The sequence below is a fragment of the Amblyomma maculatum genome, chromosome 1 (genome assembly GCF_055883805.1).
Source record: "Amblyomma maculatum isolate TAMU_Amacu chromosome 1, ASM5588380v1, whole genome shotgun sequence".
NCBI classification, from domain to species: Eukaryota; Metazoa; Arthropoda; class Arachnida; order Ixodida; family Ixodidae; genus Amblyomma; species Amblyomma maculatum.
This window is the reverse complement of record NC_139344.1, coordinates 143,782,068-143,843,015: the sequence shown is the minus strand read 5'-3', so window position 1 is coordinate 143,843,015 and position 60,948 is coordinate 143,782,068. Positions and strand designations below refer to the sequence as shown.

Below are 60,948 nucleotides of genomic sequence, written 5' to 3'. Positions count from 1 at the left end.
TCATTCTTGTTAATGATGCACAAGACATAACTCTACATAGATTACACATGGTTTTTGCCTAAGACCACTAAATACTTTATGGTTGAATTTTTTTTCACACCTGTTTCGGTTTGAATAGCTGAGTGATTGTTATGGCATCAAAGTGAAGTCTATGGTTTGGCTTGGTGTATGCAGTTTAACATCCCAAAGAGACCCAGACTATGAGAGACACCATAGTGAACGGCTCTGGAAATATCAACCACCTGGGGTTCTTTAACGTGCACCGGCATTGCACAGCACACGGGCGCTTTGCTTTTCACCTCCACTGAAATGTGACTGCCGCAGCCTGGACATGTCATTGTGGGATGAAAAAAAAACTGAGATAAAATCTTTTCTTCATGCATCATGATTCCTGTTCTTGAGGCAGGCTGGCTTTGCCTTACAGTGAATTAAGACAACGAAAGAATGATTATATCACAGTTTTTTTCCTCACGTGATGCCAACTTTGACGTCATAGCCATCACTCGGCTGACGAAACCCGAGCAGAAACAGGTGAGAAAAGAAACTCGATTACAAATTTAGCAGTTGTAGGCAAATAACATGTGGAGATCCGTGTATCAAAGTGTCGTCTTCATCATTACAAAGAAAAAAACATGCAACCAAAAATTTGATTCTACAAACCGTTTTCATGGTGAGGTGAAAATTAGCCTCGAACCGGAGCGCGCCATATCCCTCCTCCTCTGATATGTGGCAATGCAGTGGTAGCAGGGCATTTTACAGAGAAAGCGCACATGCTACACAGTCTTTTGCACACAGCGCGCCTTAAATAGGTGAAAAGCGTCTAAGCTACTCACGAGCAGTGGGCTATCTTTACATTTTTTATATTTTGTACGCTTCTCTACATACACCATTTCTGTCCTTTCTTCTTTTCACTCCCTTCTCTCCTTCCCCTCCGTTTGTTTCACTTCTACCGGCCGCAGCTTAGCTGCTAACAAGTTTCGCGGCTAGCAAAACCTTTTTTCTTAACTACGTTTTTCAGATTAACAAAGCGAGTAAAAAATTGAAAACAGATGATAAAAAAAAAAATGGCAGCAGTGATATGCATGCGTGTCGCTGTACACTGCTCCAGTTGCAACTTTTTCAATCGGGCAAAGACGAGTGGCTGAATTTCAAGCACCAACCAAAAGTGCTTCGTCTTGGCAGCCTTTCGTATGAGCCGATGGGCAACAAGCAGATACTTTATTCGGCAAAAATTTACAAGATGCCGTCTGACGACGAAAAATTATTTTGGCTCAGGCACCCAAGATTTATGAGTGTGAAAGAATATGCATGTCTCACTTGAAGACAGTGATGCCTAAGAGATTGGTTGTCAACTTATTATTCAGTGAAACAGCGCTACAATGACTTTTTTTCTGAAAACACTCATCTCGCAAACTTTTCCTGTCGATAATAAATGTGACTGTGGTCATGGGAACAACAGCCATTCCTCAAAACAAGAAAATTTTGCAACAACGAATGGGCTATAAAATATTTCTTCATAAAAGCAAGTTTTGTTGGGGTCATTATGGGACATTATTCCATAAGGTCACTATTCCATAAGGATCAATTGTACACTCTGTTTCATCTGGCTGGACGTCAGCACGTCAGCATTAGACAGAAATCCCAGAATAGCAGCTACCGTCATCGATGACAGTGACAGTCATCGCCACTCACCACATGCACCGACAAATCGGTGGCTGAGTCATGCAGGCAATGCTGAAATTCGATCGTCAAATAGCCACCTCTACGGATGCTTGAACGCTACAGCTTTCTTAACCAACAACAGTGGCCTAGGGTAGAGTAGATGGGTCCAAAAAGAATAATATATCCTTATGACTGAAGGTGTGAGAACTAAATACAGTAACCGCTCAAGCGATAAACAGAGCATATGCATGATCGGTTGGATCAACAAATATAGTGCGATTACCACTGTTTCTAAAAATGTCGTAAAATGGCTACGTTTGTTTCATTTTACTGCTCGAACTGTTGTGGTAGCCAGTCTTAGAAATCATTCAAGCATAAAAAGTAGATTGAAAACTGCTCTGCATTGCTTGCTTTACAGCCCTCGCGGCCAGTGGTGCGCTACCACCTCTCCCTGTGCTATATATAAGTTCTACATTAATTTTAATCAGGCTTTAGTCCTCGCCCAAACTGATCAGGCGCCTGATTCCCGGTCATTTCTGACTGAATAACCTGACTGCTGCTGGAAAGCTTTTTTCTTTCAGTCAGGTACTTTCAAAATGCAAAACTTTGAAGGACAAATTCCAAAATGCCAATGTGCGCTACTTGTCTCCTGTTCCGCGCATGCGACCGCACAAACCAGCATGGCGGTCGTTCTCAACTTAGCCGCTAGATGGCATCATCTACACAAAATAGCAGCACCCATGATAAAACAGTCTATAGTCCTTTAAAATATCATAATAATTTCCTAGTGCTTACTAAACACAGTAGTAACAGAATATTAGCCACATAAAAATGAGCACTGCCCATGAGAAAAGCCATTTAGCGTGTTTTATTTCAATACTAAGAAGTGGAAGGCACCACACAGATGGATGAATGAACAGAAGGGCAGGTGTGGTCATGAATACAAAAGCACAAGGGATGAATTAGATAAAAGCTTCAATGAGGGCAAAGATGTACTTTGGAGAAACTATTGCGAAGCCCAAACTTACACAAATTCTGTACAGCTGACCTGCTACAACAAACACTCTCAAAGTGCCTCAAACCGGTTGGACAGCATTACTAGTGAGTCATCTTGTTCATCCGTCACATCAAGAGCACTAGACCCACCCTTTTTTTTCTTTTTCTTCCCTCCAGCTGCAGACCGTGTTGGCCTGAAGCTGTCCCCAGGCAAGAGGCTGTGGATTTTCTTGTAGAGGAGAGCAAACTCAGTGTCAAGTACAGTTCCTCTTCCTAAGTATTCCGCAATGAAAAGATCCGGATTCACACGGCCGTCCAACTCCTTTGTGAAGTTGTAAAGGAATGTTCCATTCAAAATTTTGTGGAACTCAACATTCTTGCATGGTTCCAGCAGCAGCCTATTAAGAAATCTTGCAAACAAAAGGCAGGTCTGAAGTTGGCTAACCAAATATACAAGTTCAGAATCAAATCGCTTAGCATAGTTGTGCGTTGGACGGATGAAAAATTTCGAAAAGTTGCTGTTCACACGACACAGGATGTCTTGATTAAGCTGCTCTTCCACACCAAGCAGGATGTCACCAATGCCTTCACAGCTTCTAACTGTGCAACCATTCTTAAGAAACTTCAGCTTCTCAGAAGTTTTTCGAGAAGATAATTTCGTCCTTGGGAGAAGCTTCATTAGAATGATTCCCAAAAGAAATGAGCGAAGAAGATTCTCATTAACTTTCACTCTAGAATTTTTCAGCCAGAAACAAATAACAGCAAAAAGGCCATGTAAAGTCTCTGGACATTGATCTGGCATGTTTTCAACATTAAATAAGCAAAAGAATAACTCCTTCCTTTTTTGCAGTGTCAAAGTCGCAATTTCCTCCAGCTTTGGAAGCTTTCCATAACCAGGAGCATTCAGAACAGGCTCAACAAAACAACGAGCAATGTTCCTCCCATCTCTATCAAATTCTTCTATTGAAGGCATCTTATCACAAGCTGGATTCACACTCAGCACAAGACCGTAAAGAGCTCTTCGGAGGGGCAAAGAGCAGGCGTAACTACTTTCCAAGTCAAAACAGTCAATCTGAGTCAAATGAAACACCTTATGCACAGCAGCAATGTTTAAGAGATAAGGATTGAGTATTCCACAGAAAAACAGTGTTGAAAACCATTCTGGGAAAGTGCCATTAGCAGCATCAGTGAGAATCATTGGAGCTCCATTTTTAAACTTATCAACAAAAGGTGATGTGAATTCTTCATACCGTGCCACTGTTTCTGAAACTATTCTTTCAGTCGACTCTCGCCTTGTTGATTTTAGGGTCTGCAATATTTGTGATAACGCCAAATCAGCACTTGTTGTACTTAACCAATAAAGCAGCCCGACCATCTTTGTGTGCTGCTTACTGATCTTCAGCTTTTTGCTTCGAAGTCTAGGAAGCTTGATGCGGCTAAAGAAGCCCTCAAACATCTGGCCATTCACAAAGTCATTTCCCATCAGGGTCGCAAACAATGGAAGCAGAGACTTGTCAAAGCCTGGAAAATGACATAGCAGGTTGTCAACGTGATACCACCTGCAGGATAAAGTGTTCACATTTTCACCATCTTCCATCGTCACTGTCTGAGGTGTTGCGGAGAGGGAATCAAGCCGAACAAAGCCACCAACAAGGTTGAATATGTAGAAGTCGCTATCTTGGCTGGCAACTGGGCATTCATAGTAGTTAGCAATTGCTGCAATTTCCTCATCTGCTTCAAAACTGCACTGCAGGACTTGAATGCCAAGTTCTCGAACAACATCCTTGAACACCTGAAGTAAGTGAAAAAACTAATCAATGCAATCAATACAGCCATATGAATCCAACAACATCTTTTAGAGTAGTTTATTCATCCAACATGATTTGGTACACATTACAGATCATCAAGCTACACACTACTGATAAAATACCACAGGTAAAAATGGCACTTAATAAAACTAAAATAAAACCTTTAGTTTAAGAAGTTAACTTTTCCTCAGTAACACTACCTTTGCAATGAGAAAATAATAATTGTCTAATGAAACTGTTGTTCGCATATAGAAGTGTCGTTGAAGAGTTAAAGAAGATTAGGTTCCAACATGAGATGTTACAAAATAAAAGTAATATGCATAAACACTAATTCAAACTGTCTATGCATTTTAAAGCAAACCTCACTCCTTGCAATTTTACAATGGTCACCAAAAGTTATGCCTTACAGAGATTTTCATCTATCCCTAAGCATTCTCAAATGGGAACTTATTCCTTGAGCAACTTACTTCATGAGCAAGTATGGGAAGAATCTTTAGGTTTGGAGCTCCTGTCTTGGCAATGGCCTTGGCAGTGGCCAAACGTTCCTGCAGACGGCGTTGGGCAGTCTTCAGTTTCCGGTTCGACACATCATGTCCACCATCAAACACAAGGATGACTTCGATGTTGCATGCTTTAAAAGCAGCAAAATAATTTCGTATTGCCGTTGCATACCTAGTGTGGCAGAAGAAAGAAATTTAAGATAATCAGAAAGCTGTTACTACCAATCAGTCAGAGGCTGCAGATGAGTATGCAATGAAGCTTCTGCTTGGGTGAATGGGTAGTTCGTATAATTATCTGGCAACTTTGCTAAATAGCTTGATTTATGGTTTACGAGGTTTAATGTCCAAAAGCGACTCAAGTTATGAGGGATGCCCTAGTGGAGGGCTCCAGGTAACTTTGAACATTTAGGGTTCTTTAATGGACACCGACTGACACTTGCACAATACCAAGGTGCCTAGCATTTTGCTTCCATTGAAACCCAGCTACCGTGGCCGGGTTCAGACCCGGGTCCACCAGCTCAGTATTCGAGCCCCTTAACCACTGAGCCATCTTGGCATGGTACTGAATTGCTTGGCTTAACTACAATAAGACAGTCACTGGAGCCATTAGTGCACATAACTATTGCACGAGGAACATGAAAAGTATTTACTCAACACTCCTAATGCATTATCCCCTGATGGCACAAAAGGACTCGAGGCACAGCTGCTGATGAGTGGAGTGTGCACCTATGCGCCAACTTTGGTATATCAGCAAGCACTATGAAGTGGGATAGCAGGTATTCACTCCATACACTTCAGATAATGAATACCATAGGGTATTATATGGGCCCAGTCAACTCAAGATGTATTGTACCAGAAAACAGAGTAACTGCTGTTCAAATTATGACATCAATGATAATTGAGTCTGTGTGTGCATTTCCACAGAGTTGTACCAGTAGTTAAATGTAGGCAGCTGCAACAGTGAAGTCAGAGAGTGTAGAAAAAGCCAACTTTGCCATGTTTGCTTTTTATAACAGTTCAAAAGAATGCATGGACAAGCTAAGGCCGTTTTCAGAATGTCACACTAACAGCGACCTGACTGTAATGCCCAAATAGGTTTACGTAGCAACAAATACAACCTGCTCTGTCTGAGCAACAACTGCCTATGCAATTTTCATTAACATTTTCAGCCTTAGGAGACAGTCTTCTACCAATATGCGCTAGTAGTGCAAAATGGCCTGAATTCCCACTGTTGTTAAGTCAAGTAGTGATTTTCGCAAAGGTACCAGCTCTAACAGTTCATGAACTTGGTTGTTGGTTTTTTACTGTGGTTGCTTGTGTAATGTAGCAACTTCAATTTTTTTCCCTTTAATTCATTGGAGTGTCTACCGTTCCGTCCAGACGGAACGTTTGCCGACCATTCCGTGCTAAAGCTCCGTCCGGACAAAATGCTTGCTGACAGTCTGCTGCTAATATGACATAGTCAGGCATAGTGACGATAGAAACCAGACAGAAACAGTTCGAGATGGCTGTATGATGATGATGATAACGACGACAGTGATAGTATGATTCTCTTTATCACATTGAGTGCTACCTAGAGTAAAAGGGCATAAAAAAGTAATTTTTATTATGAAATTTGGGGTTAGTAATGTCCTAGAAGGCATGACATTACTTCCATGCACGCACAATTGGAAAATTGCTAAAAGAACATGCTGTAGAAATGCCTTAAAATTTAAAATTTATGAACTTTTATGAACAATTTATGAAAAAATGAATTTAGTAATGGCCTAGAAGGTATGACATAACTTCCATGCATGCTCTAGTGACGGGTACAGTTCCGTCTGAACGGAACTCTAGCCACAGCCTTAATTCATTCATAACTTGATGGTCAAAGAGTTAAAGCTTGTGTTGACACTGTTGCATTGACGGCAGGACCACAAATATACGCTTCCTATTTGCTGCTCTAACAATCTTGCCTTGCTATCCCGGCCAAGCAGTAACTTGTTACGTACCAGTCATCAGGCATGTCATTTAGGCACTGCAATGCTACGCGGAGCTGCTAGGCGTCGAGTACGAGGAGTGTAACAACTCTTGTATTTGTTACAAACGACCAAATGGCCTTTAGTGAGCTACACTTCGCAACAGTTGAGCACCACTGCTGGTTGATACATAAAGCTGTCGTAGCCCGAACTATTAATTTTCTTGAGCCAGCACGAAACAGGAAAATGCTAATAATTTCACGTAAAACATTGCGGTACGTGCGTATACACATACACAGTCAAACGTGGTTTCTCTTTAGGGCAGAACTAACAAACAAAATCGCTACGTTTTCACGTGCACTTGAACACACTTACCCATCATAGTCACCCCCGTATATGCACTCGAGGTTTGAGGTGAAGTATATCATGTAGATCAAATTATTCCCATCAATGACTAATTTTGTTGAATGCAAATTCTTCCACTCCGACAAGTCAGGATTAAGTGTGAAAAAGGAACTCAAGCCGTGGACACCCATCGATGGTCACAATGTGAAGCAGCCGCAGACAACGTTCTTTCAAGCAACAGATCGGCGAGCAAACCGTTTCACTTCATGTCATTCACGTCGTCACATTACTTACGTGATGCATCAGCATCGAATGCACTCTGAAGGTAATTACCAACACGCACTCGAATATTCAACCCCCCAGCCTACAAAGGTGGTGACACAGCCACAGCCACATAGTCGTCCGGCACGTGGACATGTTGTATATTCAGATTCAAGTTTGGATCAGCTAGGCTTCGTCTGCGGCCCATGCGGCCCATAAGGCGCCGTATGTAACAACTCTTGTTATATATAAGCAATATAATTACTGCAACTCGTAAATACAGGAGAGCGGGGCAAAATGTGTTATTTTGTTACAGTTTAGTGTTCGACTGTTCGCTCCCACAGGAACAGTTTAGGGAGCTCCCTGTTTAGCTGATGATGATGACGATCTGTGGCTGTACCCTTTACTTGAACTTGCAGAGAGCCGGCTCCGTGAACTGCGCATGCGCGCCCAGGACCAAAGTGGAAAGGAGAATATGTTGCTCTTCTGGACGGATGTGACGTCAAATAGCTTTTAGTGCTTGTTTTTTTCTAGAAGTAAGCCTCAAACCCAGATGCTCTAGTCGCCCAAAGTATGGCCCAAAGAAGGAAGACTGGCGCGCTTTTCAGACAACGAGCATTTGCGCTTTGCGAGCCCTAGGCACCCTAGGTTGTCTTTCATGCGTCGGTCTGCTGCAGTTGGCGGGCCATCATCCCGGTAAATGCAAACTCGGTGATATGCGAATTCAGTTCGTGAATTATAGCCTTAAATTCAAGGGCGCAGCCTTCGGTGCAGTTCTATTTGCAGCCTTCTGACTGCGGTGAGTCGTACATACATGCCCGCGAACTCTAAGTAAAGCATTTGTAGTCTTTCTGCCATCGCCTTCCTTGCAGCTTCTTTAACGAGTTTTTGCACGGCAGCGCAAGCATGCGTTAGCCTCAATTATTGACGCGGCGTAATCGCGCGACGGTCTCCGGGCGAAGGCGTGAGAAAACTGCGTAATGGCGTCCACGATCTCGTTTCATTGCGCTTGGAACAGCTTCCATACCTGCTGCTGTGCACCGATCAGTCGCCGGTTGCTGTTGTCTTCCGGATGCACTGGAGTATTGGGACATATGAGGCGACTAAAAGATAACGTAAAACTGTTTCTGAGTTCGCTTATATTTGTTTGGGCAGTATAAGGCATTTTTGCGTGCGCCAGCGTGAACGCGCAGGTTTATAATCAGGAGGTTTTATTGCCTTCCTCGCAGCTTCAACCGATGGAGCGGCTCAGCCCATAGAAAATGTCGGGCTTCTTTCGGAAAACTGTTGGAAGGTAAGTGGCACTCATCTATACAGACCATACGTGGTAGTGCTGCAATACATGAGTATATCTGCGGACTGATAAAGGGGGGTTGCTGGCCAGCTGAAAGATGGTTTAAACGTGAGTTGGCCCTGTGCGGAATGAGCCTCGAAGTGCAACAAGCCTACTGCACAGCATGAAATGGCTACAAAAGTATGGTTATATACATGACCGAATTCCTGTGCTTATTTGCTCAGACCTTCCACTGTCAAGTACTCATTTCGGTGTATGCAGCAATGAGGGTGACCTCAATACTCAGCTAGCATAGGTTCATGCCTGTGACAATATCTCTCTTTTTACTGCCGAAATAACTGCATTGGTGGAACTCACTGAGCTTGTTTATATAGATTTAACACTTTGGATGCATGTTGCTACCGCAGAGTTCCCTAATATATATATCTTTTGCCTGCTCCAACATAAATAGTTGGCAGTGCTTGGCTTCAAGCTGCTGCCAAGGCCATTGACAGCTTATTTGAAAACAGAGCAATAATTAATCTGAGCTAGCATGTTTTGTGGGAGAGTGAGGCACCATTGCGAGTACCTCGTAATCCTGTCAAAGAGCTTGGCAGTTGCTGCTATAAGCACTCTCCATTGCAGTTCCATGAAAGCCGCAGCATATTGGGCACTTACTGCACAAGTGATTTAACTTAGATTCTCTTTGTTGCTATTTCAGTGTTTTGTAAGTGTTCTAAATATTTGTATTTGTGCTAGCATTGACAGCCAGTCTCATTACTACCTTTTTCCTTCTGCAGCAGGCACACTCACTTGCTTTACTCGAGCCAAATTCTATTGTGAGTGAGTTTGCTGAATTTATGCAAACTAAATGTAATTGCAGTATTACTCTCATTTATTTACATTTGCAGAGGCAACGAATTCTTGGTGCCCACGAACGAGTTCCCTCCGCCAGTTCGATTACACCGCCACCTCAGTAGTGCAGTGAGCTGCGACTGGCGTGACCAAATGGATACTCTCACTGCTTCCACAGGTTTAGAGCGTGCTCCCAGTTAAGTTTAAAACACCTTGCTTGCAATGTATTTAATCTTGTGTAATATTGTCACCCTTGAATTTGCTGATATGCTAGTATTTGAAAATCATTCTGGATGGTTTGGAACACATGATTTGCAGTGGGGGGAGGTGGGAAGCACAAATGTGTGACTGCAATTTTTTGCCAGCCTAGCTTCTAGCCTTGCGAATTAAAGTAACAGATTAATACCTGAACAGGCCTGACATTTATTGGAGAGATGTCATATAGAAGAAAACTTGATCCCTTGTGGAGGTAACACAGCTGTGGTTCTCCGAGAAAAAGTTATCCGTGTGTGATGGTGTCTAAAACATGGCATTGTCTTAGGTAACTTGGCATGGAATCAGCCACTTGTACTCTCTTGACAGCATCTATTGTACTATGTGCTAGGTGACATGCCTTCAGGGATGAGGGTAGATGGAGAATACCTCAGTAATCTGCAATTTGCTGATGACATTGCCCTGAAGCAGTCAGGATGACGGGCAGTAATGTGAGCAGGTTGTACGTCATGCTGGTCATGGAGGAAGTAAAAAAGCCTTAGAAGCAATGCAAAGGGGTAAATCGGCTGGTATGGATAGGCAACTGCAGATCTTTGAAGAGTGGTAGGGAGATTGTGCTAGAAAAACTGCTTGCTTTGTGTGTGTAGTGCCTCACGACCTCAAATCTATTGAAATCTTGGAAGGATCCTAACAGTACCATAATCTATAAGAAAGGGGCTGTCAAGCACTTGCAAACTTAAACTGATCGGGTTATTGTCCATTGCCTACAAGATAATAGAATTGGGAAAATCTTGGACTTTCTATCAGCTGAAGGAGCAGCTGGCTTTCGTAAGGGCTGCCATGTTTTTTAATGTGTCTGCCCTGCCGCTGTTGTGTGCTGGATTGTAGCCTACATCCACATCGGATAGGAGGCTGTGCAAACAAACTGCTCTTTACAGAAGGGACATAATTTGAACTGCTCATATCATACAATGCAGCAGCAGTAGTGAAAAGTGCTCCACAAGAAGTGACTTATTTTAGAATAGTTGCTTTATTGCGGTAGCGTAAAAGGCGTCACCCTTGAGAAAAATCACAACCATGCCTTTGGCAGGTGACATGGCCATGCACTGATTGGTTGTCTGGTTCTGCGATGTCATGAGGCCACATGATATGGCCGAACTGGCTGGAGCTCATATTGTGGAAAAGCGAAAAAGAGACAAAGGATCGAGAAAAGAGAGGACGACGCTATCTGGAGCTGCTAACTCAGGCAGCTCCTTTGAGGTGAGAGGTTGAGGTGGAATAGAACCATCCGAGACCCTTGGATCTAGTATCAGACATGCTACTCCATGTTCATACAGCTTTGTTAAAACAGAGCTTTATACCCATGTTGGGTGGTCTTAGGCACAATGTGGTAGATTATGGTTGTATGCTGATGATTGTGTGTGAGATAATACTGGCACAAATTAAGGGATTAGGGCTTATACCTTTCAGGACTGCTTTAAGCCAATCGTTCATATATGAATGATCGTTCTCACACACTGGCAGACGTAAATTTATGTATTTGGAACATGTAGCCCCATTTAGGCAGATAGTATGACAAAAGTAGTTATAGTAATTAGTTCACAGGTATGGAAAAGGCACAGAATCTGTCACTTGTTTCTGTGGGCACCTGAACTGTGCCGTAAGGGAAGGGAGGAGGGAGTCAAAGTGGAAAGACAGAAATGGGTGCCGTAGTGGAGGTCTATGGAGTAATTTTGACCACCTAGGGATCTTTAACGCGCGCTGACATCACAAAGCACACGGGTGCCACTTCGTTTACATCGAAAGCAGCCGCCAGCGATCGGGTTTGGACATGGGTACCCCGGCACAGTAATCTAGCATCTTAACCACTGCACTACCGCAGTGGGGCTATTGTGACAACCATAGTTTCTGTTTGTGTGCAGCTTGTTTATTTTTTTATTTATTTTTTTTGTTCTTTCTGGCACAGTGTGACATTTAAAAAATTATTTGAAATAAAGAGGTCTTTGGCACCATTCACACGATTCTGCTGCTTCTACTATAGTTTTCTGTTTATGAGAGTAGTAGCGAAGTCTCTTGAAGACAATTTTACTAGCTCTCAGTTCAGCTCAGATGATGAATCAGTCAAATGTCAGCCTCGGACTTCAGCTAGTGGCCAAGAAAAGCTTAGTTTCAATGTCTGATCACACTTGGTCAGTTACACATGCTCATTTTGTGTTCCCACTGTTCTGTTTCCATTCGCTGGGTTTCAGCAGTAATGAAAGCTTGGTACTACTTGATATGGCTTCTCCAGAACTTCAAGTGTGGAACTTCTTCAAGCAAATTCAGTGGAGTTTGAACACCAAGCTTCTATTGCACATTTTCAAATTTAATGGCAAACTCTCCCACCTTCTGGAAAACATGTCACCAAATAATTCAGTCGTAAATCCTGAAAGGTTTGGAAATGCCAATACTATAAACTGTAAAATGAGTAGAACAAGGCCGAGCATAAAAATGGGTGTTTTCAGCAACTTAGCTATATTTCTGAGAGAACAGCACACCTTCAAAATGAACTTCAGAACATAAACTAGTAATAAAAGAGGCAGCGTAGCATATTTTTAGTATTCTGAATTATTTTTCTTGCTGTCTTATTTTGATATTCATGCCCCCTTTTCTTTCACTTTTTGGATTTTTTCTGCAAATTTCGGAGAAAAAGTTTTTTATGCTATGTATAAAGCCAAAACAAAAGCATGGGCATTTATTTAATTGAGCATCTAAATACCTGCATTTTAGTATTATCTAATAGCAAGATTGTGTAAATATTTCATATAATAAACAAATTACATGGTGCTGAAGGAGTTGAGGCAAAAAAAAAAAAGCTTCATTGCAAGCTGTAGTTTAAGAAATGACCATTTTTCTGCCTTTTGTATATCCTCAAGATTTTATTACAATTTCTTGATTTTATATTCATGTTTGACAATACTTTGTGAATATTTTACCCAGTGCTGAGAATTTATCTTATGTATTATGCTTATATTCATAATATTCACGTGTCTAGAGGGCATTTAAATAGCTGTATTTTAATTGGCTCATGTGCGTCATGTACAGAAAGTGTGATCAGAAATTGTCATCAAGAAACGTCCTTCATACTGGAACTTGCGTGTGAAGAGCTCTGGCAGGTGCGTGCTCTGTTGCCGCGTTGCAGAGAGGAGGGAAGGAGGCATCCTGGCTGTGCAAACCGCTGCAGAGAGGTGACAAAGAGGGTAATGGCAACCCCATGCATACGCGGGCCACTTATGCGCTTATTCACAGGACCTCGGAGGATGGGCGTGTGGTATTCGATCTGTCATTTGACGTGCGTAACTATAAGGCTGCATTCCCTGCACCGTACTTATTAGTCACATATTCTAATTCTGGTGCCGGGTTGTGTTCGCCTTAGCGATCTTAGAGCTCTTAAGCGCTTCCTACATTTTTTTTTTTTTTTTTTTTGTAGGTTGCAGGAAAGTTCTTTAAAGACTTCATTTATAAAATAGCAAGGTGCATGTATGCGATCAAGGATCTTTGAGGGAAGCTGCAGATGGGAGCTGTTGACGCTACCATGCTATACTCTTAAAGACAGATCTCAAGTGTCTCCTAAATTTTTATAACAAAACGAACATCCGCACAGTGTTTGCTGGAGATGCTTACAACGCTGCTGTCCTGTCCGAAGACAGGGGTACATGCATTACTGCCCGCCATATGCAAGGCCAGCCACAATTAAACATTCGTTACCAGAGTAACATGATTGCCTGGCTTTTTTGTGTGTTCACTTCCTTAGCATACTGTAGCATAGTCATAGTAGTGTGCACCTTTCCAATAAGTGGTCACGGGGTGTCACCATATTACCTGCTGGACTGCTTTGTGCATTTGGTGCTAGCACAGTGGAAGCAGAGCCGGTTTGCAGCAGTCCAGAGAGGAGGAGCGAACAATATGGTGGCACCGAGTAACTTATTGGAAAGGTGTATATAGATTGCTTGTTCCTGCAAGATGCGAGTTAAACTGCTCTCATACGAACAGTTTCGATCCTCATTGAACTGGATCTACATTCAACTCATTGTAGATCGAGGTTGTCACACGGCAACTGTCAAGTGCAGTTGAGCTCGAGCCTGCTTGACTCAAGGTTGCTTCCTCAATCGCTCTCGAGATTTCAAGCACACTCAAAAGCGGTCATTGACACCCTCGTCATCAACGAGCTGTAAAACTTGAAAAACGAATAAATGCAATAGAACTGCACATAATAACACATAAATGTATTAAAAGGCATGATAGAACATTCGTAGAACGGCTAATTTTATAATATTGACACCGTAGTCTACTGCCAGTGGAAGCTAAGGTGGCGTTCTTTTCGACTGCGTCAGTGTGGAAACTGTGGAGTGGAAGAGAAACTGCACTGTAGCACTTGACCGCTGGGAAGATAGGTTAGATGACCTGAGGCGCCAAAAGCGGAATGCTGCTGTGTACACTGAAATCGTGCAATCATTACCCTAATCTTAAATTTCCTTTTGAGACTCATTGCGACTGACAGCAGACGACGAACCACGTAGGAAATTTCTCAATGCTGACTGAAAACGCTCGTGTAGCACCGGATGCTTCAATCCTTCTTGAACGCCTGAATGCAGATTGAGTTCAATGAGGATCGGAAGTGTTTGTGTGACAGAGGGATTAGTGTAGTGCAGCTAAAGCTTTGTGTTAGCTGGTGTGCACAAGTTGGGTGGCCAAGCTGTGTTAAATGGTATTACAATGCATATTTAGAAAACAAAACAGGGCACCCCAAACGGTTTATTCAACTTCTCAGATTATTTGGCATTACACACATTGTCTTGAAAGCAGTCCACAATATGGCCAGCACAACTTATGTCCTTGCTTATTTCAGATTGTTCATTTAAGAGAGCTAACATATTCAAGGGCTACTGACCAGGCTGACATTTTAACCAAGCCCGATAAGGCGTTGGACATGGTCTCTGCGAAATACTGCAGCGATGCACACACTGGAAAGCAACAAAATGCAAACCAAAGCTAATGGTCCTTTTAAAACAGCCAAACCTTCTCATCCTTTGCGCTGGCCATCGAACTTTGTCGATGAGGTACCCACAGATACTGCATCCATTGGTTTCTCTCTGACTGATGGGCGAGGGGTGTCACTTGGTCTGCTGATGCCACGCACTTTTTTGTCTTGCATTTCGTTTTCACTCATGCATACACTCACACAAGAAAGAAGGCTTTTAGTTTCTTGCCCTTGTCTATGCATGCTTCAGCGTGTTCTGTGCACTGTGCTATTCATACACCAACGGCTGGACTCAAGTGGCAGCGGCGCGCACTTTCATACAGCCTGCGCATTCGCCGCAGATATAATGGCAGCTCTTCTAGGCAAGCAGTGCTCTCTTCCCCGTGAAGTTAGTGCAGGATTTACCCAACCCTGGCCACTCGCTTCTGTGGCGGCGCCCGGTGCGCACCTGCGTTCGCGCCTTCAAGCGTTCAAGTGTTCAGTTTACGGAGTGAGCGAAATACTTAGAGAAATTATGTAGTCTCAATTTTGTGTGCGCAAAAGCGGTGCAGTGTAGGCTCAGGCAACAGTATTATTTTGATCGTAGTAATACTTACTTTGTCTTATTTCTTACAGTGCGCAACATGTGCTAATTACCGTCTGAATACAACAGTGATTTGGGTTATCAGTCTGCAGTAAGACAAGTAGCAGCATACTATTGCAAGGTCAGTCCCATTATGCTGCACAAAAGTTTATTTTTTTCTTCCTGCTGTAACTTTGTTTCCTTCATGATATGAGGGGAACTGTCAAAACTGCATTGACATGGCTACAGAAGCACAGAATTTATCACATGAACATTTTCGGCCTCTCGAGCCTGTTCTGCCAGGCCTGTTACAATTAGTGGCCGAGCAAGGAGGAGTACCTGTTTTGCCTACATGCATTATTTCAAATGATATGCCAGTGTGATGGCATCTTTTCGCTTTTGGGCACATTTCTGTCTGCTTCTGCACATGTACCAAAATTTCGGGCACCTTCACGTGTCTGCAAGTCAGGCTGGTCGTTGACCTGTTTTAAGTTGTTAGTGCAAATTAAAAAAAAAAGGTAACCTGCTCTTATTGCACTTTTTATGCACTTTGAACAGCGCATTCACTGTAACTGCTTTTCCTGTTCTGAGGCGTGCGCAGCATCACCTCGAAATAACAGGAGACATTCATCACCATCCTCATATAAGGATAGGATAGTAGGAAAGCCTTCCGACCCTTGTTTTTGCCTGCCACCTATGTTGCTAAACTCTGCGGCTAGTTTGTAACGAAGCTAACTTCATGACAATAGTTGAGCTTCTCGGCCGCAGTGTGTTTTTGGTATTTCCTTCGGTCCGGACCCATACGTATGTTTTCTGCCATGCATTTGAACTTTATTTCCTCTGAACGACGTGCCCACGCCTGCAAGTTTCAAAAACTTGCAGTGTTTCCTTTCATCAATTTCCGAGTGATGGAGAACTCTGTTCCAATAATTTAGCTATATTTTATGCGAGTTTTTCCCTGGTTTTGGCTCTTCGGCAAGATGCTGATACACAGCCAGAGCCTGTAAGGATGGCTCACGGCCGGCACACCTATCATATATAACTCTCAGTACAGCGGCAAAAATCACTGCAGGTCGCTCTGAACGCTCAAGTTCATGACATCTCATTGGCAACAATCACAACCGGGTGAAAGTGCAGGCTTGGCCAGCCTCCGCTTTTTTTTTTTTTTTTTCCAGCTTGTTGCACACCAAATGACGGCATCACTGAGTAGACGCGTCAGTGCCACACAGTGCCACGATTTCGCAGCTGTAGCAGACAGGAAGCACCCTCCATGCATAGGTCGTAAAGAGCGCACCGTCGCCACTCGAATCCAGCCATGGTACACCGTGCATAACCATAATACAGAAAACACAGAACATCCATACATGCACGGGCTTGGTTTCCTGTTCCAATAATTTAGCTATATTTTATGCGAGTTTTTCCCTGGTTTTGGCTCTTCGACAAGATGCTGATACACAGCCAGAGCCTGTAAGGATGGCTCATGGCCGGCACACCTATCATCTATAACTCTCAGTACAACGGCAAAAATCACTGCAGGTCGCTCTGAACGCTCAAGTTCATGACATCTCATTGGCAAGAATCACAACCGTGTGAAAGTGCAGGCTTGGCCAGCCTCCGTTTTTTTTTTTTTTTTCTTTTTTCTTTTTTTTTTTTTTCAGCTTGTTGCACATCAAATGACGGCATCACTGAGTAGACGCGTCGATGCCACACAGTGCCACGATTTCGCAGCTGTAGCAGACAGGAAGCACCCTCCATACATAGGTCATAAAGAGCGCACCGTCGCCACTCGAATCCAGCCATGGTACACCGTGCATAACCATAATACAGAAAACACAGAACATCCATTTTCCTAAGGTTTCCTAAGAAAGGCCAGAGGCCTCGCACCTATGCTTCGGCCACCCATTGAGCTCGGCCTCTCCCCCTCCTCCTCCTTATTGGCATTGTAGCTGGATGAGCCAAAGCTCACTTCTCAACCTTCAAACAAAGGTCACTGGTGGTGCTTGGGTAGCAGAAAGCAAGAAAAAAAAAAAAGCTGAGGCGGTAGCGTTTTGATGGAAGGCAGAAAGCAAGGCACCCGTGTTTGTGCAATGTCAGTGCACCTTAAAGAAAGAACTCCAGGTGGTCGGAATTATCGGGGCCCTTCACTATGGCGTCTCTCATACCTGAGTCTCTTTTGGACGTTAAACCTCACAAACCAACCAGCAAGAAAAAAAAGAATGCCTGTAAAAGTCGGGGCCATAATGACTGCATTTGATGCGTTCTCGTAGCTGTTTTTACCCAGCACAGGGCAGCGTTTTCATTTTGTTGACCGAACCAACATGGCGGGCATAGTTTCTCAAAGCACTAAGAGATGGCGCTCCACATTTCGCGTATTTAGGGAGCCTACATGTACCAGCCCTACGCGTATTGTCTCTTGTGGAGGCTAGTCAACCAGGGAGGAGGGAGAGACTCTTTGGTGATGGAAGGGAAGGAGAGAAACATACCGGTTTTGATGGTTGTAGCTCTGTTATTAACGAGTCTGCTGCAAAAGTATTTTTGGCCACCGCGCATTCTGAAGGCGCTGCCTCATAGACAGCAGGTTTGAACACATTTTCGAATCTGGGGTCGTTCATAAACAAGTTCAGTTTATGGAATCGCACCTGAAAACGAAAGGAATGATTGAAGCAGGAGAAATGATAGCACCTTAAAATAGAAACAAAAGGTGGATGGGTTTTAAGATGCTTTGCAGCTGTTTTCCACTTGCCCAAAGGCAGTGCAGAGTTTTGGCCGGTGTGTAATGAGCAGTTGGGCGCATGGTTTTGCCGATGGCATGGCAGCTACGTGCTGGTTGGTGACATTTTATACACAAGGTCTTGTAGACTTTGTGTCTAGTTGGAAAAAAAGAGGATTGTAGCAAATCAGCATTATGCTAAAATAATTTTGTGAGTAGCTTCAAAGAGCAGCCTTTTTTAAAAAATGGCTGCTTTCCATGAAAACATGGCATTAGATTTTTGCTTTTCTAGATGGGGTTTTAAATTTTGTTTTGATGGTTTCTTGCAATCTTTTGCTTGTTCTTCACGACAAATGTATTTACTTCATAGCTTGCAATAAAATGCTTTCATTGCAAATAAGCATTCCTTGTGTGTCGTGCTCTTTGGTCTCATTATTTTGAACTGTAGTAGCCATGACAATCGGAAAACATTTGGGTGAACAGCATTGCATCATGTCTACATTATATTCCTGTAGAAAACGAGAACGGGCATTGCAGTTGATGTCGATGAGACTGAAATCGACATTTGTTTCAGCTAAACTGTTTCCTCGATTTCGAATCTGGTTTGGGCTACTGCATGTCTAAGGCCCCAGCCAAATATTGCCCACTGCCTCAATAACAGCACATGCTCAAGGACATAAAGAAACTACAAGATGAACGTTTATTTTTCAACCCTTTGTGATGAGAGCAACTTTACAACAGGTAGAGGTATTGACATAGCACACGGGGTTCGGGAATGCCAAAACCTAATGCGGTCTATGAAAGACGGCAAGCATGGGAAAGAGCCAATTAATTTTGACTGCTTGGTGTCCTTTTTATATGCACTGACATTGTGTAGCCCACAGGTGTCTTTACATCTTGCCTCTGCCAAAATGTAGCCATGTATTTAATCTTAAAACCTTAGGATTAGCAGTCGAATGCATAGCCACAAAGTCACTGCTGCACATAGTTAGGAAGGTTTCAGACGTAGGAAGGGAGTAATGTTTTTAAGCCAGGTAGTCACTCTGAATCTGAACCATGAGAAACATTTCTCCAAGAGCAAAAAGAGGTGAATGTAAATTTGGAAGGTGCTGTATATATAATGTAATAAAAGGCAGCTTGCTATCATGTGATCATTTGAAAGGCTGAAAAGTGGATATTAAAGCATTAGTTTAAAATACCTAAGCAAAGGACAGTGCAGCAGGTTATAGAAAGTAAAATAATTTGGAAAACCTTCACAAACACAGATGTGGATTAAAGTACAGTTTCAAGGTAATCATAACAAGGAAGTAGTAATCAGCTATTATTGAAATGAGCAGGCCCTATTTGCCCTGGGCAGGTGGCGTCCTTGGTCCAAAAAGGTGAGGGCATAAGCAGGTCCTCATCTGATGGTTTGTGTGGGTGGTACTTCTATGCTGCCGCAACACCATACCATATGACACAGAGTGCTGGGCATCTTGCAGTAGAGTACCTGCAGTTGAGATTGCAGCACATGGTGCACATCTTTGAGTATGAAGGTGCAGAAAACTGAAAAGAAGCATTAGAGAGGGACATGTGATCCAGGAAATAGGGCTTTTCAGCTAATCGATTAGGTTTCGAGGGAGTGAAACAAGTAAGGGATACCAGACACTGGGATGAAGAGATAATGTCGGCAAATGAGCCAAGGTTAGCGGCTGCAGATAACGCATGAAGCAGCGATGATTGCAGACCATTAATTCCCTTCAGCATACCTAATGCAGGCAGTGATGATGAATCAAAACTGTGTTGCCAATTTATGAAACTATAGATATGTAACTGCACTGTGGGAAGCCCACTTAGCCTCTTGATTTTTCTTCCAAGTTTTTGTTATGAATGGACAGAGTGAAAATGCGCAAAGGAAATAAATGCCAGACTAGGAATAAGTGTAGTCCTTCATTGAATGGCTCTAGTGTCGCATTGCTGAACTGTGGTTTAAAAGTTACTTGTGGCGAGATAAATGAGTCATATAGCCTCTGGGAGGCTTGCAGAGAGAGCTGAACTGAGAAGAGAGAACTAGAGAGCAGCAGAGACTAGTGCGAGCACCGTACAACCAGCCGGTTCAAATGGCGCGCCGTTGCAACGGTTGAGTGACAGCGCTGCTGGTGGCGAAAACGTCCACTACCAACAAAAAATAATTCAGTAAAGGAAACCTTTAGATAATTAAAATTGGCACTTGTAGTTTATGCGTCACCACCTCCTTTGTTTAACTGAAACTGCATAGTTTCATTTGCAACAATTTTAGATACGATGGTGCGTGCGCCATTATCATCATCATCGCCTTCTCCGCTAAATTATTTTGAGTTGCGGCGCGTTACATGAAACGTTTTAAAAAAATGTTTGACGCGTTATTGACTCTAGTTATTCTCCTTCCAGTGCTTTGCGGACCCTGTGTTGCGCTTTATCTATTTGTTGTTAATGCTAACGAACCATAAAATGGCTGTGTTCTGTGTTTATACAGCACAGGCGACGCACTTCGCACGGTGAGCATCACTTTGGTAAGTCGAATAGAAAGCCAGCTGATTGCTCTTTGGAAGGAAATGAGTTACATAATATATTGATTTGTGGAACATTAACGTACTCGAGTGCCATGTTGGTAAGCATGATGCCTGCGCTAGAACCGCGATTCTTCCGCGAATCGCTGTGTGAAATTAGCTGGGAACGATTTGTTTCGGGACGTTTAACTGTGAACATTGCAGCAAGGTTACTTTCTTGCTGCACTTGAGGTTGTCTGAGCGAAGTTCTGAGCTTGCCTGCGCAGAACTAAATAAAGCGCTCCGTTGAAAGTGTTTAGGCATTGTGACTACAGAGACATCGAAGGCTTACGTTTGTGTCAGAAGTGCTTTGAATTAATTTTTAGTGTCAATGTGAGGCATGTAGCTTTCCCTAGCAGTCGTAAGATCACCGAGGCAAACGTCAGTTTTGCACTTGCATCGGACGCGCCTTTTCAGTACATGCTGCATGTATGCGCCTGTTGTTGCTTTTATGTATGATGACTGTGGTAATAGTTTGCAGACTAGCTGAATATAGAACTGTGTCTCAAGTGTGTTGACCGCTTCTTAATAGTGTGTAATGTTGATTTACTAGAACTTAAGCTTCGCTTTTTTTTTTTTTTTTTCTGGGGGGGGGGGGGGGGGGGGGGGGGGGGGCAAATGATAAGGGCCTAACACGCTGTCCGTCAGTCCCGAGACGAGTGGTACGCTGTACAGCAAAGTAAATGTACTGCATTACCGAACGGGGTCACGTACTCGTTAGCTATGATTTTTAATAACTGTAGTGCACAACGTAGATGTAATGTGCGATCGCTTGGTTCTTTCCTAGTGTATTCTTGTAAAACAAATAAACTGGTCAGAACAGCATAGAGATGTGGCTTTAGGGAATGCATCGAAACAGGCTTACCAAATGGCTTGCCTCTGTTCTCATTCTTGCTCAGATCCAAAGGCAGTACATTTCATTTATCAACTTAATTTTTTTGTAATTTCAGTGTTTGACTTTACAGTAGTTGTCTGCATGTTAGGTAATCTTCCCAAGTATAGATGACTTGCAGCACTGTCACATTCTTGGTGGACCAGAGCCATGAACGAACCCTGTTTGCCTGCCTAGCTACCTGCCCCATGGAAGATATATATACCTGATTTACTATCATGGAGTATGTGCGACAGCCACCTGATAGCTCGCAGCTGCAGCCATGTTTTTATGTTCTACACCTGTGCACTGCAGTGTAACGCTCTATCACGCATTTTAAAAAGGACAGTATTTAATGGCTACATTTTCATCTACAATAATCTGTCACGGTTCCATCCACCAAGGGTGCACGACATTCATAGGTGCCCTAGTGAGGCTCAGAGGAGTTTTGAAAATTCTTGTGCAGTATTGTTGAATTATTACTTACAAAATATTGTCCAGTGAACCAGTTTTAACTGTGAATGTATTTATTTTTTCTAAATTACTACCCACGCAATGTTGTTATTACGGCATTGTGAATGCACAAGATTGTTAGTCTGCTAGAGTTTCCAGTTTGTACAACCCATAGCCATTTAAACAAGAATTGCAATGGTGGCGCTGAAGGGCAGCACTTATCTGCGAGATGGCTGATGCATTGTGAGGGCACCAGGCATTTCCCTCATCATCTGCGGCGACTGTCATCGATACTACGAAATCACAGTGGTTGCCAGTGTTCACGTGCGAACTGCTTGGGGTCGCAGTCAACAATTTCAAGCCACTACAAAAAGTGTTAATTGCATTGATTACATCTTTGCATGACAGCCGATGTATCCAGCATGAACTATGTCTTACTACAGATACCATATGCCATTACTTGCTGTACTGTACGACAGCACAGACCACATGTGTGATTAGTGGGGTAAATAAAATAAATAAAAACTGTCTCCACTGGGAATCAAACCTCCATCCCTTGTATTCCTCACATACTGTACTTTGTTTATGGCAATAGAACATGAGTCAGCACAGATGCATTCTTGCAGTGGAATTATCTAGGCATAGCACTGCTAATTTTTGTTCTAATGTGGCACCTTTTATGGAGTTCACCGATTTTTTTTTTTTTTTTTTGCATCGTTCATATAATAAACACATAAAAACCCTGCAGCACTATGAAAACTTGCCCGGAGCATTCAACTCGTGCTACAGTATGTGCAGTAAAGCTACCTTTGTCTTTGTGTGCAAAATGAAATTTTTTACGAAAGATTTACATTTTGCATGTTGATTTGATCAGAATATATTGGTTTTGAACATGATTGGAAGAGGCTTTTCAATACCCGAGCTGTTTCATGTGCATGGTTGTTAACTACCATGCTGAACTTTGTAGTCAAGCAAAATATGTGCATAGTGCCTATATGCATACAATATATGCATAGAGGCAGGTAGAGTGATTGTTTAGGTGTACTGTAATTATCAGGCTGTGCTAGTATCGTTACAGCTATGATATAAAAATTCGCATCAGGTTTGTAGAACTTGTATTGTGAACAGTGGTTATATGGTGTCTGTGTATTTTATTTTAGCATAGCAGTGATATTGGTGAAAGTTCTGTCAAGTTTGGTTTTGTTTTGATTTTAACTTTGCTTATTGCCACTTATGGACAGCCTTATCACACAGCGCTATTCAGGTTCTACTAGTGTCGAAGATCATTGATTTCACTTTCTTTAATAGACACTGAGGGTTCACTGACACATACGCCACCAAATTTTTTTGTTTCAACTGCTTCAATTGTTTTCCTTCCCAGTGGTGTTGTACATTTTCACAAAAATTTGCTTTCAAAGTGAAGTTGTCGACTTTCTTCCAAGTTGTGTGATATGCTGTGAAAAATGGCATGCGTGTCATGAAACTTGTTCCAGATTTTTTGATCGCATTCTGCATGTACGAGTTTTTTCAACCTTCTATGAATGCTTTGTCTCAAAAATATTAAGTATTCAGGCTAACGTAGGATTAGGTTGCATTCTGGGTTCTGTTGTGCCGGGTAGCAGCTCAGCAGTCAGATTCTTTTACTGGACTTGCCTGAGAGTACGAGTTGTGTGAAGCCTGCACACAGACCCATATCATGCCATTTGACGCAATTTTTACGCTCGACCACCGTCAGTTTAGAAAAGGACTGTATTGGGTTACTACGACAAACATTACCCCAGCTTGTTTTAGGTGGAAAAAAAAAAAAGTTTGTGCCATGGTCGCCATCTTGCATGTTCTCATACACTTTAATTTCAAATTTGTAAAATTTGCTGTTCTCATCGTAGTTGTTCCAACAATACCCCAAGTTTTCCAGAAGTAAAGGAACCCAAGAAAATTGTTTTGGAGATTAGAGAATATAAGCCATGCCAGAATAAAATTCTCAAGTTTAGAAAATTTGCTTTTTGCAGCATTTACAGCTGTAAAATGCAGAGTAAGGTGGTTCTAGTAAATATATGACGTGTATTAAGAAAAAAGTACCACTCGGTGGCATTTATTTTGGGAAGTTAAATCACAGCACTCAGTTCCTTGCTCGCATACAGCCGCCCAAACCTTCAACTAGACTGCACAACGCCCACTTTCAACAGTGATGCTGTTTAAGCTGGAGGTTGTTTCATCTATTGTGCGCAGCTTAATGTGTTCGCAGTAATGCACCATGACCGGATGTGACATCATCATGACGTCACATCCAGTCATGTCTAATAACCAGAACTGAGGTCACCACATGACATCATGTCCGGTCATGACCGATGACTTCACCGTGCGATTCACGCATATATGAAGCTAACCTTGCCAGGCATCCAATCCAGGCATCCGTGCTGCGCCTTTCATTTGTCGCTTCCTCAAACGCCGTACCACACAGGAATAAGCGGTGTTTTAAATTGGTTTACAGGAAAGAAAAGGCATATCTGTTGCACTTGTTCGCTGACAACAGATAGCCACGATGAGTCTCGAAGTATAATCACGGATAACTTAAGGCAAACAGAAACAGCATCATTGTGTCATCAGTCTTGTACATGACTGCAATCTGCCTTAATTTTTTTCTGTACCCCTGTGCCTTGGCAGGGATCGAACGTGCAGAGAGGTAAAAATAAGGCAAGGCCTTATTTTAGCTTGTATCCTAAGGTCAACATGAATTCCTAGAGGATCACAACTTGTTGAGAAGTGAGGACTGCAGCTTGCCTTTACTACTTTGCACAGATTTACAGTTTCAGAAGTGGTACGAATTATCTGCTACTTGGCTGAAAAGCGGAGCACGCAGCCTGGTTATTTTTGGCAATGGTGGTACTTCCATTATCTTATACATACTCTTTAGCATAGAGTCATGAATTACCACATTATGTGAAAGACTGCCTGACACAAATATAAAGCCTCCCTTAACCTAGCCGTATGAAGTGCCTTTGTGGTCTATGGGTAGCATGTCTGACTTGAAATGCAAGAGTCCTGGAGGGTTCGATTCATTTCACCTACCCATCTGATTCGAGAAGCTTGAGTTGGCAGCTCCTGCCAAATCTGCCATATCATATGATCAAGTGACTTTGCACAACCCTGCCACCAATCAATTCCCGGTATCACCCACAATTTTTCTTTCACAACCCTGATACCAAATTTTATGGTGAATGGTAGCCTTTAACGCTGTCATATCAACATGTAACCAAAATTTGGTTTCCTTCAAGTGGTGGCTTTAGACAGCTTGTGTTGTTCGTCCCTTTGAGACCTTGATTGGCAGGTGGCAAAGTAGAGACAAGAGGGATGATGAAGAGAAGGTAGGAGGCAGAGGGTGGAGAACGGGTACAATGTGTCGCACTGTGATTTGTAGATTAGGTGGCACAACCCGCTTGCATGGTCGTAACCCATCAGCTGCATTGAGAACAGCAATGCTAACTCCTAGCTCTTACTCCCCTGCACAGATCGTATTGATTGTCTATACTTTTTCTTGGACAAGTTCTTCTGAATATCTCGTAGGATGTCACTGCTAAGATTTTTGCACGGCCCCTGAAGGCTAGGTATTGCTGCAAAGCACCTTCTCCAGAAAACTGAAACATAGAATGACCAGCTTGTTCAGCTTGTTTCTGCAATGGGCACAAAACTGGACTTCATTCCACTCGTGAAATATGGAGGAGTCTCTATGACCGGTTATCATTGTACAGTAGAACCCTGCTATAGTAAAGTGAAACTGAAGTCCCATCATAGTAGTGCTTTTGGTAAAACTAGGTTATACTAAACAACGTCTGGCCGTGGCGTCGACTTCTCACGAAATGGCATTGCTGCACACGCATTACATGGAATCGCGAGGAAATTTTTTCTTAAAAAAAAAATAAGTAGTGCTTTTTTTTTTATGGTTTTACCGCTAGGCTCATCAGCACTGAGAAGAAGCCAACTTTAAGGCCTTGGAGCCGTGAGGGAAAGCATGCAGCGCGTAGCGGGAAAAATGTAAAGCTGACCAAACACAAAAAGAAGACGGCCGGTCACTTAAAAATAGAGTAAAAATGCAGCAAGAAAAAGGGAAGCGAAGAAACGGCCGAACATTCACACAACACTGTTCAGCACGAAGGAGTAGTGGCAAGAATTGGAGGCGTGGCTTGTGAGGTTTTGCAGTGCTGGACTGTCGCGCATTTTTCATCTATTGCCTCTTAAAAGATGGAAACAGCGGAAGATGATGCTGCGCTCACGCAATGCTTTGGTTCTCAGCTGGAATCAAGCTCGGCTGTATTCGTATCCATGTTGCATTCATGCTAAACAGGTACTTCTACAAGCTGTAAAAGAAAAAAAAATGAAAAAGGAAATGGCACAGAGATGATAAGAGAGAGATGGAAGGCATTTTAGAGCGTTCTTTTCATAAAGCAACAAGATGTGCTTAGTAAGCAGACTTGAGATAGTATCTTCAGGACCGTGTCATCACTAACAACTGATATAGTAAGATTTTGGCCGGTCCCGGTGACTTTACTGTAATGGGGTTCTACTGTACTTATCAGTTCGCAAAGAGCACTTCCTGGCAGAAGGGCAGCTCAACACTGTTAATGTGGAAAAGCACTCACCACTCTGCTTGTGCTCAAACTGAAACCCACATCTGAATTTGATTATGCTTCCTGCAGGAACGACCTTTAGTCTGCATCTCAAGTGAGCATGCGGGGTATCTTGATGCTTATTTTTATTTTTTGTAACCGCAACCTCGAGCAGACTAATTCGCCAAAGCTGGCAGCGCTGGTTATGTATACGTTTGCCGCTGGCTCAAGCCTGCACTGCAGTGAAGTGCAGGCACAGAGCAACGCTAGAGAAGAGCACGGGCGTTCAAATTGCGAAACTTTTCTGCCCCAGTCAAAAAGAATTCCATTTAAGCTTCCGGGAAAAAAAAAAATGCTAGAGTGGCCCTGCGCAATATAATACCAGCTAGTACCACAGCACTACTCTCTACAGCGACTTTCTGTTAGCTAGTGCCAAGTTACTGTATATCTGGCAGAACCACATGGAATGGTTTGTGGGGTTTAATGTCCCAAAGCGACTCGGGCTATGAGAGACGCTGTAGTGGAGGACTCCGGAAATTTCGACCACCTGGGGTTCTTTAACGTACACTGACATTCCACAGCACACGGTCGCTTTGCCTTTCGCCTCCATTCGAAAAGCGGTCGCCGAGGCCAGGATTCGATCCCGCATCCTTAGGAAGCGCCCTAACCACTGCGCCACCCCGGCGGGGTAACACATTAATGTGTCACGACAAACACAAAATAACAAAAGGAACAGCCAAGGTCGTAATGAGCGACTGCAGGTGACAAATGCATCGGTCCCTGGTACTCGTGCTTTTTTAACATCACACTATGCAGCACTGAACTGAATGCTCATACGAGTAAAAAGTAAAAACTCTAGGGGCACTTTGGACCACTAAAGAGCAATGAGGTGAAAGCCTTTATTGCACGGTGGTCTGATGCCCTCCACTATGGCACCTCCTTCCTCGTTTTCCTTATGGCTCGATTCAGGTGTTCGCGGAGAAGTGTGAGATACGCCTTTTCTTTCCTGTAAACCAATTTGAAATGCTGCTGATGCTTGCTGTACTGCGTCTGCTTTTGTATGCTGCGTCATGTGGCGTTAGAGCAAACGCCAAATGAAAGGCGCTGCACTGACGACTGGATCAGGTTAACTTTCACATGTGCTCGAGTCGCCTGGTAACGTCATGACATCATAGTAATCTCTGTCATTATCATCACTGTCACTATCATTATCAATCAGTATCTATCACTAAGTTCTTCACTGACAGATTTAAAGGTAAACAGCACAACCATGCAGCTGCTCGCAAGATTCCAATGACAGCTCTCGCATGTTGGAATGGGGACGGAGGAAAGCAGTGGCAATGTGAGTGGCAAGTATGTATTTCCTGGGGCGGCTGTGCTGGGCAGATATCGTGCTAGAAAAACTGGCTACCCTGTATACGCAGTGCCTGGTGTCATCGATAGTACCGGAACTATGGAAGAACGCAAACATTATCCTCATTCATAAGAAAGGGGATGCTGAGAACCTTAAAAATTAGACCAATCAGCTTACTGTCTGTTACGTATAAGGTGTTTACTAAGGTAATCGCTAATAGAATCAGGGCAACCTTAGACTGCAATCAAGCAAAGGATCAAGCAGGGCTGCAGAAACGGTACTCTACTATCGATCATGTCCATACCATCAATCAGGTGATAGAAAAATGCTCGGAATATAACCAGCCCTTATACATAGCATTCATTGATTACGAAAAAGCATTTGACTCGGTTGAAACCTCGGCGGTGATGCAGGCATTGCGAAATCAGGGGGTAGACGAGCCGTACGTTGAAGTGCTGGAAGATATATATAGTGGCTGCACAGCAACCATAGTTCTGCATAAAGAAAGTAACGAAATTCCGATAAAGAAAGGTGTTAGGCAAGGAGACACAATCTCCCCAGTACTATTCACAGCTTGCTTAGAGGAAGTATTCAGAGACTTGGAATGGGAGCAGTGAGGGATAAGGGTAGATGGAGAATACCTCAGTAATCTGCGATTTGCTGATGACATTGCCTTGCTAAGCAACTCGGGGGATGAACTGCAAATAATGATTGATGACCTAGACAGGAAAAGTAGAAAGGTAGGCTTGAAAATCAATATGCAGAAGACTAAGGTAATGTTCAACAGCCTCAGAAAGGAACAGCAGTCTACATTAGGTAGCGAAGTACTGGAAGTAGTAGGCGAATATGTCTACTTTGGACAGGCAGTACCCGCAGATCCGGACCATGAAAAGGAAATAACAAGAACAGGATTGGGATGGAGCGCATTTCGCAAGCACTCGCAGATTATGACTAGCAGCTTATCGTTATCGCTCAAGAGGAAAGTATACAACAGTTGCATCTTACCTGTACTCACCTATGGGGCTGAAACGTGGAGGCTAACCAAGAGAGTTCTACTTAAGTTGAGGACAACCCAGAGGGCTATGGAACGAAAAATGGTAGAGGTAACATTAAGAGAGAGGAAGCGTGCACAGTGGGTCAGAGAAATAACTCAAGTTACCGACATTCTAGTGGAAATTAAGAAGAAATGGACATGGGCCGGACATGTAGTGCGAAGAGAGGATAACCGATGGTCGCTGAGGGTAACAAACTGGATTCCAAGGGAAGGAAAGCGTAGCAGGGGGCGGCAGAAAGTTAGATGGGCGGATTAAGAAGTTCGCAGGGGTGAAGCGGATGCAACTAGCACAGAACCGGGTTAAGTGGAGAAATATGGGAGAGTGCAATGGGTATAGTCAGGCTGAACATTAAGAGAGAGGAAGCGTGCACAGTGGGTCAGAGAAATAACTCAAGTTACCGACATTCTAGTGGAAATTAAGAAGAAATGGACATGGGCCGGACATGTAGTGCGAAGAGAGGATAACCGATGGTCGCTGAGGGTAACAAACTGGATTCCAAGGGAAGGAAAGCGTAGCAGGGGGCGGCAGAAAGTTAGATGGGCGGATTAAGAAGTTCGCAGGGGTGAAGCGGATGCAACTAGCACAGAACCGGGTTAAGTGGAGAAATATGGGAGAGTGCAATGGGTATAGTCAGGCTGATGATGATGAATCCCACAGACTTTCGGTAGAAGCAATGTTAGGTAACCCAAGGGCCGCCTTATACGCCAGCCTAATCATAGCGTCCACCTTGTTTTCCTCCGTCACGTCCATATTCATACAAGGCGTCGCATAAACTGTTCTACTGATCACGAATGCCTGTACCAAATGACTCCTTTTCCTGCAATCCTCTCTTTAGATTGGCGATTCTTTCAGTGAGCCTCATGGCGGCGTTTACCGTATTCTTTAGCTTTCCTAAGGCCTCCTTATTTTTCCTGTTAGTCTGCAAGTACATGTCCTGTTGTAGCGTATCCTCCTCCTCCAATTGTCTGTCTCTACCCCTAGTGATAGAGTAACATCGCACCAAGTGGTGACACACAAGTGATCTGTATCTGAAGAATGGTGGCAGCTTAGATGAAGAAATGTTCATGTCAGGCCGCACAGCAAAAAACACTGAAATTGTGTGATTCAGCAACTTCAGCTACAGATTTTTTTTTATCGCACTAGCAGCAAAGAAGCCAGAAGAGTCTGTCAGAAGAAGCTCTGATTTCAGCTTTTAGCGATTCAGGTACTACAACACCTGCAATGCCAACTAGTGGCCAAAGGTGCACATAGTTTCCGTACCCACTTGCTTTTGAGTATGTACACATGATCGCTGCATGTCCTCAGTTTTATCTCTGTTTAGGAGGGTTTCCAAAATCGTTAGCAACGATCTGCTGACACTGGCACACAAGCGTGTAGTTTTCACGTAGATAGGAACCTAGTGTATACTTGAGTGAAGGCTCTCCAGCTTATACAAACTATTTGTAAAAATAAAAATAAATATGATTGTACAGGGATTTTGGGGAAACCAACAGGTTGCTTGTTTTGACGGATGTTTGGAAGAAATGACTAAGTGAAATGCTCAAGTTCATAGGCCTCTTGTTTGTCCAACACGGGCATTGTGAAACTTCACTGGCTGAAGCTGCACTGGAATGAGGACATCTACAGTGGTTTGCCTCTACCAGGAACAATGCTGTGAATCTGCTTCATAGCAGTGCTGGTGCTCCTCAAAGTGGCAGTCCTGTACAATGTAGACCAGCTGCCACAAGTAAAGCGCCGGTACATCAATCCCTCACAGCCACATTAGGCAGGATTTGCATGTAGCTTCCCGAGAAGAGTTCAATAAACAGATATTTAACCTTCGTGGCACACCAGCTCAAATTTTGTCACTCTCTGCAAAATGTGCCAACTATAAACCACAAAAAGTTGACAAATGCACGAAATGAGTTGTGCTATGAGCAAAAGAAGACCGGGCTTAAAAATAATGTTTCTAGCAATTTGGCAAAGTTACGAGAATGACAAGCCTTCACAATGAACCACATAGCACATTGGTTCCTGGTATTTGGTTTCACTGCATTTTATTGGTGTAGTCGGGAGAATAGGAATTTCCAACTCGCAACAACCACCCCATCTTGATAAGGCAACTGCTGCAGACATACAACAGATCCGAAGGCATGTCGCCTAGCACACATTACAATAGATGCTGTCAAGAGAGTGCAAGAAGTGGCCGATTCCATGCCAAGTTACTTAAGACAATGCCATGTTTCGGACACCATCACATACAGAGAACTTTTGCTCAGATAACCACAGCTGTGTTACCCCCGCAAGGGTCAAGTGTTGTTGTATATGACAAACTCTTTAATCCATGCCAGGCCTGTTCACATATCAATCTGTTGCTTTAATTCTAAAGGCTGAAAACTAGAGAGGCAAAAAATTGGAGTCACACATTTGTGCTTCTCGACCTCCCGCCACTGCAAATCATGCGTCCAAAATCACTCTGAATGCTTTCCAAATAATAACATATCAGCAAATGCAAGGGTGACAATATTCCACAACAAGATTAAATATATTGCAAGCAAGATATTTTAAACTTAACTAGGAGCACGCTCTAAACCAGTAGAAGGAGCGAGTGTCCATCTGGTCACACCAGTCACAGCTCACTGCACTACTGAGGTAGCGGCGGAATCCAACTGGTGGAGGAAACTCGTACGTCGGCCCCGAGTATTCCTTGCCTCTGTAAATGTAAATAAATGAGAGTAATACAGCAATTACATTTAGTTTGCATAAATTCAGCAAACTCACTCACAGTAGAATTTGATTTGAGTAAAGCAAGTGAGAGTGCCTGCCGCAGAAGGAAAAAGGCAGTAACGAGACTAGCAGTCAATGCTAGCACAAATACAAATATTTAGCACACTTGCAAAACACTGAAATAGCAACAAAGAGACTAAGGTAAATCATGTGTGCAGTAAGTGCGGAACATGCTGCGGCTTGCATGGAATTGTAATCAAGAGTGCTTATAGCAGCAACTGCCAAGCTCTTTGACAGTATTACGAGGTACAGTCTTTGTCAAAAGTGTAGAGCCCAGGGGTTCTGCTTCTGGGCCAGTTCCTGCGGCTTGTAATGAATTTCCGGTATTCCAACTTTGTTGATGGCAAGAAGATTTTTTGTCCTACCCCCTTCAGTGGGAAAGGCCTCAACTAATTCTACATCAGTGCCACTATTCGGCTCAGAAGCGGACCCCCCCGGGCTCTACACTTTTGACAAAGGCTGTACATGCAACGGTGCCTCACTCCCCTCAACAAAACGTACCACCTCAGGTTAATTATTGCTTTGTTTTCAAATAAGCTGTCCATGGCCTTGACAGCAGCTTGAAGCCAAGCACTGCCCACTATTTATGGAGGCATTGTTTCTGCTATCATTCCCAGTTTTCTCAAAGTGATGACGCTGTTGGAGCAAGCAAAAGATATATATTAGGGAACTCTGCGGTAGCGACATGCATCTGAAGTGTTAAATCTATATAAATAAGCTCAGCGAGTTCTACCAATGCAGTTATTTTCGTAGTAAAAGGGCAGATACTCTCATGGGCAAGAACCTATGATAGCCGAAGAGTCACCCTCATTGCTGCATGCACCGATGTGAGTACTCGACAGTGAAACGTGTGAGCATATAAGCACAATAAATTCGTGCGGGTATACGCCCGTATCTTGTAGCAATTTTATGCTGAGCAGTAGGCTCGTTTCACTCCGGGGCTCATTTCGCACTGGGCCAGTTTACATTTATACTATCTCTCAGCTAGCCAGCAACTCCCCTTCTTTAGCACTTCGTCGACACTGTAAAGAAGCTGACCTCTTGCACTGCAGCACCACGTATGGGCCGCATAGATAAATACCTTACGACAGTTTTTTGACGGAAGCACGACCGTTTCTATGGGCCCAGCCACTCTATCTGCTGAAGCTGCGAGGAAGGCAATAAAACCTCCTGATCATAAACCAGCGCGTTCACGCTGGCGCACCACACCAAAATGCCTGCTACTGCCCAAACAAACTAGACCACAAACGAAGAATCTTTTAAAAAAAAAAGCAAATTACAAACTTCTGTGACTCTCGACTCACAAATAGTTTCACATCATCTGTAAGTCGCCGCGTACGTCCCAATACCCCAGTGCACCCCGAAGACAACAGCAACCGGCGACTGATCGGTGCACAGCAGCAGGTATGCAACGGTTGTTTCAAGCGCGAAGAAACGGGATCGACGCCATTATGTAGTCTCCACATGCCTTCGCCCGGAGACTGTCGCGTGATTACGCCGCGTCAGTAATTGTTACTACCGCATAGCTGCACTGCCGTGTAAAAACTCGTTAAAAAAGCTGCAAGACGGTAGCAGAACGCCGACAAATGCTTTACCTAGAGCTCGCGGGCATGTACGAAACACCATCATTCGCGTACGACTCACCGTAGTCGGAGGCTGCAGACAGGCCAGGGACAGGACCGAAGGCTGTGCTGTTGAATTTAGGGCAACAATCCACAAACTGAATCAGATTTTCACCGAATTTGCATCTATCGGGATGATGCCCCGCAAACTAAAACAAGCCGACGCATGAAAAGCGACCTAGGGCTCGCAAGGCGCGAGCACTCGTTGCCCGAAAAGCGCGCCAGCTTTTGCTCGGGTGCGGTGGTTCGAAACGGGGTAATTGGCATCTGGGTTTGAGGCTTATTTCCAGAAAAAAGCAAATACTAAAAGTTGTTTGACGTCACATCCGTCGAGAGAATCAACGCGTTCTCCTTTCCACTTTGGTTCTGTGCGCGCATGCGCAGTTCACGGAGCCGGCTCTCTGCAAGTTCAGGTGTACCCTTTGTATCGGGTGGGTTCAGTAATGTGCCCTAGCCGGGTGAAATAGAGAAACTAAAAAGGTAAGAGAAAAGCAAGAAAGTAAGAGAAATGAGAGAGGATAGAATAGAGCTGCTATCTACACTATCAGCGTCTAACTATTGTCCACCACATCAAAGCTATCAAAGCCCCCTAGACTACTCTAGGGGGCTTTGACCACATACGAAGCCAGGGGCCCGATCCTCAATTATAGTGCTAGGCACTATACCTCAATATTCGCCTTCCCCTGGCGGCGCCATATTGTCTTTCTGATTGGCTCTGAAAAGAGTCACGTGCTTCAAACTTGTGGCGCGAAACCATCAGTTGAGGCAAGCACTTTTAGCGGTTACGTCAAAATGACGTAGACGTGAAAATTGATTTCAACCGGAGCTATCCTTGTTGCCTGGATGACAAATACGAATGATTTTGGAGTGGAAGCAAAGTTACTGATGGTGGTTTGGAGAATACTTACGCTCGATTAACCAATGTGATGAAAATAATGGCATACTGGGAAGGAGCCGATGCTCAAATTTGATTGGCTGGAGCTATGTCACGTGAAACACGTGATACGCAAGCATATTTAGATTACGTCAAATTGACGCGTCATGACGTAACTGATGTGCCGCCATTACCGAAAATGCTGACGTTTGGCCGCCATAATTTCGCCGAGTGGCGAGGTGCCCGAATCAGGGTTGCCAAATTTGGCTACTTTACGCCAAATTGGCTACTTTGTGAACCGCCTGGCGACAAAAATTTTGGGTTGGCTACTTGGCTACTTTATGGCTACTTTGAAAAATTTTCGCCTATTCCAACGAGCCCGTTTGCGCGCTGTTCAGGATGCTCGTTTTTATAGATTGACAGATAGCAAATCTATCAACGGTAGCGCTGCAATACAACCAACTGTGCATGGTGACGACTGTCCCCACCCTGTTTCAAAGGGGACGTTCTTAACACCCATCCACTAAAACCCCTTGGTAATTCGAAAGTAGCGACGCTCTCCTCCACGCCGCGCTTTCCTCCTCAATTCTCCTCGCGCGGGGCGGCTGCGAGCTCTGCGCACGACACGCTTTTTCTCCCTGGCGCCTGCCGGCCGGCCGCAGCAGTCAAGTGAAGCGCGCGTTTTTGGGCCAGGTTAGCCAGGTCTGCGCTCCAGGATCTAGTACTGCCTCTGACTTTGTCTGTGTTTGTTTTTTTGTTTTTTTTTAGCGTGAACTCTGTCACCCCGGTGAAACTTCGCAAAAGGAGAAAACGACCCAGGCTGGTGCTTTGAACTTTAAGATATAAAGTCAAAGCGGCCGCTCTATTTCGCTACTTTCAAGCTATCTTGGCTAAGCATAGTATATGTCACGTGATAAACCTTCAGTTTGGATCATTGGTTAATTATACACTTATTTTGACCAACTACGGGCCAAATTAAATGATATTTAGTAAACCGCACTTGAAACCCAAATTTGCACTGCAGCATCGAGTCATATACCATTGGAAAGCTTAAGCCAAGTGTAATGGCACTGTGGTAGTTAGCGATCCTCATTAATCTGCGTTAAATATTTATTTTGTATAAAACCTAACTTTGAGCTAGACGATCAAGTCATATACCGTCGAAAAGCTTAGGATGAATCCAAATGCTCTGAATTAGCGATCCATATTAGCGTTAGTGAGCTATATGCAATCAAAACCACCCTTTGCATTATAGCATCGAGTCATATACCTTTCGAAAGCTTAGGTTGAATGCAAATGAGTTGTGCTAGTTATCGAACCGAATTAATTAGTGCTAATTATTTAACTGCACTTAAAGCCAAACTTTGCATTATAGATGGCCAACAAAGGGCAAGTGTAAACGCATTATGCTAGCTAGCCAAACTTAGATAAACATCACAACAGAGCTAACACACTAACTAGGCTTACCACGAACTGCTTCGAAATGTTTTTCATTGCCCGTGCATATTTGCGTGCAGTAGATCTTATTTAGCGTGCACCCGCTGACAATAAATTAGTCATGAGTGCATCTTCCGTCTATAGGTTTGTCTCATCAGTGTGAAAGTGGCTTTTGCACCCTGGTTTGTTCACTGAATAAAACAGTTGCGCACTTTCAATGCGATCAAGGAGCGCGGACAACCATTCATTGACCGCAATTCGCCGAACATTATTAGGCACTGGTGTCAAGGAAGCTTACGAATATACTTGGTATACCTATGAAAGAATGATTTCTATATCTCTAGGCAAGGTAAACGCCTCTCGATAATGTAATATTATACTTGAGAAACCGAATGTTCCCGTCCAACGCCTAGTAGTCATGATCTAAAAGAAGTGTGTGTGATCATGTGAACACCCCCTGCACATTGGCCGTATCCTTGATAAACCCAAACCATGATTGGGAAGGTCAACTCAACTATTCACGGCAGGCCTGAACATCGCACCTGAGTGGTTGCAGATTCGTTTCGTCGTGTTCTTTTGTAGCCATTGTTTGAGACGTCCAACTCCACTAACATTTTATGCTTACATCTTCGTGCACATAATTTTATGCATTTTATACTGTTTCTAATCATCACAGAGAAGTTTCTGATAACATGTGTGTTTATCTGGTCAGTTTAGTTTTATGTCTGTTTATATAATATCGCAGTGTTACGCAGCCAGTTTTGTTTCTTTTTTCGGAAAACTTTTCTATGTGATTTAGTTGCTATAAGACGCAACTGGCATTTGTTTCTTCATGAGCGTTGGAATAAAACGACTATTAAACGAATGTTTTTGGTTGTCTTTTTGCAGTGAGCGCTCTATTTACTGCCCCATGCATGGCCTCATGGCTCCTTTTTGGCTACTTTTTTAATGCTCTTCCTCGGGTTGGCTAGTTTCTGGCTACTTTTTCCATTTTTGTGGCGACTTTTCGTTTTATGGACCTGGCAACCCTGCCGAATTATGCTAATGAGACTATGGCTACGGTGTCTAGATGGGTAGGTGTGCCGACCGGCGGGGGTAACGCGACAAGCGTTTAGGGGTAGCTCGGCTGGAAACACTGAGTGGCCCAAAATTTGTGACGTCATATATGACGTCACAATCAACGTCATGGGTCACGTGATATTTTATGATGTCATGTTCGGATGTAGGGCGCACGTGTTTTCCCTAGGCTGTCCCTGGATTCCCCATGCTTTTCAGAGCGCCCAGGCGCGCGGCGCGCCGCAAGCAAACGGCAGCTGCCCAGCCGATGGCCGTCGGCGGAGAGGCACGAGGCCTAGCCTGCATGCGGTGCGGACACCGTGGAAACGGCAGCGACGTCAAATAACATATGCACGCTTCGAGCCGCGAAGAGGTTTCCGAACCAGCTACTTGTCACGTCACACGAATTGCCGGGGAAATCACAGTTTAATTGCTTTTCCTTTATCTAGATCTGTGTGAGACCTTTCGGCGACAAAAACAATCGAGGTTCGTGACCTGTTCGTAGGCCGGCGGGGCGAATTTTCCAGTGACAACTGCACACCATGTTTGCGGTGATCCCGCTCTTCTGCAGACTTCGTAAATTTGCAAAACGTTTCCTTGCAAAATAGCTTTCTCGGTGCGACGTCTTTCAGGCGCGCAGGCTGTCGGCAACGGTCGTCCATCCCGTTGCCACGCGTCCAGATATAATTCGGTCTTTTTCTAAGCGAAATAGTTCATTATGAATTGTTTTAACCAGAAATGCGCTCGGTGACCGCTCTTATTGGCTAAAAAGGGCCTAATTTCCTCACTCCAAACTAATGCGCCGGCGAATGCGTATGATGCCGGCCGGCAACGCCGCGGCGCCGGCGCTATTATAAGCACATCCTAGCTGCAATAGCTAGCTAGTCGATGACTGTAGGGGGCAAAAAAAAAAAAAAAAAGGTTTGAGGACAAAGGGAATATTGTCATTCGACTCTACAAATTTTTTAGGTCAGAATTGTGATGCTGGGAGTGATATGTTGATTAGGAAAAAAAAAACTAAATAAGCTGTAGTATTAAAGGATGACCTCTCACTGTTTTGGCTACCCTGTTGTTAAAAACAATTAGATGCCTAATGAATATCCTATTCTCATTTGGGCTATGATTATTATAAAACTGTGTAAGTCATTTCACATTGATCAGGGCTTGTTTTAGAAGTTTAATCAAGCAAATCCCGATCTTGCACTTGGAGCATAATGCGTTCATACATCAAATAAAGTTGATGGAGCATATCATAAAGTCGCAATTAATACAACCGGATTTCAGAACATTCAGCCTCAGGATTTCAGGCTAACAAGAAGAAATGTTGTACATTGTTACTAAGGGGGTCATGTTATATATGGGTAACTATAGGAGCATTATAAGATGTGTACTTTTTAAGTAGTACAGAACTGTGCGTAGCCTTTAGAAAACATGAAAATATTGCAGCGTATATCACATGAAGAGTAATGGCATTGTATGTTTTGTAAGTGTCAGCATATGTGTGCTGTCAAATTAAGATCCATGTGATGCATGCATCTTTTAATGACTTAGGGCTTGTTCTAATGCAACGCATGGACCATTTCAGCTTGTCATGCCTTCGCATGTCTAATATGTAATAAACAGCGTCTTACGTCTTCTGCATTTCTTTCACGGCAACAAGTTTGGCATCCGTCATATGTGTCAGTTGTGATTTTTAACTGGACCTGTAGCCTGAAACAGACTGCTGACTGCCATCACAAATTTGTTTGTTATATATTCAAACACTGCATTTATTTTTGCTCATAAAAACATTGAAATGTTTTAATAACTTTCATTGCCTTGAGTAAATGTTTGTCATTCGTTACATTGACTGCTTGCAGTCCAGAAATTCTTTACATTCTTATTTGGCTATACCTTACACTTACAAACACATATAAAGTTTTATATATGTGCTACACTATTTTTCCTTCCATTTAGTATCTCTTTCACACAACCTCAGAGTTTAAAGACAATTATTTATCAAACAGCACTTGTGAATATATCTAAGTGGACACTTTTTTAATTGCACAATGATGGCATAATGCAATGAAGAATAAGCTAATGTGGTCCACCATTTCAGTTTGCAAAAGACTTATGAAAGAGAAAGGTAGCATGTACTATAGCCAATTTTTAACAAAATTTTCTGGGCATATGCCACCTTTTATGCAACTAATATGTCAACAGCAAAAAAAAAAAAAAAAAAATCTTATACATTACTAAGGTGCAAAGATGAGTAAAACGAGTATTTGCTGAATTTCGGGCTGTCCAGACATCGTGGGATTGCTTTTCAGGATATAAAAAGGCATTTTTTTAGCATAAAGGAGGGGTTAGAAACCTTGCTGTCCCTCTAGGGGTGTGAGGACTGCACTGGGTGCAGTGATCAGGAAAGTGTGGCTGGGAATGGGGGGGGGGGGGGGGGAGAGGGTGGTAATGCAAAAAGTGCAGTTAGAGAAATATATGCAAGGCAATTCACATGCGGCAATACTGTGGGCCTTAAGTTCTTTTCCTCAAGAGAATGCTTTCTCTCTTTTGTTGCTGTAAGAGAAGGTTATTGTTAAAATGAGAGATACAAGTCAGTCCATCATGAAATCAAACCTGACGACCCCCACTATCACTCCGCTGCTGAAGACCACTTTGAGGCTAAATGTGTTCTGTTAGCAAGGCATCACTGCTCATTGGTACCTTTTTTATTTGCATGGAGGCTACAGTAGTCTGTGCCATTGCTTTTCTATGTTGCTTGCAGTACCTGAAGTAGTAAATGCTGCACAATTTCATTTGCAGACAAAGCACCTATATCTTTACAAAGTGGTGGCAAAGATGGATCATTTAAAGCTCTTTCTCAAAGATGATGTGTGGCCACAGTGTGCAAGGCTATTGAGCAGAATTTCATAAAATCAAATGAGCTCAGAATATCAGTAGACAGGCCCCAGAACTTCAAAAAGAGTATGGTAGGGGAATGTGTCTGAGGTTCAGGGTTTTCATTGCAGGAAGAAAATAAAAGGGGTGATGCTTGACTGCACTGGTAGATTTTATGCCGAGCTCTGCATTAAATCAAAAGCGATTTTAGAAGCCGCAGAATATATCTGGTCCTCTTGAAGTGAAGAGATTTCTTTATTCTACTGAGGGACCTCTCAAGCCTTAAAGTATGTATTCCGAAGCTTACATCCTTCTACGACAAGCTGTCTGATAGAACACATTTCATCGAAGTGCCTTGGCTGAGGAGACACCTCAAATTAAAGTGGCAAGCATTGGACTCGAAGAGGCCAACAGTTGGGCAGCATTGGAGTTCCCCAGATTGAGATTTTCTAGAGCCTCTCCCCAGCCTGCAACTATTCCTAATATATGAGTGTCTGTTGTATCCTGTGAGAGGAGGAGGTTGTGTCCTGTGAGGAAGAGGACCTATGATGGGTCAGTGGACGCTTTCAGATCTTGCATTATCATCTCTCGTAGGTGGGCTGGCAAAAAACATTGATTTTGACAAATCGAGTAGCAGCTTTGAAGCCTTAAAGACCGGAAAATGAAAATGTTGGCATGTCGGCTTTTTTTTTTTTTGCTTTATGCTCTTTAGATCAATACCAGCTTTCAAAACAAAATTTACAATATCTGAAATTAGTTGCTCAGAGCAAGATGACTTCAGTGTTTCCCACTTTTTGTACACAAGCGATTTCTATAATTGATCGAGGGTTATGCTTATTTCATTTGTGCGGCAGGATTAATTATGCACTTGTCCCTCTGCAAAATTTGTCTTTTACAGCGTAGTTGCTGAAGGCCTCAATTATGACTGCTTGTTTGTTTTTGTAACTTCAGTTCTCTTCTGTGTGTTCGAGTTGTCCTTTCTCTATTAGCGTGCTTACTTCTCAAATGACATTTCTACGCCCATATTTGCATGTGAACGCTCAGTCTAACATTCTAGCTGGTTCGTATTTACTTTATTCTTTGTCACTGTGGCCGATGTAATTGCAGTTGTCTTGTGCATGTTCAAAGCTTTCAACAGTCCTTATGAAGAGTATGTGGAAGCATAAAAAATATGAACTACAATACAGCACATTGGCCAGTTCTCAAGGCTGGCACTGCGCTATGCCTGATGTAAACGAAATTGTTCACAATGGCACCGTGTTATAATCCTGGTCGCATCTGCCAGTTTGCCACTTTTTAGTTACTGTGCGTGTTACCAAGTATTTCTGCATGCTCAAAGTTTGCAATTCTTGTGGTTTTTATATGCCCTTTTATTTGAGTGGTCCCAATCTAGAAATTCATGTCAAAAACCTCTACTTAATTCTTCACAAATGCACCTTTCTTAAGAAAAGAAAAAATATGACATATGCCCCTTGTAATATAGCTATTATCAGTTGTGGGGTATGCTTGTTACGTTGAAGTCTTAAGAAAAGAAGGAAAAAAAATGCCTCGGCTTGCACCATGTTGTGCGATACGAAAAACGAAATTCCCCAATCGAAGAAAGCCTTGACGACAAAGTAGTTGATGGTATTGCGCTCAGGTGTGTTCATGAAGAGGGGGGGGGGGGGGGTTGCCCCGCGTTATTGCACCGGATGTCGCAAACCTACGCCATTGGGGGTTAGAAATGGAGTGCTTTCATGGGATACAGAGGAACGAATACAACCGGTCATGGAGACTGCAAACATGCGCCTTATCTGCACTTGTGCCCTCGTTTTTGTGTTCTTTCTGAGTTGTAAACCATCAACGGGTACCTTATACGCATGAGCGTTGATCCCAGTTGAATTCCAGTTAGGGATCCATTGTTATCCATCTGGTATGAACTGGAAGTTTGTTCCTTAAACCATTTACATCAGTTAGGATTTTTGCCTGGGTTGTTTCAAAGTAATGTAGAAATGTTGTCAGTGTTGTTCAAGTTACTGCCTATGAAGCAACACAATTTTACAAAAAAACAATGGTTGTGAGCCGCCTCATGCATTTATTTTTCCATTTTGAAAATGTTTCAAGCTACAATACTTGCCATGTCACTTTGCGTAAAAGAAGCTATAGCTTTTTACAGGAATGGTTTTAGAGTGTGCTAAAGAAAGAAAGTGTAAAGAAAGATGGAATAATGACATGTGGCCTCTTTTATGCATGATGTTTGTGTGCCGCACATGAAGTGAAAAGATATCTCTGTTGGTTAACGGCTTTGCACTCAGTGAATTAGTCATGCAGTGTTGCATGACAGACCACCGAAGGCCCAATACATCCTACAAAAGACTAAAAACGAGAAAACATGACGATGAAGTTGAAGGCCCATGATCTGCCAGGAAACAATGGGATGGCTCTGAGAAGGACTTTTATATTGGCAGTAGTAAGGATGGCAGTCCTCGGCTTTGTGGCTCTTCACTTCGCAGTGACAACACTGGTGTATACTGCACTAACACCTACTGTAGTTTTGCCCATGCTGTCAGTTATTCTGACAGCTGCGGCGGTGAGCATCAGCCAGTGCTCTAAGTTTCAAGTGTTCATTTGTAAAAGATGTGTTCTAGGTCCTGCTAAAGAGTCTTGTATTATCCAATTGAGTTTCCAGAATTTACACTTTCTCTAGAAGCCCTCATTCCATTTAGGCATCTTTTAATTCTTTCCAATTAGAATTTTCAGTCCTAATTGAATTTCCATAATCAAATGTCTTCCAGTTTCCAGATGACCTCCCAGCTGGAATAAGTACTTAGTCCCAACTGCATAGTTTTAACTCTCTGTAAACAAGTAATTTATTTTTATTATGGTCATCTTACGGATTAGAATTGATATTCCTAATGAACATCCAAACTGAATGGACAATTGTTATGCATGGTGAAACTGGAATTCAAACTACATTTCAATGATGCATTGTGTGTGCGCTGGCTAAGATGTTAAAGGAAGCTGGTGCATTTCGCTCCCTAGTAAAAATACACCCAAACATACTAGATTTCAATAGGCTTTGCAGTTAAAAATTTTTCAACTAATTTCGAAGTCCAATCTGGAGTCAATGATTTCAATTCGAGCATATAAGATAGTCTCGAGAGCTAAATTAAATGTTTCAGAGAGCAACTCATGCACTTAGGTCCTGGACCCATTTACAAAGGAGCAGCAGACGTTAGCTGCAGAGTAGGATAAAAAAATTTACACATTATTTAAAAAAAAGTGCAAGAATTAGAGATCCTATGTCTAGAAGATCTATTAATGCGAAAGTATTACTTCGCTATGATTATTTATTTAGTTATTGTAAGTACCTACAGCGCCCATGAGGCATTATTGTAGGGGGGATACAACTACATACAATAACACATGCAAAGAAGATATAAGAAACTTGTTAGCAAGGTAACACAACACACTGATAGAACACTAAATGAATTCTCAAGTAGTATAAGTGATAACATAAAATACATTAACACAGCGCTGGCAAACGCACAGATTTCTGTCCGCAGAACGCGTCCGCAGAACGTGTCTGCAAAATCATGTCCGCAGCAGTTGTGAGTAATTGAGAAGTGGTGGAGGTTAATGAGTGGTGTCAATCGATGGAGGGTGATGTAATGTTGCAGTAGCATCCGTTCTTTTGCATTGCTCCAATGCAGATTCTGCAGTGCTCTTTAACTTTGCAACATTTCTGATTTTACAACCCTAAAAAGTGTATTCATAGCTGTTTTCACAATTTCAGGAATACCTGTTTAAGTTCATTCAGTGAGACCATTAGATTGTGTTTTATTGATTGCAGGTTGCACCAAGTGTGAAAGTGCGGGAGAAACCAGAGGTTGGAGTTTTGAGTTAAAAATGGAGTGGCTCTAAATTGCAGCAGTGCCATCGAGCAAAGAAAGCTTTTATTGTCCTGCCAAGAAAAATAGAAAACATGCAACAAGCGGCATTCATAGTTAAAGATAATTATACTGTATTCTGCACGGAGGTGTCATGTCGTAAACCGGCAGGCAATATCTGTTATGTAAGAAACACACATTTAATTTACTGAGAATTATCATTTTATTGATATTTGCTCTTGTGGTGCTTGCCCACATAAAACTGCAATACCTTATCTGTGGGGACTTGCATAATTAAAGCCAAGGACAGTACCACATCAAGGTAAAGCTCACTCATTGAAGAAATCTTTTTTTTTTTATTTGCAGTGTTGTTTGTATGAATTTCCTATCTCAAATGAAAAAAATTCACACTAAGACTTATGCGAGTTTCTACAAGGCCAATATTTTTATTATAGATCGGTAGCCATCTCTTACATCATTTTCTTATTTCATACTCAAAACAATATAGTTTTTCTGTGTTTATTTCTTCATGAAATTGGACCAGGCAAACGATTTTTCAAGTAAATAATTTCAATGTAAAACAGTCTCATTGAGGTCAAAGCCAGTAATAAACACACTATTATCAGCATACATGATGAGCTGAGCACTGTTGTCAATATGAATTGTGTCACTTATGTACAAATTCAGCAAAAGTGTGCCTAATACTCTTCATTGAGGTACTAAACAAAATATATAAAAGATGATTTGTTTTTGTTACTGTTCATCTGATTCCTTGAGTGGGACTTGATTCAATTATTTCCAATACCTTTGTGAGTGCTGGTAATTAAAAAAAAATATCTCTACGAACGTGTGCTTCATGCTCTAGCAGATTTCATAGAGTTCCCCGATAGAATATTGAGCTTTTATATTAGCATTGCGTGACATGTTAATTGGATGCGAAGCATGTTTGATGTTTACAAATGCATGCCATTTCCATAATTTCGACTCCCTTAATTGTACGAAATGTTGGCACAGAGCTGAACTGTTGCCATTGAATTGGACTCCAAATTGTTGACTGGGGGCCAATATCCAGTTGGAAATGGTCATTTCCGATTTTGATTTGGCCTCAACTGTTTTGTTAAACTTGGAACAAAGCCATACTGCCGCGGTGCAATCCATCGCTACGTACGTGGTTCGGCTAGAGCAGCTCTTTAGACACATTTCGTGAAAAAAAAAAAAAAAAACGGCGTTGTACATGGCATTGAATCCAGGTGCGTACACTTCTGCCTTTTCCCGTGCTCTCGAGTTAAGTGATCCTTGGATGGTGACTATAACCTTCGAAATGTGATGTATTTATAAAAAAAATACACAGCGGCACAAAGCCGCGGTGTATATTGTAGCCTATCGCGAGGCCTAGTTTATCGTCACTGCAGCACTGGAGAGAACGACGCTGGCCAAGTGCTAGCTGCAGCAGCTGTGGAATGCACGAGGTAAGTGAGAATTAAGCAGTACAGTACTTTATGAAGCAATATTCAAGATGATTATGCAGTTGTTATATAAAATGTCGATACTTCCATTAACATCGCTGAACAAAGCCGCACAGCTGTTAAGCCTGTTGTATGGGCTTAGCGATCGTCGCGGCAGCAGAGTGACGCTTGCCACGTGTTCTGCAGCTGCTGCACGAAGACTCGGAAGAATGCGTGAGGGAAGCAGGTAATACGTAGCACTTTATTAAATCAAATTTGACACGATTATGCATGCGTGTAATTACGTATAGCCTGGTAAAGAGGCCTAGCGCGCAAGTTATTTTGGTGGCCGCGGCGATTGATGCGAAGCCACGTGCAACGTAGAGAGGGAAGAGGAGTACGGGATGCGCAGGTCTGCGAACACAATGCCCTGCACTCGTCCGTGGCCCTTTGCCGTGCACCGTCAACAGTGGTGCACTACGTCGTACACAGTGCCTGGTTATATGCTGCCCTGGATGCTGTAGCCATGCTTCCACTGTAGACATTTACGAGGGTTGCGGCAATGATCTTGGAGAGCTGATCGATGCCGCGATCCCTGATATGGGCTGCTGTGTACAAAGAAAATCCTCGGCCTCTTCGCAGCATACAGGAAACGGTGCTGCAAAAGAGTAGAAAAAAGTTGCATTATGAACATAGCGATTTGATGAATGCGCAACATATTACAAAACCTGCGACAAAGAAATCTGCGTCAGACGTGCACCTCAGCATAGCAGTCAGGCAGCGGTTAGTTGCCGACGGCGGATGTTTTCGTGGAGGTCTCCATAGCCGTGGCCGACTTTTTTTTTTTTTTGAACACGAGGAGCGTCCATGCCACGCTGCTGCTGCACGAGGTCCTGGAAGCACGTGGGGAGAGACAAGCGACACAGCACTTATACATAAGCAAAATGCGAGACAATTTTGCGCAATTTATACTTACCTTGACGGTGCTTGCGACCTCCCGCAGGTCGTCGCCATTATCAACGTCATTCCGCCCAACGTACAGCACGGATTGGCGTGCTGAAAGCGCATTGACGTAAACGCGCAGACCTGCCATTGTCGAGCACCTCGGTGACCGAACGCGCCGGTGCCATGCAGCAGCGAGATCCACGAACCGAATGCCGGAATCGCGCGCGTTGCCAGAGCGGGGGGCACCTAGCGATTCCCTAGAGCGTCTATAGGGACGAAAAAAAACAAGCAAATCCAGTTTTTGACTACGTCACGTCCGGTTAAGCATCGAGCCCGACGCAAAAACGTCACGCCAGGCCGCGGCGTGTCCACCAATCAGCGTTTCCAGCCGAGCTACCCCTAAACGCTTCTCCATTCCCAGCCACACTTTCCTGAGCACTGCACCCAGTGTAGTCCTCACACCCCTATAGGGACAGCAAGGTTTCTAACCCCTCCTTTATTCTAAAAAAATGCCTTTTTATATCCTGAAAAGCAATCCCACAATGTCTGGACAGCCCATAATTCAGCAAATACTTGTTTTACTCATCTTTGCACCTTAGTAATGTATAAGAAAGTTTTTTTTTGTTTTGCTTTTTTTTTTTTTTGCTGTTGACATATTAGTTGCATAAAAGGTGGCATATGCCCAGAAAATTTTGTTAAAAATTGGCTATAGTGCATGCTACCTTTCTCTTTCATAAGTCTTTTGCAAACTGAAGTGGTGGACTGCATAAACTTATTCTTCATTGCATTATGCCATCATTGTGCAATTAAAAAAGTGTCCACTTGGATATATTCACAAGTACTGTTTGATAAATAATTGTCTTTAAACTCTGAGGTTGTGTGAAAGAGATACTAAATGGAAGGAAAAATAGTGTAGCACATATATAACTTTATATGTGTTTGTAAGTGTAAGGTATAGCCAAATAATAATGTAAACAATCTCTGGACTGCAAGCAATCAATGTAACGAATGACAAACATTTACTCAAGGCAATGAAAGTTATTAAAGCATTTCAATGTTTTTATGAACAAAAATAATTGCAGTGTTTGAATATACAACAAACAAATTTGTGATGGCAGTCAGCAGTATGTTTCAGGCTACAGGTCCAGCTAAAAATCACAACTGAAACATATGACAGATGCAAAACTTGTTGCCTTGAAAGAAATGCAGAAGACGTAAGACGCTGTTTATTACATATTAGACATGCAAAGGCATGACAAGCTGAAATGGTCCATGCGTTGCATTAGAACAAGCACTAAGTCATTAAAAGATGCATGCATCACATGGATCTTAATTTGACAGCACACATATGCTGACACTTACAAAACATACAATGCCATTACTCTTCATGTGATATACGCTGCAATATTTTCATGTTTTCTAAAGGCTACGCACAGTTCTGTACTACTTAAAAAGTACACATCTTATAATGCTCCTATAGTTACCCATATATAACATGACCCCCTTAGTAACAATGTACAACATTTCTTCTTGTTAGCCTGAAATCCTGAGGCTGAATGTTCTGAAATCCGGTTCTATTAATTGCGACTTTATGATATGCTCCATCAACGTTATTTGATGTATGAACGCATTATGCTCCAAGTGCAAGATCGGGATTTGCTTGATTAAACTTCTAAAACAAGCCCTGATCAATGTGAAATGACTTACACAGTTTTATAATAATCATAGCCCAAATGAGAATAGGATATTCATTAGGCATCTAATTGTTTTTAACAACAGGGTAACCAAAACAATGAGAGGTCATCCTTTAATACTACGTAGCTTATTTAGTTTTTTTTTTTCCTAATCAACATATCACTCCCAGCATCACAATTCTGACCTAAAAAATATGTAGACGTAAAAAATTTGCCCCCTACAGTCATCGACTAGCTAGCTATTGCAGCTAGGATGTGCTTATAATAGCGCCAGCGCCGCGGTGTTGCCGGCCGGCATCATATGCATTCGCCGGCGCATTAGGTTTGAGTGAGCAAATTAGGCCCTTTTTAGCCAATAAGAGCGGTCACCGAACGCATTTCTGGTTAAAACAAATCATAATGAACAATTTCGCTTAGAAAAAGACTGAATTATATCGGGACGCGTGGACGACCGTTGCCGACAACCTGCGCGCCTGAAACACATCGCACCGAGAAAGCTATTTTGCAAGGAAACGTTTTGCAAATATACGAAATGTGCAGAAGAGCGGAATCACCGCAAACATGGTGTGCAGTTGTCACTGGAAAATTCGCCCGGCCGGCCTACGAACAGGTCACACTGCGTTGGCGAACCTCGATTGTTTTTGTCGCCGAAAGGTTTCACACAGATCTAGATAAAGGAAAAGCAATTAAACTGTGATTTCCCCGGCAATTCGTGTGGTGTGACAAGCTGGTTCGGAAACCTCTTCGCGGCTCGAAGCGTGCATATGTTATTTGACGTCGCTGCCGTTTCCATGATGTCCGCACTGCATGCAAGCTAGGCCTCGTGCCTCTCCGCCGACGGCCATCGGCTGGGCAGCTGCCGTTCGCTTGCGGCGCGCCGCCGAAACCGCCGGCATACCGCCGGTATGGTGACCGTACCGCCGGCCATGCCGCCGGGTCGCGCCCGGGCGCTCTGAAAAGCATGGGGAATCCAGGGACAGTCTAGGGAAAACACGTGCGCCCTACATCCAAACGTGACATCATAAAATATCACGTGACCAATGACGTTGTTTGTGACGTCATATATGACGTCATACATTTTTTGTGAATTAGCGTTTCCAGCCGAGCTACCCCTAAACTATAGTGCCTAGAATATACTGGCTAGTGTGCCGAGGGCGCGCGCTGGCGTGTCCGCCGCGGTGATGCCTTCCCGCCGCCACCGCGGGGCGGCGCTACCAATAGCTAAGGTGTACTATGGGTGCGTTCCAATTCTTAGACGTCTAGCAAGACTGCTTCGTAGACGTCTACGTAGACGTCTACAGGTTCGCGTATTGGAACGCGTCTACCTGTTTACGCCTAGCGTCACCTCGCGGCATAAAGGTTGAACTAAAAAGTTTTTATAACTATTATAACGCTGTTTTCTTTAAAGATTTACGACAATACAGGTAAAAATCACGTTTTTATCGGTTCGCCGATTTTTTGCAGCAACAATATTACATGTGTAATCGCCACAATGTAGATGGACTATTAATAGGTTAACTTGTAGCAGACCGACTTCTCACGCAATGAGCATGTTCACGAATTGACGGAAGATAACGTTAGTCCGTTTTTCCTTTTTTTTATTATACTGATGCTGAAGTGTACATGCTCCTCAGATGTCTCATTCACACAGCTGTAAGAATGAAAACATGCAAAATACTGTAAACTTGAGGCGATTACGGACGAAAGGTGATAACCGGCTACAGCAAACGAAAAACTGCTGTTACACCTGTTGTCTGTAGTCACTAGACGAGGAAACCAAAGACAACAACTTGTTTTAATAATGTACAGGCACAAAAAAATCAATGCGCAACAAGTAGACATCGTCAGGCGAGTTCGTTCTTCTGAGATTAACTGAAAATCGGCGGAAGAGTTTGCCACGGCTACCACAGCAAGGTAGAAACACACACGTGCGCCGTACAGCAGCCGTCCTGACTCCCGGCGAAGTGCGACGAGTTCGTCGATAACATCAAGACTGAAGCAGACTGAAGAAACTCGTCGTCAAGTTAAAAAAAGAAGACCAACAGCATCCAACGCACACTTTCCTCTTAGCGCGGTAAAAGAATCTGCAGTGCTATATATATCTCACGACCATAAAGACAGCTAAATTAGCCTCTAGCTAGCGCATACATTGACGTAACAACTCACGTTTGAAAGATCGTTCATATGCATACTCCGGCGTTCGCAAAGAGCACGACCACCGTACAGCTACTGCAACAACCGCACGCACGACTCGCTCAGCGCGAAACGCGCTCTGTCCGCCATGTTTAGACAGCAAAGTAGTCTGCATCGATGTTGACTTCGGCGAAGCCGTCTTCGCGAGACTGCTTCGCGAGAATTGGAACGCATCCCAAGATGGCGGCTGCTCGCGTAGCCGTCTAAGTAGACGTCTACGAGGGGGTATTGGAACGCACCCTAAGGTGCTATCGCTCAGCGTTCGCGGTCTCGGCATAGGCGGCATATAGGTCCGGATAGCGCGCTGCGCTTTTCGCTGCGAAACCTGTCTCTCGACGGTTTAAGCGCACTTTGTGTCTAAAAACAGTCTTGGTGGAAGACATTCATACCGTCCTAGTACTGTGCGGAGAAAATCATACGCTCAAATAGCGCTCGAGGAAGCGTTTAACAAATACTGTCTGGTCCATGTCATGCTATATATCTGTTTTATTTATTCAGCTGAACCGGATAAGGTCTTAAGCAGAACACATATTGACTTCCTGCTATCCAGCGAGAGAAGAAATTTGAGAAAACCACCTAAAGTTGACACGTTGGTTGCAATAGTTCGTTAATCTTTGATTAAACGATCGAGTCCGGGCCGGATTCAATATATTGCTATGAAATATTCCGATGACGATTTTATTTGATCTAGAGCCACTCGATTGCGATCCACGCATCGCGATTGCGGATGTAAGGTATCGTATGCATCTTCCTTTTGAGTGAGCGCACAGTCAGCCCAGGTGGTTTTCCCGAATTATGGGAACTATATTCTCAATCGCGATCTAACCCGGAACGGGTCGACGACGACTGTTATTGTCCGTGTGACACAGGTATCCGAAAATACCCTTAATATTTTACACTGTTCATTAATCCAACTTTGAATTTTATTTACTCTTCGGTCTTTTCTTATGGCCCATGGTATATCGCGATGCCGCAGTCAAGTGCTACGAACGTCAATACGTATACGGGCCTCATGCTTTCAGATAGGTTACGTCGACGTTTCTGCAATTCAGCCATGCTCATTGCTAAGGTGATATATATCAGGTTAGTGACGTTTTATAGCGTCACATATATGCTACAGAAAAGAAGGGCGATCTTGCTTTTTCGTAACATATATTGCACGCGCGCATGTTTTCAAAGATCGCATGCGACAATAAACACAAGCAGTCTAAATCTGACTTCAGTTTTTGTTCTTACTCTTTATTCATTTGTTTTATTAGGAAGTCACTTAATTGTTGCTTCATACATAAATGATTATTATGCGGTGTGCTTTCTTTTGTAACAGAAGGAAAGGCAAGAAACAAAAGTGGTGATTGTATCACTGATTCTTTTTTTTTTACAAAGTCTACAATGTAGTAAAATTTGAGCAAAAAGGCGCAGCAACAATAAACAAGTAAAAATATAGGAATGCACCGCTAAAGGTTTTGGAGAAAGGCCGCACATATGACACCGCAATAATTTTAAAGTAGTCTGATACCAATTTTTGGTGGTATTTTTTTTTTTCACTTGCTAATGATGCGCTAGATATTCCTGTATAATTCTCCACGTGGTTTCTCGCTTACCACCGCTAAGTAATTTATAATTAATTTTACTTTCTTCACCAGTTACGGCTTCGCGGTTTCAGCAGCCGAGCGGTTGTTGTACGGTCACAATTGTCTAGGTCACGCGCGGGATTAAAAAAAAACAAAAAAAACAAACAAAGCTTTAAACACAGACTCACTTATTAGCTCCTCATTTTCCGCTTTCAATAGAGCCACTTGTTCTGCGCTCCATGCCAGTTTTCTCTTAGCTCTTATCAGAGCGCGAGAAATGTTGCAGCATTTATTTGGCTAGTTGCATGCTTTTTCCTTCTTTCTGCGCATCTTGTGTAAGCCTCCGCTGGTATTTGCATTAAGCGCAGCTAACCCCTTCAGAGTTGACGGTCAAGCGACACTTTTTCTGCAAAATATATTCCCATGAATGATATGTGCTTCCTGAATCAGCTGGTTGCAGCCCACATTCGGAACAAAGACCCTCCAGTGCACTCTACCTATATAGCTCTATCTTCAGCTTTAGATATTATTGTATTGTACGCGCTTTTTTTTTCTTTTCCGAGAATATACACTGTAGTGTCCACAGAACTGCGTTCAGGCTTCCAAAAATTATCACTTTTTCTATGTACAAAATGACAAAGTTTTTTTTTTTTTTTTTTTTTTTTTTTTTTTTTTTTTTTTTTTTTTAAGGCTCGATAACGCGCGTAGGCTACAGATCCAGCAGGTGCTTCGGTTAATTTGGTCCAAGTTGCAGGTATGTAAATTGAGTCAAACGGATCCCGAGGCTCAAAGCTGCACGTCTGCTGCTGCGGGCATGAGTTCTCGCTCGGCTCTTCTGCTGCCAGCTCCTTGGAAGCATTGTCAAACATCCTTGACGGTGCGTGCATGGCTGTCGTCTGCACCACTGGCATTACGGCACTGCGTTTTTGTCGTTTAGCGGCCGGTTGGTCACAGAGGTTCCTCAACTTTCTTTTCGATGTCTTCTTAGGCAGAAGATGGTTCGGATAATGGTCGAATAGCGTTGGTACGGTTTCGGGTTTAATTCGTGGTCTATCTCTAGCGAGCTCGTTGACGATGCCGTTTACTGTCACTTTGAACGTTCTCTCGATGTAGCTCTCCTCAAAATATTTTTCGCAGACAACACACGTTGAAGTCAACTTGCGGTCCTGTCTTTTAATCAGCCGCTTCCACTACGCAAGCTGCGCAGGGTCCGATGGCACACCGAACATAGAAACCTAGTCCTGATTCGAGCGGTAGCCACTCCGACAGAGCGACACGAAACATGTCTTTCCCTGCCCTGATGCTTTATTTTTAGCATCATTAGTCGTTGCAAATTTAATTATCTCATATGAATGCAAGAAACAGAACGACTAAAACAAAAGAACAGCGTAGACGCGTCCAAAGCGCTCGAACCCACTGATGGCTCGGCCAGCGCAGCTGCGGCAAATCAAGGGCGCGCCGGCGGCCGACGGCGCCGACGGCACCTTTACGATGGGCAGCGCCCCTGGCGGCCAAAGTTGGAAGGCATCGCCGGCGCGGACACCTCCTCCCATTGAGAGGGCCCTCCGCACGGCACACTAGCCAGTATATTCTAGGCACTATACCTAAACGCTTGTGTTTCAAAACCCAGTGCGCGCTAAGTGCGCGCGGTAGCGTGGTGTCCTCTGTCGGCTGGGGCGATAGTCTCGTCTGCTCTCCCACGGCCGGTCTCGAGCATAGAGTTAATACAAAGACTCGTCTCGAGGGAGAGAGCGCTTCTTTTCTCTTACGGCCTCTCCAATGGAGTCTGTTTCCACCGCCCGCCGCGCCTCGGTGGGGTCGCCACCGCCCCACTGCTGCTCCTCCGCTACAGCCGTTCACGCGCAAGGGAAACGCGTGCTCGATTTTACCTTCGCCCGCGTCAGTTGCAACCGGCAGGAACTGATATTTCGCCCCTTATGGTTTATACAAAGTCCGTCATCAACATCGAACATTTATCGTGTACGAGGAACAAAATACAGTCAACAATCCGCTCACGCGCGTGCTCCTTCGTCAGTGCGGCCGTGCACGGTCGAATGAAGCTTTGGGTACACTTCAACATTTTTTACCCCTAAGTTTTGTACAAAAATAAATTTACCAGGCTATGCAATCTGCCTTTGAATGTTTCAAGCAGGTGTAGCACGACCTGACGTGAGTGCATGGTGAACTGTTGGGTGGAGATTCTGTCAACCGCTACCGTTTTCGTTTAGATCAGAAGAGGCACCGGCAAAAATTCATGGCGCGTCTCAGAGTCAGAGTAAATAATAAAAATTTACGCATATAGTAAAAATTTCACTTGTCTAGTGGCGTGGGTTGTTCTAGCTTCGTTCAAAACATATCAGTCGGTTGAAAGACCGAAGATGTATATGTAGTCTCGCAACAACTTTTAATCGAGGAAATGGGCATAAACAGTTAAGCAGAATCGAAAAGAGCGGCAAACAATAAAAAAATTGTCCTTCAATGTTACACATTGCGCGATATACTCACCAATTCATCAAAATGCGACCTGCGTCTAGAAAATTCAGGCTCAAGATCTTCCTGCACGGCTTGTGCACATAAGGAGTTGGCCTCTCGGGCGTCTCCGTCACTTTCCTGGTATAATTAATTGAGAAGAATTCTGAGAAATTTTTCAAATATCAAAGAAGCGGACCTCATAACATAGCTGTTGTCAATTCCTTTCGGGCAACTCAGTGTTGAGTTCTGAAATGCTGACTGAATCAGGATCTTAAGTACTTCGAGTACATTTGTGTGTAGTAGGTGCACGGCAGCATTTTCGAAAAAAAAAGCTTGTCCAATAGGGCAACAAGCTCTGGTTTCGGATAATACAGTCCACTAGAACATTGTCCTCGTAGAAGAGCATACTACATGTGGCTGCTTCTCTTTCGCTAGTTTCAAGAAGAATAGCGCAAGCGTCACACCCGAAGTTGATTAACTAAACGATATATCCATCGACGTAAGGTGAACCGGAATATGTGACAGTGGGAAATGGGATGGTAGGAGATGCCATCACTTCCTTCAGTGCCGTGATTTTGCTCTCAGATGAAACGCCCGTCTTGACAATGTAGTCATGTGCCGCTAGCTGTTACGGCCCTGGCATCTAGCATATGTCATTCCCTTCCGCACATTAACCTTACTTTCCTGAAGAGATCAATGGGTCGCTATTTAAGGCTTGAAATGAGTCTTCAGTGAGAGTGTACTTCTTTAACGCTTTAAAAGTTTCTTGCATACTTTCGATATAGCAGGTGAACTCATTTGTAAGTCACTGCATCGATTATCACCTTCATCATTTATTGGCCTCTTTTACCACTTCGAGCACAAGTGGTGTCATGAATATCAAACCATTTTTTGTTTTCATAATAAGCATAATATCATGTAAAAATTTCATTAAAACAATGTTTATTTGCAAAATTAAAGTAATGTTTATAATACCACACATTGCCTAATATATGAATTGTAATAACATTTAAAACTCAATCCTACAACGTTTACTTTGACTGTTATACTAATAATTTATATCATGCAAGCATTTTGCAATTTACATTACATTTTCCTCTTCTGTGCTACATGGATGGTTTCGAATCTAGCGCTAAAAGACGGTTTTGCTGTTGCAGACGAGTTGCTGTAATGTTAGCCTTGAAGAAGCTTCGATGTGATCACTGCTCATTCAGTTTTCTTTTTGTTCCTATTCTTGTACAGGCTTGGGGAAAATTCGGATTAAAATGGACAAAAGTAGCTACCGTGCCATGCTTGTCGAACGTTTGCTGAACGACAGTGTTTTTTATATCCGTTCACGTGTGGTACGTTGACGACATGCCGCTGCAGCATCTACCTTCTGTGCTCTTTAATTTCGGGGCTGCAATCACCACGAAACTCGCGAGCGACAGCGCGAAACCAGGCAAAAGCCACCCGCCGCCGCTGAAGCAGACCCGGAGGCGTATTGACAAACCATATCCCGTAGGAGCACTCGAGCAGACGACGCTCTGACGCACAAGCACGTGACACAACGTCACTTCCGCGAGTAGCAGCGACGCTGTTTCTCCCTAGCGCCTTGTGACGAGACTACTCATGGTTTCAGTTTCGTTTAACGCAGGGCTCGCATTTACGTTTTTTTCCCGCTGGTGTTACCCGCCATCCATCCCAAGCGACGGAGGGCCGGAGCCTCTTCATCCGCTGGAATAAATAAAAAGTTCTGCTCTCTCTTGTCAAAGGTACTCATGTTTCGGTGTCGTTTTCGCGCAGCGCCCGTATTTTCGCACGGCTGCTGGCTGAAGTTCACGTAAAAATAACGCGAATTGCCGTCGGCTAAAATTTCGGGCGCGCCTTATGTCGAGACTCCTCATGGTTTCTGCTTCGTTTCGCGCAGGGCTCGCATTTACGTATTTTCCCACAGGTGTTTGTCAAAGGTACGCATGTTTCGGTGTCGTTTCCGCGCAGGGCTCGTATTTCCGCACGGCTGTCAGCTGAAGTTCACGTAAAAGTCACGCAAATTGCCGTCGGCTAAAAGTTCGGTCACGCGATCACGTTAATTTCGGTCCAGTGACCTACTGCGCGGGCTTTTTGCTCTGGTGTTCTGTAAACGTCGGTCGGTTACCGGTCACGTGTTATGTAAATTTCAGTCCAGTGGTCACTTGCGCGGCTGTTCTTGTTCTGGTATTTTCTGGAATCGTCACTCGGCTCGGCTACACCCCGAAGTTTGCACTTCTCCCAATGCGCATAGCTCCGCGCATTTCGTCCGGTGCTTCTGGGTTGTACGCACGTGCACTTGGCTCATCCGTTGCGCGCTGCGCTAACCAGGGTGATTTTGTGCTTGGCGAACTTGTGTGTCAATTACGGATAACTAGAGATGATGGACGAGCTCCGAGAGCCGCTCGAGCTCGTAAAAGATGAGCTCGCGTCAAAAGGGCACGGATCAGTGTATCGCGCGAACCTGACAAACGAGGCAGCCGTCAACGAATGGCTGGAAGCCTACAGTGTCGACACCAACAAGTCTTGGATCGTGCAAAAGGTGCAAAAGGATGGAGAAAGATAAGTACTTTGCCGATCAGCCAGTATTGCTCTTAGCAGTATATTTCAATCATTGTCAAATAATTTATACTCGGCTAGTGCTATATGTGGGTTGAATATCAGTCAATTTAATAAAAAGTGGAGGTAAATTTCTCGCTTATACTGGAGTGGAAAGTACACGAGCGCAATATATTAGGCGATAGTTTCCATGCAGACCAATGCAGTTAGCTGGCAAGCGCGAGAGAAGAGACTTTTGAAGGAAGTCATCACCTCGAAGCTAAATGACTAATTGTAGAAATGATGACATAAAGTGCTAGTCACATGCCATCAATCTGATAACTTTCCCTTGTAAGCGTTCGTAAAATCAGTTTACAGAAAAAAAAAAAATCTTAGTCAAAGAAGTTATACTGAGTGAATCTAGTGAATATCTAGTGAATATCTGCCGCAAATGTTAATAATATATCATTATAGTATACATTATAATGTCCACGTTGAAGAGAGTAGAAAGTGGACATGTACCGAATACCCACATATGCCCACACATCTCTTGAAGAGATATTAAATGATATTCTGTTGATATGTAGCCAACATCTTTTTAGGCGTTGTGAGCTGTGTAGAAAGAGTACAGCACTTTATAATAAGAGCAATCAGAGCAATTGCTGAAAAGTGCCAAAGAAGATAATTGTTTATCCAAGGTAAAAATTTCCTACTGGTTTCTTGCGGGGATCCTATTAGTTCCAGTAGTACTGGTTTATAAACACATTCCCCATAGCCACTGGAATCGGTAGCGGCTGGTCTCCCTGCAGAAGGTCGGTTGGGTGCATTGGTTCTGGTGGGCCTGTTGACCAATGAAAATCTTGGTGCAGCAGCTGCCTAGGGCCGCACTATCAAAATGAAGACAAGGGCAAAGGTTTCATAAGTATGAATCATACTTTATTATTTTCCATGTCTACAAAAGTTCTGCAATCTGCGTGGACACTTTTGTCTTGCTGTGTGGTACTGCTGCAGGTGTTCCAGCTTCAATCAGATGTTGCAATCAAGTTAGCTGCACAGAAAGATTTTTTCAGAGAAACATACAGCACCACACTACTTTAATTTAAATATCAACAATTTGGAAAGCAGCCATTCAAGAACAATGCATTTGGATTACGTTTGTCTACTTGCATCACCAAGGGCTTAGATTACTTCCAACCAAAGCCATCATCTCAGCTTTTAGACATTAGTTTATGGCATGGTACCCTGCCAATTTAACAGTCAAACCATTCCATATGTGACACACCACAAATTGTTAGTGCTGTGCTTCGCATGCCTATACAGCTGCTTACAGTGCGATCAATCATGTTTCTATCTAGTTTGAGCTTTTTCAGAATCAGTACGTGGCGAGCCTGTGTATGCATTTGGACCAGAATATGAGAGTGAAAGTGTGTGCAATGACAACTGGTGCATGTGGAGAACATGCACTTCATGTGTTATATGTCGACTATGCGAGACGAGTGCAATCCACTGTGTGCGTGGTCTTCTCTATAACTCGAACCAATTCACTGCACTACAACATTGTCATCAACCATTTGTATCCTCATTCTCCTTTTATTTCCCTTTTCTCCCTTCTCTAGTGTGGAGCAGCACGCTAGGGTCATATTGCTGCTGGCTGAACTCTCCACCTTTCTTTTCATTGAATTATTTTCATCGCTATCTTGCTTATTCACTGTGCTTTGGGCCTCCTTGCAAACACAATGTGGCTATTTGCAATTCAAAGTAGGTTCTTTGATGGCTGCATGGCTGCCCAGTGTCATTTGTAGAACTGAAGTCACATCTGCCACTTTTTCCTGCCAAAAAGTTGAAGGCATTTGCCAGTAAAACAAACTTCTTCTGCATAAATGGTTTACAATGTATTGCTTGCCGTGCATTTACTGAACAGCAAAGGCATTGTTTCACCTAAATTTAGAAGCAGTGTATTTCAGTTTTGTTTAGTATAGTGTCCCAAATTGACTTAGGCTTTGCAGGATTCTGTAGTGTAGGTCTCCGGCTCATTTTTGACCAATGATTTCTTTTTTAACATGCACTGACATCACACAGTAAATGGGTGCCTTACCTTTTTCTCTATCAAAACATGGTCACTATGGCCGGGATCAAACTCAGGTTCCTCAAATTTAAATGCCTAAAACTGGTTGTTTCATACTATTTCCTAGATGACTTTCATCGGGGTAGCCTTGTAGTACCTAATTTACTACAGCCACAAGTCTCTGTAGTACCTTATTTACTATAAACACACTTGTGGCACATGATGATGACATTAACAAGCGTTTTTTGAAATGTTGGATTGCTAGCTGACCAGTGTGCAAACCATAAGGGAGTGATGTCAAAATACTCTCGGGGGATGAACTGCAAATAATGATTGATGACCTAGACAGGAAAAGTAGAAAGGTAGGCTTGAAAATCAATATGCAGAAGACTAAGGTAATGTTCAACAGCCTCGGGAAGGAACAGCAGTTTACATTAGATAGCGAAATACTGGAAGTAGTAGGCGAATATGTCTACTTAGGACAGGTAGTAATCGCAGATCCGGACCACGAAAAGGAAATAACAAGAAGAATACGATTGGGATGGAGCGCATTTGGCAAGCACTCGCAGATTATGACTAGCAGCTTACCGGTATCGCTCAAGAGGAAAGTATACAACAGTTGTATCTTGCCTGTACTCACCTATGGGGCTGAAACGTGGAGGCTAACCAAGAGAGTTCTACTTGAGGACAACCCAGAGGGCTATGGAACGAAAAATGGTAGGGGTAACATTAAGAGATAGAAAGATAGATAGAGAGAAGAAGGGTGCAGAGTGGGTCAGAGAAATAACTCAAGTTACCGACATTCTAGTAGAAATTAAGAAGAAGAAATGGACATGGGCAGGACATCTAGTGCGAAGAGAAGATAACCGATGGTCGCTGAGGGTAACAAATTGGATTCCAAGGGAAGGAAAGCGTTGCAGGGGGCGGCAGAAAGTTAGGTGGGCGGATGAGATTAAGAAGTTCGCAGGGGTCAAGTGGATGCAGCTAGCACAGAACCGGGTTAAGTGGAGAAATATGGGAGAGGCCTTCGCCCTGCAGTGGGTATAATCAGGCTGATGATGATGATGATGATGATGTCAAAATACTCTGGTTCTCCCCTCTTCAAGTGTTGCTATAATTTGTGGGCTTAATCCTTTAATTTTGTAGCAATGATTCCTTCTTCAAAAAGCTTGGTAGGCATAATGGTGCATGTACAACATGTCATCTAATTCAGAAGCTTTTGAAGCGGCTTTAAGATAGTTTGGAATTCAAGTTAGCCAAGGTCACTTTGAGGTGTATACAATGAATAAACAGTTGTTGTGAAAACCAGCACTTATTTATTTGACTCAATATTGAACTGCACCATTCTGCGTAAGCATGTTATGGGGTGCCCACAACTTCAAAAATAAACACTCTTGTTTCTTCTTGCCATGACACTTGAGCAGAATGCCAATCACATACATAAAGATTTACAAAAAACAAATTACACAGCATGCTATGCCACTGCCTCTGCTTAACAGGTGCAGTTAAGTTAGCTGCTGCGCTCAACAAATGCCTATTCAATGCAGTGCTCTCAAACAAGCGTGAGTACTTTAAGAGGGTGGAAATTCTGGCTGGTTGGTGCATGATCTGTGGCTAAAAACAGCGCTAACACGAGACGAAGCAGACGAAACAGCGTCGTGTACCCTCTGCTTCGTCTCGTGTCAGCGCTGTTTTTAGCCACAGAAGCGTGAGTACTTGGTTATCGAGTTCACCTAATATTCCACTACTTTCAGAATCAATAGTTTGACGTCGCCAGATTATGGGCTTCAGAAAAGGGCGGCTGCCGCTATGACCAGGGCGCCGTAATCATGCGTGCGTTCACAAAACGAGAGCATGTTTTCATTTAAAGGATTATTACCGCTAATTTCAGAAAACTGGCTTCGCTGTTCCAGCATGTTGCCATATAGAAACATTTCTGTATTTAAATGCCGGAAACTGGAAAAAAAAAAAAACAATCCTGAGTGAAAACAGCTGCTCACAAGGTAGCATAAAATGAGACGGCCTTTGAGATGTAATTTAGCATCGGTAGTAGTCTACATTTGCCCTTGGGTAGGCCAATAGCTTTAGCAGCATCCTTAGCGATGACCCCCTCGAGCAGCGATGCAGCATCACAGCAAATGTTTCACAAAAACACCACGTAACCACGGTTTTTTTTCTCTCTCTCTTTTTTCCCCCCTTTTTACCCCCAATATTCCAGCGGTGCTTATCCAAATATTGCAGTGGTACTAACCTTTCAACCTTTCACTTTCAACGACTAGTGGCTCCAAGGCGAGCTCCAACGGCGCTGCGCAGCTTTCTTGGAATCGACGCACTTGCACATCCAGCACCAGCACAGTCGGCATCCAGCATGTCTAGGCAGCAAAAGTTCAGCAGTCGTGGCTTCACAAAATCGCTTGCTGTCAGAGTCAAACACCAGACTTCGAGATGACG

At 43.3% G+C, this 60,948-nt stretch overlaps 1 protein-coding gene and 2 long non-coding RNA genes across 4 annotated transcripts; 1 reads left to right on the top strand and 2 right to left on the bottom strand.

Moving 5' to 3' along the window:
- Positions 1–2,507: 2,507 nt before the first annotated feature.
- Positions 2,508–7,867, bottom strand: ast (single-strand DNA endonuclease protein asteroid). The gene is made up of 3 exons (XM_084589162.1): positions 7,300–7,867; positions 4,934–5,138; positions 2,508–4,450 (listed from the first exon to the last, which is right to left on the bottom strand). The coding sequence occupies exons 1-3, from the start codon at positions 7,458–7,460 to the stop codon at positions 2,729–2,731; spliced, it is 2,088 nt and encodes a 695-aa protein (XP_084445288.1). The 5' UTR covers positions 7,461–7,867; the 3' UTR covers positions 2,508–2,728.
- A 229-nt stretch (positions 7,868–8,096) lies between these two features.
- Positions 8,097–12,247, top strand: LOC146204216 (uncharacterized). 2 transcript variants are annotated; one of them, XR_014703956.1, is made up of 3 exons: positions 8,097–8,226; positions 8,760–8,824; positions 9,715–12,247. It is a non-coding gene; the product is annotated as an uncharacterized LOC146204216 (long non-coding RNA). The 2 variants fall into 2 exon arrangements; XR_014703955.1 differs by having other exon boundaries at positions 8,100–8,329.
- Positions 12,248–31,077: 18,830 nt separating this feature from the next.
- LOC146204215 (uncharacterized) lies at positions 31,078–33,773 on the bottom strand. Its single transcript, XR_014703954.1, has 2 exons — positions 33,478–33,773; positions 31,078–31,759 (listed from the first exon to the last, which is right to left on the bottom strand). It is a non-coding gene; the product is annotated as an uncharacterized LOC146204215 (long non-coding RNA).
- Between the last annotated feature and the right edge of the window lie 27,175 nt (positions 33,774–60,948).

Bases quoted from the DNA above. Each gene is read 5' to 3' on its own strand.
- ast (XM_084589162.1), bottom strand. From the start codon at position 7,460: ATGGGTGTCCACGGCTTGAGTTCCTTTTTCACACTTAATCCTGACTTG. The intron at 5,139-7,299 runs GTAAGTGTGTTC...CTGCCACACTAG, and splicing joins TACGGGGGTGACTATGATGG to GTATGCAACGGCAATACGAA. The intron at 4,451-4,933 runs GTAAGTTGCTCA...CACTTACTTCAG, and splicing joins TTCCCATACTTGCTCATGAA to GTGTTCAAGGATGTTGTTCG.